Raw genomic sequence first — 72,089 nt, 5'->3', positions numbered from 1 at the left:
ATTTTAAATTATGCTGTTACCTCAATTCCTGGTCTCAAATGGATGTAAACTATTCTCCAAATTATCTTAAGGATATTTCTGTTGTGCCTCTCATATTCATCCTGTGGAATTGGGCTAACGATGTCATATACATCTGCTCCATTCTCATTGGCAGTGCTCACCATCTTCATTTTCTCCCCATTGAGTTTTTGTGCCCATGCATGTTCCTCATTCTGACACAGGTGTGTCCCTGTTATTAAATGCACACTGTTGAACTGTAAGTACACAGGGAGAGTGTGAGAAATCTTACCATCCTGGCCCCATAGGGGGTTTTCTCCACTTGCTTGGTGAAGTTGGGCAAACCTTCATTTGAACATGCATGGGTGTGTATTTGCGGGAGGAGAGATTGAGAAGAATGGAGGAGATAGCAATTCAAACTATTTCCCATAATGAAATACAAAAAAAATGGCACCACTGTTCAACACTTGAAGACAAAAAAAAAAATGTTTTAAAGATACATAATCTGGGGCGTGACAAAAAGAGCAATACACCCTTGGTCGCTTTGTCTGGAGAGACAACCAGCAGGGCTCGTTCACCTTGATGTGTCACACTTTTGGCCAAGTGGATAGACTAAAGAACAGACCCACAGAGGTGAGAGAATTTAGTGCTGTTGGATACGCAGCGGCTTTGTGGGCACTTTTCTCTTCGAACAGCAGGATTACTGAAAAATAACAGGCTCCAGCGTGTTTCTTTCACAGAGGCACCAAAAATAGTTCTTTTGTCATCAGTCTTGATGAAACTAAAAAGTCCATCCTATAGAAATTGGAAGCAACACCAAAGCTTGTCTGGGTTCTCCTAGCAGGTATGCTGTTGAGGGCAAATGTACAGTCAGTCTACTGCTGATCGCATGTTCCATTCAAATGGGATGAGGGGAATGTACAATAACCAGTTTCTGAGCAAAGACCAAAAAAAGGAAGAGAAAAGAGAAAAGAAGAAATTGAAATAAAAAGGCAGTACTGGCCCTGCCCATTCTTCCTTCCACCCTAAACATAAAGACTATCACATGTTCCTTCCTGCCTCAGTTGCTTTTCCCACTTGCCTATACATCAGAGGTAGAAGGAGAGCAATTTAAACCAAGTCCTCCAGCAACTGATCAATAGAATTAGTGAATTTTAAATGTTAATGAATTCCATCCCTGGCAATGGAAAGACATTCCAATTCTTCATTTTTTTTTATCCTTGACTTAGATGTACCAAAAGATGGAAAACCTGCCTAACATGTAATTCATCTTCTCTACAGACTTAGAAATGAAAATAAAATATAAAAAGAAAAATTTGTTCATGAAGAAAAATCAATTTCCTCAATGGTTTTAAGTCCCTGCGTTTTTTCAGCAAACATACAAGGTTGTTGTCTCAGAGAGAATAAGGGAGGTGTGGCCAGATGATACCAATGGGAAGAAGGGCTCTAGATTTTTTATTCTGATGGCAATCTTTATCTTTATACATTTCCATATATTGCCTTAAAAGTCTAATAATTAAGAATGAGTGAGTCAAGGACTTACCTACATTTGCTTGTTACTCTTTCAGGAATTCAGACTGATGGAAACCCCACCATCTGATCGTTGTTCCTTATAAATACATCCCAGATGCTCTTTGTTACAGGACAAGAGAAACATGGGGTTTTCACTGTTTTACTTCCTAAGAAAACACATCTACTCTACTTATATTTCACTGCCAAGATTAATCATGTCATATTAATGTATTACTGGATGCGATGTCAGTATTACACTTGGCCTCTCCAAATGGCAGGGGCTTCCTTGGAGTCCGGTGGCATGTCTCCAAGAGCATGCATCCCAAGAAGACAGAGAGAAATTGAGGATGGGGGAGGCTGGTGCAAAGGTGTGATCGCTTTCTAGAGATGAGCTTCACTTCAACTTCATTCTTTTTATCCCTAAACCAGACTATATCCGAGGGGAAGGATTAGCTTCCAAATCCTGATGGAAAGAAGGTCAAAGAATTTGCAGACATGTTTTAAATGCAGTACGACAGAGGTGGAGAATTGTCCAAAAAATAGGAAGGACGTTGGAAAATGAAATAGAATCTAAACACACAAATATCATCACACAGCCACTCCATGGGATTTCATATCACCAAAAGCTGTTTCTTGGAGTTTCTTAAATGATAGAATCATGACCATTTAAGACATGGTAGGATGAACATTTTCCATCCATTTTTCAAACTTTCCGATTCTGATATATCTTAGTCAAAATAAGTGACCCAGGCAGCTGTTCTGGAAGCGAAGCTGTGAGTGGGCAGATGGCGGAAGCAACTCTCAGTGGGGGTGAGTGACAGCCAGCCTCCTGCCACCTCTCAGAGCCTGGAGAAGGACACAGTTCACGAATCCCTTGGTCAGCCAGCAATCAGGCCCGGGAGAATCCAGAACCGCTCATCTATCATTTTACATTTGTAAAGAACTTTACAAATTTGGATCCCTTCCAACAAATTTGATGGAGGTCCTGCATATTTTTGAATAAAGAAATTCAAAACCAGATACCTATTACCACTGTGAAAGACTCTGCCAGACTTCAAAAAAACAGGCATAAGCTGAATCTTTATTAGGAGAAAAATCTCATAATTGCTCAGTGATCTGCAACCACTGACCGAGCCACCTCCCTTTGCCTTTCTGTTGGTATCTTTGACTGGAAGAAATTACACTACCACCATGTTAATTTAAATTTCCCGACTGCACACCCAGCAATTTAAGCCATATAAATATAAATAAAATATCCTCCACTAAATAGAATAATTCCAGCAATTTGTGTCATTCTGAATGAATAGTTTTAAGTAGCATGTTGGATTTTACCAAAATGATCAAATTTTGGTTATGACAACTAATGATAATTTTGAAACCATCAATATCCATAGGAGGCCATATAGAATTAAAATAAATAATAATACCAAAAATTAGGAAGTAGATTAGAAATAATTATTGGAGGTCTGAGAGGAGAATCTGATGTAGAAATTATTATGATTCGTCTATCTTAGAAGGTAAATGGAATAGATGTATTAGGTGACTTACCACAGTTTTGTGATTCAAAATTCTGTGTATGCATACAGGTGCCCAATGTTGCCAAACACAATGAAAGTGTGAAAAAGGAACAGAATGAAACTGTTAAAAAATATATATGAGTCAAATGTGATGGCAATAGCATTCATCCCATTAAACACTTACAAACTATAGTTCAGGTCCTGGAACAGGACATTTTTCCCAGATTTCATAATCAAGCAATAACAACGTAATTTTACCAATGGAAGTTTCTTGCTTGAAGTGAAAATGCACATGTGTTCACCTGCCATTGTTTCTGGAGAATGGGGATTTTCCTGGAGTAATCTTTTTATTTATTTTAGAAACATCTACGGGAATACAAAAGTATAATTAATAACAGAGATACCAATTAGTATTAGTCATGGCTTACAGGGGAGCAGTTTTGAAGCTATAACTGTGTTACCTATATCCTTAACATTAACAACAAACACAAAATTAAATTGATGCCCGGCCACTGTATCTACATCTTCACCCATTTGGCGAATATTTATGGAGTAATGCTGGATCGCAAACCCAGAGTCAACCTTCAGGGAGCATATAGTCTAGTAATGGTGATGAGCAAATTGACCATCATAATGCTGTATGCTGATAACATGATCAAGTGAGCATGCCTCTGGGTCAGGGAGCTTATTGTGTATGCTTAAAATGTTGATGATCAGACTGGAAAGGCACAGCTTGGTCAGGGGACTCCTGGAGGACTGTGTGCTGGGAGATGATGGGATGGAGCAGATCATAGCCAGGTCACCGGGGAGCAGCTCATGCTTTGGGGGGAAGTCTGTCCCACTGTGCTGACAGGCAGGAGCTACCAGCCAGCAATACCATGTGCTGTGACTATTATTTGCCCTGTGCACCATCTCATTGAAGAATAGGGCTTTTAACTGCCTTTCCATTGGTGTGTTTCCACACAAAGCTGCCATGAGAGCACACACACTGACCCCACCATGGAACACATGTGCCATATCTCTTCCTCTGCAGAAAATGGATGGATTTCTGAAATGAAGGAGCAATGTGGACTCGTACATTCCCATTGCCACTAACTTTAGGCTTCAGAAATCCCTGCTTCAACTCACAGCACAGACGTGTACATCTTTGTCCTAAATGGGACGTTGCTTCCTATTTTTTCTTTTGTTCTTTTTTCTTTTTTTTTTTTTTTTTTTTTTTTTTTTTGGTGATTCGGGGGGTGCTTTGTTTCTTTATTTCCAGAGTAAGACTAACTGACAGGATTTGTAAGTTCCGACTCAAGGTGTCTTTTGATTATAAGTACAGTGTTTGAGTCCATGAATGGAGCACAGATGAAGAACCAGCCCTGGGATTGAGTGACATTTAATAAAAAGTACTATTTGTCTAACGTGACTGCGATGTTTTCTGAATCATAAAAATACTGAGCATTGTGATGGCTGCCAAGCTATATTATCTATGGCTTGATTTTAAGTGACATCTGTGGGATTTTTATGTAAGTCGATGTTTTCTTTTTCTCACTCATACAACAAAAAGTAAAAGGATTCAGATATTTTTACATCATGGAGTATTCGGGGATTGAAATATTAAATGACTTTAGGGGAAATGTGGCTTTTATGCTGGAGAGCATGACATATTAGAAACCTCTCTATCACCGCACACAGCCCCCTGGCATGAAAAAACTAATACGGCAGACACAATACCTATTTCCACGCCAAGCATAATGCTGTAGGTGAAGCTATAATGCAGAAGGGTAGTCAGTGGACAGAAAATAAATAGGGGCATATGGAAAGATGTTTGTTTTAATATTTGGATTTTCTTTGCAGGGATATGCACCTTTCGATTAATCTTGACTATGTTTTGGCCAGTCTGTCACCTGAAGTGTGTGACTAATCCAGACTCTGACCCAACAGATAGATAAAGATTAACCTGCTCACAAACACTCATTTCATGGGTGACAGGTTCTCTGGATCACCGTTCTGACCTACTTTCCAATGCTCTAAACATATTGTACAATTCAAGAGCTCCCTTTCAGATTACATTTTCTTTTTCTTTTTTTCTTTTTCTCTGATTTTCCAGGACATTTGTAATTCCTTTCTTAAAACTGTAGTTTTTGCTTCTTGGTATTCACCAAAGAAGTTGAAAGCTTATATCCACATAAAAACCTGCACATGAATGTTTCTAGCAGCTTTATTCATAATGGCCAACATTTGGAAGCAACCAAGTAGCCCTTCAGTAGGTGGCGGATAAATAAACTGTGATCCATCCAGACAACGGAGTACTATTCAGCACTAAAAAGAAATGAGTACAAGTCATGAAAAGACATAGAAAAACATAAATGCTTATTTGAGTCATGAAAAGACATAGAAAAACATAAATGCTTATTACTAAGTGAAATGAACCAATCTCAATGGCTACACACTCTATGATTCCAACTCAATGACATTCTAGAAAAGACAAAACTATGTAGACAATAAAATATTAGTAGTTTCCAGGGACTAGGTGGAGAAGGGTAAATAGATGGAGTCCAGAGGATTTTTAGGCCAGTGAAAATACCCAGTATGGTACAATAAGGGTAGCGATGTGTCATTATGCATTTGTCCAAACCCACAGAATACACAACACCAAAGGTGAGCCCTATTGTCAGTTATCAACCTGGGGTGTGATGACGTGTCCATGTAGTTTCACCAGTCAATTGTAACAAATATATCACTCTTGGTGGGAATGTGGATAGTTGGGGAGGCCGTGCATGTGTAGAGTCAGGGGATATATGGGAAATCTCTGTACCTTTTCCTCAATTTTGCTGTCTACCTAAAGCTGCTCTGGAGAAATTGTCTAACTTTTGATGTGATGTTGACACTGGCCTTATTTTAGGATTGAGAATGTAATGCAATGCCAGTGAAAACTGTCTATCAGGGTTTCATACTCAGTGTTGTTGGTGAGTCATTGCTGCTCTGCATTGTCCACTGCCCCCAAAACCCTCCAAACCTACATTACCACCCAGGGTTCAAACCACCAGTCTAATAAGAAGAATATCTGGAGCATAAAAAGTAAAGGTTGAGGCCTACTAGACCGTTCCTGCACATATTGGGTAGTGAAATGTAGAGAAGTGGATAACAAAAGAGAGAAATCGATCACAGTAGGTGTTCATTCATCAGGAGGGTGGGGAGCTATTTATGAGTGTGAAGGTATTCCCGGTGAGCAAAATGTGGGCGTGACTAGTGCTCAGGTACGTGTCACAACTGTCCAGTTTAATCCTTGGCAAATGACTATCTCTCACTCATGACACTGATTTGCAGTTCTAGCTGCATCCTGCTCATCCCCTTCCTATGCGCAGCCAGCTTTGTACACCCAGTGTCTATTCTCCTAACTTCCCCCAGCTAGTCTTCTGTTTCCATAATGTTGTAGATAAGGAAACAAATATTCAACTGGATTCAAAAGACTGGTGGCCTCCCATCCAAGTATGACGTCAAGCTTTGAGCTCAATCTTTGTGACACAACGGAAGCCGGCTACGGCCCAGATGGAGGAGGCTGCAGGGGAGAGGTAAAAGTATTGCTCTCATCAGTGTTCATTCACTAATTTCCTATTAGGGATTATGTAAAAATGTGGACCTAAAATTAGAGGTTAAGAGTTTTTCATTAATAAAAAGTAAACAAGGAAAAAGAAAAAGAGATCTGCAACTAGATAATGGGGAAATTAACTGTCCCACACTTTGTTTAATACACACATACGGGTTTTCAAACAGACTTAATAGATTTTACTTTCACATTTGATAAATTATCAGGGTAGCACCTCCTTCAATATCCTGTCCTAGGAGCTTAAATTGATAAGATGATCCACCTTAATATTATTTTTGTACAATACAAGAGCATTTAAGTGAGACACCATTTATTGCTAAATGGCAACAAATAATCCTTTCCATGTGGTCAATGTAATTTAAACAAGGGTAAATACACTTTACAGAATAATCTAGAAAAGCAATGTCAACAATTTCACTCACACTACCAGAAATTCTGTGAAGCTGCCTATAGTGGGAGCTCACAGACACGATGACATCATAAACTCATAAAAGACTTGCTGTTTTTGCAACCGATTTATGTTATAACCAATAATTAAAAGATTAGGAAATCTCACCTATTGTTCCTGATGTGAGATGCCTCACCAGCCCCACCCTGAGGATTTAGGCTTTGTAAGACACTGAGTCATCTACAGGATCCAGGATCTTCTCTTTGAACTTTAAGGTATTGAAGGATTTGCCAATGAGTTAATTGGACTTATTTTAAATTTGAACTACATCTTAGAGCCCCCGATGACATCTTTTGCCCAGTCTACTCAGTGGACACCTGGAGCAGGTGCGAAGTGCCCTGTGATGAGGTGAGACACAGATTTTTAGGAACAATCTTTGCAAAGGCCTTTGGAATCACAGTGATAATTTTTCAATGCTACCAAGTTTGCTTCTGAAAGAGCATGAAACCAAAAATGTAAGAAATTAGGAGATACCAAAAGCTATTGCATGGGAATAAGATTAGATCTATATTTTTGGCAAACGGTGTCATCATTAGGTGGCTGGATTTTTTTCTTTATTTTCTCTGCACTCTGTGGTCTGTACTACTTACCTTCTTGCCTCTATTACAATTCCTTATAGATCTTAAATCAACCACCTTGTTAACCTCTCAAACCAAGACAATCTCATTTGGTCCATTCATTTTGGCTCATATTTTTTGTTGTAGGAATTACCTTTCATAAAATCTTAGTACTCCATGAGCTCTCCACTATTCTGAGATTATTTTTTACTCCAACACAAATTTAGGCTTCAAAAGCAACTTTATTTCCATTTAGATTGCTCCCATCTCAGCCGAAGACATGTAACACTTCAGGTAACACTTCAGGTACGTCAGACCACCTAGCAAGAGCAGGCATTTTCTTTTATATAAATTTAGTTCATTTTAGTTCAGTTTTTGCATTTTTATTTATTTGTTTTTTTATAAATTTATTTTTTATTGGTGTTCGATTTGCCAACATACAGCATAACACCCAGTGCTCATCCCGTCAAGTGCCCCCCTCAGTACCCATCACCCACTCACCCCCACCCCCAGCCCACCTCCCCTTCCACCACCCCAAGTTCGTTTCCCAGTTAGGAGTCTCTCAAGTTCTGTCTCCCTTTCTGATATTTCCCGCTCATTTTTTTCTCCTTTCCCCTTTATTCCCTTTCACTATTTTTTATATTCCCCAAATGAAGTTTTTGCATTTTTAAAAACACATTGCCTTGAGAATATATGAACAAAACTATACTTAATGCAACTCTCTCCATCATCACGTACATTGTAACTTACATACATAGCACCGGATCCTGTTGAAGGCTGTTTGAATTGTTGGAAAGAAAGACCAAGACCACTTCAACAAACAATTTGAAGACTACAAAAATCCAAAGAACATATTCTAGTGTATAACTATGCAAAACCCTGTTTACCTGTTCTGCTAATGGGCATTCAGATTCAGTTCATTTCCTCTCCTCCTTAGCAACCCCCCCCACACACACACACCATTTTAACATGACTGCATCTCTATAGACCATGAAAAATTAATCTTCACTGAATTGCTTCTTCTTCTCCTGCACTTTCTGTTCCTCTTTTTGGGTCTTTTACTTGGAGTTTTGTTAGACAATTTTAAATCGTTTGATTACTAACTCTTTATAGATTATACACGCTGTCAATCTATCTATTCTTCCCATCTGTGGCTCGTTATTTTTACTGTGGAACATTTGGTCAAATATTTAACATATTCCATATTTTATTGATTGATGGATTGCCTTCATGATTCATGACTTGTTGTAAGTTATTCTTTTCTTCCTTATGGACACAAAGAGACTTTTCTGTATTTTCTTCTACATCTTTTAAGTTTTGCTTTTCATATTTAGTCCACATTAGATAAAATTTATTTTTTTCTGTAGTGTTTTCTACATGGCTATATGATTTCCAGTAACATGCATCAAATGAAAAGCAAGACTTTTTTCCTTTTTTCAGTCTATGAAAGGATCTACCATTCCTTAGAAATAAGGATCTCCTTAATAACCTGATGTTAATTCAATTAAGTTTGATTTTGATTTAAGTAATTGGTCCAATACTTATGAGAAGGCTGTAAAAGTCCTCACTGGGCAAGGAGCACAGGACCAGTACTTTGAGCCGTAGCATTGGGACTGATATGTTCGTCCCCTCACTAGGGGACTGCACATTCTCCACCGTCCGCATGCTGACTAGGAACACTCAGAATAAAGTTGTTCTCGGTGCACATAAAAGTTACAGAGAAAACCAGCACTTCGTAGCCTTCACTTTCTGAGAGTGGCATTTTACGCAGAGGCTAGAAAGTTGATAGTCTTTATTGTTTACCATTTTTTCCATGAATTAGATTGCCAAGGCCCCTCACAGGTACTTATGAAGAGAAAGAGTAAACTGAACTGATTTAATTTCAGACTGTTAGTTCTTGACAGCCTGAAAGATGATATCAGTCGAGCTTTCCAAGTTAGAGGACAGAGAACTAAAATGATTAAACACTATTCTAAGTAAATGCGGCAAGACACGTGTCTAAAGAAGCCTAGAATATCTCAAGATGGAAATCCCTAAGGCACGAAATATAACCCACTTACACGCATATAAAATGAGAGCTTATAGACCATGAGATATGCCGAGACTTTGACATTCCTGAACTGGTTAAGACTCTGCAACAAATACGTTAGAATGTGAGTCTGTAATGAACTCATGCTGGGTCTCTGTGATCCAGATACGCTAAAGAGGAGAGACCCCTTCTGTTTCTGTCACACAGCCACGGTCATACAATATTTAATCCCTTTTGCAAAGTGCTTCAGTCTGGAGTGTTTTGCCATGAACTTTATCTGTTCATTACCAAAATTCAGAAAAACACGAAAATTATAAGTGGATATTTCAGAACGACCTGCATTTTTTTAAAAACTACACGCGTAGGAATGAATATGGTCTATACCTATAATTTTTTATATATTATTCTATTTATGGTAGACATATAATAAGACACTTTGTATATATGCACAAACACACAAAAAGCTATATAAGCAAATAAGACAAAATATCATCGGAATATTTGTTCCTCGACAGCGGGAATTGGAGTGGTTCATTTTGGTTTTGTTTTCTATTGTCATATTGGTGATTTTCCAAATTTTGGAAAATTTTGGTCAATAAATTTGTGTTACTTTTACAAGGATAAAAAGTCACTTGCTTGGAGGATGGAAGGTAAGAGAGCAGACAAGAAATCATTTGTAAGTTCTGAATGTACCAACTGTCAAATGGTTTCCTGGGCTCCAGGCTAGAAGCAGAGCTGCACAAACCAGGGAAGTGTGGACAGCTCTGCCCCCTACCGTCCACCTTCAGCAAGTCTGGTCATCCTCAACCTGCTGTTGGCAAGCATCTCTTGGGGACATTGCTGTTTGTGAAACTACAAACCCCAGAGCTTACTCCTCAGAAAGCCTGCGAATGGGGCCCTCACACATACACCCTGGGAATGTGGTCGTAGAAGGAGGGACTATCTTGACCACGGTTAATGAAATAAACCAGAAAAACGTGGACTTCACATGCAGGAACACAAACAGAAAGGAAATCTGATCTCTTTCCATTTTTTAAAATATATTAGGATTTTTTTTCAAGTATGTATTATAATAGCATATATTTTAATATATTAGTGCTTAATATATATTTTTATATTAATATGCTAATGCATTTAATATATTAGTAATATTACATATACACTTTCATAGTAAATATGTACTTTATTCACTTTTATATGGTCTGTATACTTTGGGGGTTTTTTCTTCTTCTTTTTCTAAATTTTAATTCCAGTGTAGTTAACGTACGGTATTATATTAGTCTAAGGTGTACAATATAGTGATTCAACACTTCCATATACTACTCAGAGTTCATTGAGATAAGTGCACTCTTGATCCCCTGCACTTATGTCACTCATCCTCCCTCGTCCCTCCCCTCTAGTAACCAGCAGTGTGTTCTCTAGAGTTAAGAGTCTGTTTTTCTGATTGTCTTTTTTTTCCTTTGCCCATTTGTTTTGTTCCTTACATTCCACATATAAGTGAAATGTGGCATTTGTCTTTCTCTGACTTATTTCATTTAGCGTTATACTCTCTAGCTCCACCTATGTTGTTACAAATGGCAAGATTTCATTCTTTTTATGGCTGAATAATAAATATTTCATATTATATATACCGCATCTTTATCCATTCATCAGCCAACGGACACTTGGGCTCTCCATAATTTCACTATTGTAAATAATGCTGCAATAAACACAGGGATGCACGTATCCCTTTGGATTAGTGTTTTTGTGCTCTTTGCATAAAGGACGCTGGATCATAGGGTATCTCTATTTTTAACTTTTTGAGGAACCTCCGTACTGTTTTCTAGAGTGACCGCACCAGTTCACATTCCCACCAACAGTGCATGAGGGTTCCCCTTTCTCCACATCCTCACCAACATCTGTTGTTGCTTGTGTTGCTGATTTTATTCATTCTGACAGGTGTGAGGTGTTATTTCATTGTGGTTTTGATTTGTATTTCCCTGATGATCAGTGATGTTGAGCATCTTTTCATGTGTCTGTTGGCCTTCTGGATGTCTTCTCTGGAGAAATGTCTGTTCATGTCTTCTGCCCATTTTTAATTAGATGTTGAGTTATTTTGGGAGTGTTGAGTTGTAGAAGTTATTTATAGATTTTGGATACTATCCCTTTATCAGATATGTCAGTTGCAAATATCTTCCCCCATTCTGTAGGTTGCCTTTTGGTTTTGTTGATTGTTTCCTTCATTGTGCAGAAGCTTTTTATTTTGATGTAGTCCCAACAGCATTTTTGCTTGTTTCCCTTGCCTCAGGAGACATATCTAGAAAGATGTTGTTATAGCCCTTGTCAAAGAATTACTGTCTATACTCTCTTCTAGGATTTTTGTGGTTTCAGGTCTCACATTTAGGTCCCTAATTCATTTTGACTGTATTTTTGGATATGGTATAAATACATGATCCAGTTTCATTCTTCTGCATTTGGCTGTCCAGTTTTCTTAACACTATCTGTTGAAAAGACCATCCTTTTCCCATTGCATATTCTTTCCTCCATTGTTGAAGATTAATTGGTCATATATTTGTGGCTCTATTTCTGGCCTTTTTAGACTGTTCTGTTGACCTACATGCCTGTTTTGTGCCATTTTGATTATCACAGCTTTACAATATGCCTTGAAGTCTGGAATTGTGATGCCTCCAGCTCTGTTTTTTTTTTTCCCCCCAAGATTACTTTGGCTATTCAGGGTCTTTTGTGATTCCATATAAATTCTGGGATTGTTTGTTCCAGTTCTCTGAAAAATGCTGTTGGTATTTTGATAGGCATTGCATTTAAATGTATAGATTGCTTTGGATAGGATGGACATTTTAACAATAGTTGCTCTTCTGTCCATGAGCATGAAATGTCTTTCCATTTCTTTGTGCCATTCAAATTCTTTCATCAGTGTTTTATAGTTTTCAAAGTACTTTCTGTATTTTAATACATTTTTATATACTCTATATGCGTTGTTCATATATTTTTATTTATACTTTTTAATGTATGTATACATTTGTGTATATATTTATGTGTGTAGTTTTTATATGTACAGCATATAGTACTGCGTATATATATGATAGGACATATATAGAGTATACACACATACATACTTTTGCAAATTATTTTGCACTTGTCGGATTTGGGTTTTTTTATATATATATAAAGAGCCTAAACTGTGACAACCATCTGCATTTTAACTCTACAGCTGGCAAAAGCCTTTTCTCATTTTGAAGTTATCTGAAGTTCCAATTTGTTTTAGAAGTTGACACATCCAAGGGAGGTTTTTTGTTGTTGTTTGTTATTTTTTGTGAAATTCAGCATTTCCTTGGAGCTAGGTTTGATATGATGAAGTCTTCAGATCTACAAGCAATTTATTTACAGTCAGCAAAAGACATTGAAGGCAAATTCCTTTCTTAAACATGCTCTCAACCATTGAATTCAGAAACATGTGCTGGTTTGGAGGAAAAACATAGGCAATGTGATAAATACAGTCCTGCCTTAGCCATAACCAAGTTAAAATAGCCACATCTATAGTTGTACTTACAGAACCAAAGACACTGGAAAGAAACCAAGGGGGAAATATGTTTGAAAGCAAACCTTTTTACTCTACATCCTGATGGCGACTCCCGGTCCCTGGGGCACAGCTAGGTCAAGTATTAATACTTCAGTGGCTATTGCATTATTTTCTGTGATTTCATCTGTTAAGTATTGAAATTTAGTTCAGGCTTTTTGATACCATAGTGTCAAAAACCTGGGATAATTCCTTTAAAAATGAATCCAGACATGTAACATATAACTCGGAAATATACTGGCTTAGGGTTTGTGATACTTATAAGCAGGAATTTGTCATTTCCAAAGATAAATATTAGTTCTTTTTCATGTAACACTCTCCTGGCACTGAATCTGTCCATCCCCCCACAGTGTGTAAGGTACTGTGGGAAGCCCCCTCAGTCTCCTGTAGGATGGACCAGCAAGTCCTATTTGCTATGGCTGATGCTCAATCACTCGTGGGGCAGTGTGAGGATTAAATGAGATAATTATGTGAAAGGCCGTGAAATGAACAAATCCCTATATAAACATCCGGTGCTAATAATGTCTCACTGCTGTTAAAAAGGAGGAATTAAGAAAGATATGTAGATTTCAGCATCCTTTTCTCCCCTGGCCAATTAAATTTTGCAGAATCATCTGAAAATGTTGAGATTGTGTACATATTAACTGAGAAAGCTTCGCAAGCTTTGCACTTGATTCTCCCTCTATGCAGTGTACTTTACAGAAAACCTGATTGAAAATGAAAATGTCCTTTCTTTTTTTTTAAAGATTTTTATTTATTTATTCATGAGATACACAAAGAGAGAAAGAGAGAGAGAGAGGCAGAGACACAGAGAGAGGGAGAAGCAGGCTCCATGCAGGGAGCCCAACGTGGGACTCAATCCCAGGTCTCCAGGATCACACCCTGGGCTGAAGACGGCGCTAAACTGCTGAGCCACCTGGGCTGCCCAAAAATGTTCTTTTTTAATGCATCTTTTTCTATGTATTAACCCATGGTCTGCCAACTTTTCTCTCACATCCTTGGGGAGGAATAAGTTTTAAGGGACAAAAAAAAAAAAAAAAGTGGTTTTGCTTCTGAAAAAAAGCCTAGAACATTTACTTTCACTTGGACAGTAACTTTGAGTTTTGTACTGTATAGGCCATAGTCAGACAGTCTTTGTTTTCACACTAAACAGGTAATAGAACACCAGATTAATTTAGGAAGTAGACAGCACTCTCAAAGGGTTTTGCCGAAGAGAGCTCCGTGGGGAACTTGTCTTCTAAAGGGGCCCATTTATACCCTTTTCAGTGGGTTGCTGGCCACCAGCTGCCCCTGAGGAGGAGAGCATGGCATACATAACCTGGCAGGCCAGGAGCTGTGGGCTCCAATGATTCCTTACAGAAGATGACAGTGGCCTGCACAGCCATCACTCACAGCAGCAGGGGTGCAGTGTGCTGGCTGTGAAGGGATCTGAATGCCCTCTCCTATGGGTGGTGACGGGAGTGGAGACCAGCAGCTGCAGGAAGCCACTGCCACCCTAGGCCACCATGTGTCTATTACCAGTACATTCCAGAGCCACAGGACGGCCTCTCAGCAGGAGCTGTGTCTCTAAAACTTGGTGCTGTAGGGCATCAGGAGGTAACAAATCCCCCAATATCTCCCACTTCCCACTTTCCCATCACCTGCCCCTGCCTCTACAGGAGCTTAAGAGGGCACAGGCTCCTGGGCAACACAGTAGACAGAGATCATTGTCTCTGACCACAAATCTTTAGGAAAGTGTGGAGGATGAAATAGAGGTGCCAGAGGATAGTGACACAAAGTGTCCATGACATGCGTTATGAAGCTGTAAGAGCAGTCAGGAGTAAATGGAGCCTATGTGCCTGGCATCTTGCAGAGTCCTCCATGGATCCCATTCTCTTTACTCTCCCCACTCCCTGACCTCCAGCTCCTCATCCTTCTCCTCTTCACACTTTCCCTTCCCTCTCTCCCACTTCCTCCACCCCCTCTGACCCTGGGTGACCCCTGAGAAAGAGTGTACACCTGGCTGGGCTGAAACTATTAACAGAAAGGAAAGAGGGGAGGTGGGGGGTGCGGGTTCAGCAAGGTGATTAATGCAGGCAGGACCAGGAGCTGAACTGTGGCACCACACACAAAGGAAGCTAAAGGACTCCACGTACAAGAGTCATATTATGGCAACTAAACCACTTTACATGATGAAAAACACACAGATTTTGTTTCTGCTACTCTTGAGGGAACACGGAGTTTTGCAAAAGAAGTAGCCAAGAGAGCATTTATGCAATATCTCCTTTGCAGGGAATTAACCAAAGGTGTATGCCAGCCAGCTAGACGTAGAAAGCTACTTTTACCCTGTGTCTGGCGGCGCTTACAAAACTCACTTTGACTTAAATATGAGCCGATAACCCCAACAGGACTCTCTCCTGCTCTTTGGCCAGCGCGTGGGCAGGCAGGCCCTGCAGAGGATGGAGTGAACGGTGCCCAGTGCCGGTCTTTGCTGCCCTGGCTCGTTCCAGGCTGTATTTTTCCTTTTCTGTCCTCTAACTTCTCAGAAAGAGCTGGCCTTTGGTGTGCATGTGGGAGAACTGTAAGTGTGGCATGTCAAGGCGACAGGACAGCTCAGCTCCTGGGGGGCATGGCCTGGGCTTCTGTCCTATGCGTCCCATCCTGGGGCCCGTCTCCCAGGAGCCCTGTCAGCCACAAAGGACGCCGATGGCATTAACAGCCAACAAGATTATATGTCCCATGTTTTCTCGTCTTTTAACTCTGAGCTTGTGACTCACAGACTCGGAATGAGCCAACCTACAAACGTGCCTCCCCTAATGCTGTCTTCAGTGCTCCTTCCTCCAGGCCAGGCTCTGCTCCCATCTGCGGCCCGTGTGCAGCTAGACAGTCCATCCCTCGCATCTGTCTCTGGCCGACACGGAGATTATCTCTCACGTTCACGTTGTCTGCCAGTGCACTTTTGTGCCTTTGAAGCCTCGTCTGACATTTGAGTTCCTTTCTCTTCAGCTCAGTTTCCATGTCTCCCCAAGAACCCAAGTGTGGACGCATTTGTGCCTTCACAGAGAAACGCTCATGAGTATGGTTTTCTGCAGCTACTGAATCTTAGAAGAGTGTGTTATGCAGAAAAAAAAAAAAAATATATATATATATATAAATATATATATATATATAGTTTTCCAATACTGAAGGGCTAACTTACGGCAAGTCTGTAATTGTATTTTCATGGCGATATTCCTTAATTTGTCACACGTGAGTTTTATTAACCAAAACCTTTGGAGGGATGGCCTAAGAAGCCAGTCTGAAGGGACTACACATGTATGATCCAACTCCATGACATTCTGGAAAAGCCAAAACTAGAGAGACACACAAAGGAAGCTAAAACATAAGTGGTTTCCAGGGTTTGGAGGAGGGACAGATGAAGACAGAGCACAGAGGATTTTTTACGGCAGTGAAACCACCCCGTGTGATACCTTGATGGTAGATACGGGTCATCAAACATCTTGTCCAAACCCATAGAATGTACCACACCAAAAGCGACCCTAGGGTAACCATGGGCTCTGTCTGATGATGACGTGTCAGCATAGGTTCATCCTTGGTAACAAATATTCCATCATGTTGGGTGGGGGGCGCTGTTGATAGAGGGGGAGGCTATGTTGAGGGGCTGGGGACAGAAGGCATATGGGAAATCTCTGTACCTTCTCCTCAATTTTGCTGTGACTCTAAAACCACTCTAAAAAAGTAATAAAATAGTTTTTTAAAGAAGTTTAACTTGAAGCAGTCTTTTTCAGGAAAAGCTTGAAAGAATTCATTCAGCAACATGTAAAACACCTTTCTGTTTAAGAGTGGCACAAATTTAAAAAAATAAAAAATAAATAAAAGAAAGAATGGCACAAATTAACATGTTTACTACAATTATATTAAAACCACCCCCACACACACGCAGTTTAATTTAATTTTATTTTTATTTCTTCCTCCACCACGTTTATGAGCTCTGCCCGAGTTTCCTGGATTTTCATGTTCCCTGTAAACACAAGCATCCAGAGCAGCTTAAGGAAGCTAACCCATGACTCTACAAAGGCCTCGATTTTCTAGAGAAAGGGCAAGTTCTTCATCACATTTTGTTCTCGTCTGTGTTTTGTTTCAGTCCAAATCAAAATCACCCAGGAGTGGCAGGGGCAAAGTCACCGTGCTAAGTCAACGCTCCCTAGGCATTGCACCCACTGGCTGTTTGCAGGTCACAGTGTGAGTCATGGGAACACATCTTTAGGGCTTCCCCACCTCTGACTCGAGGCCGGTTGGGTTTCAGGCACTGTTCCCTGGGTGGTGTTGGCTGAGCCAGTCACAGAGCTCTCAGACACACGCTGGGTCCCTTCACTTCCCACTCAGAGATTCCGGTGGCGCAGCCAAGTAAATCTAGGTGGCACAGAGAAAGCACTGATTATAGAAGCTGCTGGAAGTCCAGCGTAAATAGGGCTCCAGGCTTTCCCAGATGTCCCCATCCATCCGCCTACCTGTCACTTGGGGACACCATCACCAACCCAGGTCAGGTTTCATGGGGCATTTGCAGTGTCCTTGTTGATGTTTGAATGCCCCTGCTAAGGAATCGGGTTGAGGAACAGACCTATTTTTATTCATAATGACTTCTCCAGGTGTCCTGGTATTTTCTACAAACAGAGATCAGTGTTAATGGATTTTAATCTGCGAACGAGCCAGATTTAAAACGTCTGTTTAAAAAGTAACGGGACGCTTATGAAGTCTTTGCCCCAGTGTAACCTGATAGAGACTAATGGTCCTTCAAACCACTCAAAGAAGGATGGCATCACCAGTAACGCAGAGGGAACGTTTCATTCAACACAGTGACACTACGTATTGGCAGGATTTTTGTAAGCCGGTAGGAGAAATGTTCTCACTAAGCACTTCAATTAACAGACACTTTTCTTAGCTTGAGTTCTCCCTTCGGTGTGTTTTGGCAGTAACTTCAGAATGGGTATTAGGAGGCGGCTCCTGCCTCCCTCAATGCTTTATCAGGGTATCTTGCCTATGACCCCTAAGTGCTTTGTTCCTTGGCTTTCCTAGTACAGAAAATGAGAACAAAAGAGTCTTAACTGAAAGGGTTGTTGCGGGGATGAAATGAGGTGATGTGAACAGTATGTCAAAAATTGCCCAAATATGTCAAATCCTGTTATGATTCAGCCTGGAAAGTCTTTGGGTGAGATTTCATGACTACCACGTAAATGAGCAGGCATTAAAGACTCACTGGTTTCACTGAATCAGTATATTTTAAACAGACAATTATATAATGAATGCCGTTGTGGGTTTGGTTACAAAATCAAGGTTGCTCGAAATGCAGGAAGTGAGCTTGTACTGCTCCTGTGAAAATAGTCCCTGTGTCTAGTCCATTCCTAGCCTTAAGTGCTCCTGTTAAATAGATATGTAAAAATATAAAATATATATATTTATAGCATGTGTGTGTGTCATGAGGTCTGTTCTCTGTCTCGTGGCTATGCCTTTTTTTCTCATACATTTTTAAAAATGAGATTAAAATATACCATGAAATTCACATTTTTAAAGTGTACGCTTCTGTGGTTCTCAGTATACCGATTCACAAAGTTGTACATTCATCACTACTGTGTAGATCCCAAATGTTTTCACATAAGAGAACAGAAATCCCATAACCCACTAGCAGCAATGCCCCTTTCTACCCCCTGCCCCCAGCCCCTTGGAAACATCCATCTCTCCAGATTTGCCTTTTTTTTAAAGATTTTTATTTATTTATTCATGAGAGACACACACACACACACAGAGAGAGAGAGAGAGAGAGAGAGGATTTGCCTTTTCTAGACATTCAACAATATTTGTCAATTTCCTAATTCTTCTTCTGTTGCTGGTTTTTAATAACATTCCACTGTGATCTGAGTTGATAGCTCATGATTCCAGTACTTTTAACTTTAAAAAAGGTCTCATTTTACAACGTATCCTGTGATCTATTCTGGAGAATGTTCCATCTGCTCTTTAGAAAAATGTGTGTTCTAGGGGCGCCTGGGTGGCTCACGTCATGATCTCAGGGTCCTGGGATTGAGCCCCACATTGGGCTCCCTGCTCAGCAGGGAGTCTGCTTCTCCTTCTCCCTCTGCCTGTTGCTCCCCCTGCTTGTGCTCTTTCTCTCTTTCTATGTCTCGAATAAATAAGTAGAACCTTTAAATTAAAAAAAGAAAAATGTGTATTCTGCTGGTGTTGAACAGAGTCCTATGAATACTCATTGATCCCACCCAAATCCAGTATGAGCTCACCGTAACTTAGGTAGTTCTATCTGAAAAAACTCCGTTTTCCAATAAGCTCACATTCTGAAGTTCTCGATGGGCATGGATTTGGGGTAGAGGGGCATCATCCAATGGTGCACAAGCACTTTTGTGAATGCCACCTATGCCTTCTAAGCACAATACCTGGGCTTCCTCGGGAATGGGGTCTAGCGACTGCTTTTATTCCTTTGTATTGGTCAGACCTACCTATTCCTTTGCACATATAGTGGCTTTTGTTGAAAAATGGGGAATTTTAAATAATGCAATGTCAACACTGGAAATCAGATCCACATACACATGAAGTGTTTGTGGTTCCTTGTTAATGAATTTTTAGAACCAGTTCTGTAGAGTCTGTATCTTTTGTCTGTTTTTTAGTTGGCTTAGTGATCAGCAAATGATTCAAGAGAAATTTCCTTAAATGCCTGGACGCAGTACATCTCTAAGTCTCCACTGAGCCCATCAGCTCTATGCTGGTGTTCAAGACTCCGCCTCAGCATCACTTTGTCCTTGAGAAGAATCTTGGGGTCAATCAAACGTGGGAGCTTACATGTCTTAGGTCTTCCCTGGGCATAGCTCTGGGCATGAGCAGGGCTCCATGCATGCACGTAGCCTTCCAGGTTCCCAGGAACAGGCCAGAGCCTTAGACACCCCTTCAAGATACCTTCTCCAGCTATCTTTTTTCACCTTGTTGGTTTGCCTACTGCTGGGCATGCTCCATCAGTAGGCAAACCAACCACCTAGAGCCACTGGCAAATGAAAATGTTGCCTGATTGATTTCAGTAAATGCCCTGCAAAACACTGTTGTTCTGAGTAATCTCTGAGTCAGGTCAGGTGAAGACAAGACTGATGAGTGGGGTCTTCTGGGAACCACAGACGGTTAAAATAATGACAGTTCTCTGGGAATTGGGCTTGTGCCATCGGAGGCTGCCAGGCTCCGGTTTTCCCCAAGATTGTGTGTTGTTTCCAAGGCTACCGCACAGCTGAGAGAGCAGAAGGGGAAATGGGAAAAGTTATATTAAAACTCCACAAGACTCACTGTTCCTACCAAGATTAAGCAGTTCGTTGTTTGTTTGTCATTTTAATAAACACTCCCTGGATTGTTGTCTTTGGTTAATTTCCTGAGCGCTGAAAAAGTCTATTTTTTTTTAATTTTTATTTATGATAGTCACAGAGAGAGAGAGAGAGAGAGAGGCGCAGAGACACAGGCAGAGGGAGAAGCAGGCTCCATGCACCGGGAGCCTGATGTGGGACTTGATCCCGGGTCTCCAGGATCACGCCCTGGGCCAAAGGCAAGCGCCAAACCGCTGCGCCACCCAGGGATCCCTGAAAAAGTCTATTCTGATCATTGTTGCCAATGTTCTCATGGCTTTCATAGAGGAGAAGATTTCCTGAAGTCCTTAGTCCATCATCCACGCCAATGCCCTGTGGCCACATCTCTTCCGGCTGATAAACAATTTCCTTATTTTGAATTTATCAGAATCATAGGAAACAAAGTGCCTGAAAATGTGAAGTCCTCAATTTGATTAAGTGGCACTTGCATTCTTTTGGAAACACACTCCATTCATCGCGTTGGAAAACCTACATTTTTGGCAGTCACTGTCATGATTCTTTTGATCACAAGCAGAGCAAGCTAGTTTGGGTTTAATTGTAAAGGCACAATTTATCCCCTGGATAAGATTTACTGGGCAGGGGCACCTGTGCAGCTCAGTGGTTGAGCATCTGCCTTTGGCTCAGGCCATGATCCCGAAGTTCTGGGATCAAATACTGCATCAGACTCCTCACTTGGAGCTTGCTTCTCCCTCTACCTATGTCTCTGCCTCTCTCTATGTCTCTCATGAATAAATAAATAAAATCTTAAAAAAAAAATATTTACTGGCACATAAGAGTGGCCTATTCTCTTCTACTTTCAGATACCACTTGCATCAAAATGACTTAGATTAGTCATTTCTCCCAGTAGATTTCTCTCTCTTTGAATTCCTAGCTAGTACATTTCACTATGAGATTTCAAACTTGTATTTTGTTAGTTTTTTTTTTTTAATATGATTGGTCTTAATAGACCACACTGTTCAAACAACCCTGTGGTTAAGACCCATTTAAAGTAGAATCAAAAGTATTATAAAATTCCACGATTGCTTTGGAAACTATAATGTCTTTAAAATTTACAAACTGTGAATATAGAGAAAAGGGTAAAAAATAAAATAAAAACCTAAAACCACTCTCATTTCTGGAGCTTCCACCACCGTATCCTAATATCGTGCCTAGCATTTTCACACATATTGTATAATTTGCAACTTCCAACAATCTTTTGAAGAAGCTAATAGAAAGAACTTGTATTTTACAAATTACAAAATGGAGATCTTAAATAAGAGGCCCACACGTACACAACTAGTGATTGATAGAACCTGGACTCAAAGGCAATCTTTGCTTCTTTTCTTTTTATTGTGCTTTGGTTTTAAAAGTAATGCTAATGAAAAAAAAAATAAAAAAATAAAAAAAATAAAATAAAAAAATAAAAAAAAAAAAAAGTAATGCTAATGATAAATATACCTCCTGATTATCTGAACTTCCATGAAGATTGAAATAGCTTGAGGGACTTCTTATAATACTCTTTCTGTATAAGAATATATAGATACTACTTTTTTTTTTTTTTGCCTTTTTAGATAACAGCCAGAGACAAAATCTTTATTCTTAATGCCACAGACTGTAACTCAATACAGAATGTAAATTATTAGGAAAACATAAATAGCAAATGAGCACACAAGTTGTCTGGAGTTTTTGGGAAAATAATAGATAGGAATTTTTTTATCAAAATATAGCTTGTTTACAATAAAAGTCTAAACTACTTATTATTTTAATGTATTGCTTTTAGCCATTTTAATTATATATTTGGATTTTCAAAAATATCGCTAAACCAGTAGTAAAAATAATGTTCCAAACCACTGAGATTTTCTTGGCATGATTCAGCATTTAAGCATATGGCACTTGTCACTCTTTTGTGAGTCATTGCTTCCAAAGAACTTTCTTTTTAATGTTATAATAGTTCCTGGTAAGGATTTTGATTTTGCAAACAATTTTATATCAATTGATGTCTCCAGAAGTTTTTCATTATTACATAAAAATCATATTTTGGTTCTCTTTACACAAAATCAAAACATGCAACAAAAACTATTATCACTTTCTCATGAACTACATAGTAATAACACACATTTGGTTGCCATTCTGGCTCATTCTTTCTTTCATCTCAGAGAGTCACTTATGAGTAGGGTAGTGATTCTAACATTGCATATGTCCCATCATTTTTAACAAGATTTGTAAACTCTATGTGATTAAGACTTGTCTCTCTAATGGACCTAGAAACGTTTTTGGTCTGGTAGAGTCAGAAAATAAGTCATCCTATCACGTTCCAAGTGCCTTCATCAAGCTGTGGCCATCTTTCCTGCTCGTTGATCAAGGAGTCTCTTATGTGAGACTTAATAACTATTTCCACGCCTTTCTATTTATTTCAGTCCAGTAAAGATTGTGAAAATCTCCTAGGTGGATGATAGTTTCCCAGCTATGAAAAGAAGTGTGCATAGTGTTTGATGTTTTAACACGCACATGAGGAAAGAACACGGTCCGCTGTCTTAAACATATACAAGATTGGGAACTTCAAATAGGTTGTCCAGTGTCGAGACTCTTAAAGGAATGCCGTTCATAATAAGAGCTCTAGAAATAGAAACATTCCCCAAACAGGACCAGAAATACTACAAGGGAACTAGACATTTGCATGGGACTCTGATTTGGGGGGAAACATACTTTTTGTGAGAAATTTAATCCTACTCTGATATTTACGCATATAGAGTCCAAAGTAATATCATCAAAGGGTTGTGGAACTCCCAAGCTGGTAAATTAAGAGAAAATATATTTTGGCTAGATGAAATAATTGGTGGCTCAAGCCAAAGAAAATGCAAAATCACTTTTTATGTGTTCTACTTCGGCATGGCCAAGGAAGCTCCTGCCAGACCAATTTTCCCACAAATAACAGCTATAAACTTGGATAAATTTTTTAAAAACTGCCTAGAGGTAGCAGAGTGAACAAAAGCAGGAAGATTATAGTAGAGAATCAATTCAGAAGAAAGAATGGCCTAGGGTGATTTTCCTGTTTTTTTTAATGGCTTAAGCCTGAGAGTCAGGCTGGACTCAGCTCTTACAGGATAAAACATTGGTGGAAAATCCATACTTTTTCTGGCCTTCAAAACTACAGGAGAGAGTTTGAAATAATCATTACCACTAGAAAGTAAGGAAGATACCCCAAAAAGAACAGAGCCAGAGAGATGGAGCACCAAATCCTATGTAAGAAATTTGGCCAACTGACTGCATAATTTTGAACCATGCATACATAGGGTAGACTCAGAGCATTTTGAAATGAATTTGGAGCTGCACCAAAGAGACAATGTTTATGAGTCCAAGATAATTCCTTATCTGTTGAAACTAAGAAAATCAGCATTCCATTTAGGAATACAATGGAACTCAGACTCTTTACATGTTTAGAATATTCAGGAAATAGTACAAATTCAGCAGACAGATAAGAAAAGACAACTTAACCCATTCTCCAGAGAAAAGATAATCAATGGAAACCAATTCCCAAATGAACATATCTTGGTTGGAATAAGCAGACAGGATTTTATTTTACCTATTTTAACTAAGTGGCATAAAAGAAAATATACTCTCAATAAGTAAAACTATAAGAAGTTTCATCAGAAAACTAGATATTTAAAAAGTCCCAATTGCAAGAATGAAAAACTCAGTATATGATGTAAATATGCTTCACAGCAGATTGGAGTTGACAATGGAGGGAGTCCGTAAACTTGGAAACAGATCAATAGATATTTTTCCATCTGAAGAACAAAGAAAGACGGTTGAAAACCGAAGTGAATAATATCTGAATTCCCAACATACATGTAACTAGGTCCCAGAAGCAAAGGAGAGAGAAAACAGGACATAAAAAAACTATTGAAAGAATGACTGAAAAATCCTCAATTTGATGAAAAATCTAATTTATAGAACCAAGAGTTTCAGTGAATCACAAGAGTGGGTGTGCATAAAATGAGTAAGCACATCATAGTCAAAATACTAAAAACCAAAGAAATAGTGGTTTTTTTTTAAATATTTAGTTTAAATTCAATTGTGCCAGCATATAGTATAACTCTCGGTGCTCATCCCCTCAAGTGCACTCCTTAGTGCCTGTCACCCAGTCACCCCATCCCCCCACTCTCCTCCCCTTCTGCAACCCTTTGTTCGTTTCCCAGAGTTAGAATTTCTCATGGTTTGTCTTCCTTTCTGATTTTTTCCCACTCAGTTTCCGTCCTTTCCCTTGTGGTCCCCTTCACTATTTCTTATGTTCCACATATGAGTGAAACCATATGATAATTGTCTTTCTCTGATTGACTTATTAGCTAGAGAACAATGATACATTACCCATATACAAAAAAAAAATGGTGCAAATATTTTTCTGATTTCTTGTCAGAAATTTTGGAGATCAGAAGGCAGTGGCACAACATCATAAACTGCCACACCACCATTCTACATCCAATAAACATATTCTCCAAACACGAAGGTAAAATGAAGACAATCTCAGATAAAAGGAGACAAAGACAGTGTGATGCTAGGACTTGTACCAGGCAAAATTCAAACCATCAGGAAGAAATGAAGCACCACTATGGTTGTTTACACAAAGTAGCCTAGGAAATCTACAAAACAACTACTGAAATCCCAAATTTAATTTTAAAAGATCAGAAATCAATTGTATTATTGCATACAATCAGCAAACAATGGGAACTGTAATAAAATAAAGCATGACAGATATAAAAATTGTACAAATGTCCCACAACACAGGGTGCATCGAACAACAAAGGCAACTCAACATGAACTTTAAAAAAAAATTACCACACAGGAAACAACTCAGCACAAGGAAGAAACAACAGGGAACCCCAACCCTAAACAGGGTCCCTGATGGAAACGGGGAGCTCACTACCGGACCCTCGAAGAAAGGCTACCTTGTTACAAACTGTCAGAAATTTGGCCACATTGTGCTCTGCCCCTGGGTAGGAAGTAGGACCTGTAATCAATGAACTTGAGCATTTAGCTGAGATTTCCAAGCAAAACTGGAAGATGTGACCCCTGTCCTCCTTACTCTTTGTAGTAAAATGCTACCAAAGAAAAAAAGAGAGAGAGAGAGAGAGAGAGAGAAAGAAATTGAGCAATGGACCATTAAATTAAGTGGAAAGGAACCAGCACTTGATGATTTGGAAAATTCTGTCTTTCCAGATAGCATGCTCTAGAAACAAGGCCAAGGGTGTGACTGGAAAACCACTTGTTAAAGAGACTACAAGTGTGACTCATGATCCGATCGACCTTCTCGGGCAGGTTGTCCAAGGAGGAACTGCATTGGATGCTCACATTTAAAAGTGCTGGTCTGTTTGACATCCCGGGCTGTGGCCCCAGAGGCCAGAGAGGGCAGAGCTACCCTCTTGGAGAGCCCTAAGGACAGAGCATCAAACTACAGAGGATGGTTCTCAGCAACTTGCCTGGAGGGGGTCGAGAACTTTCTCTAGACCAGTGCCCTCCTCCTCCCCAATTTACTCCTTCCATTCATCTTTTTTGGAGTGGAAGTGTCTATCCTATGCCTGTCCAACCATTGTGCTTTGGTTTTGTTTTGTTTTGTTTTGTTTTGTTTTGTTTTCAACCATTGTACTTTGGAAGCAAATAACTTGTTTTCTGGTTTCACTGTTCTATGGATGGAAAGAAATTTTGGCCCGGAATGGATCATACCAAGAGTCTCACCCATACCTGATTTAGGTAATCTGGTTAATGAGATTTGGAACTCTTTCCAGTCGGTAATATTTAAATGAGGTTTGGATTTACAGTTAATGCTGGAATGGCTTAAGACTTTGGAAGATGTTGGGATGGGGTGAATGTATTTTGCACATGAGAGAACATGAATTTTGGGGTACCAGGGAGTGGACTCTACTGGGTTGAATAGTATTCCCACCTCAAAAACATATTATGTCCATCTGGAACCTGCAAATGTGACCTCGTTTGGAAACAAGGTCTTTGCTGGTGTGATGAAGTTAATATGAGTTCACACTGGATTAGAGCAGTCGCTGATCCAAGTGTCCTTATAGGAAGGAGGAAACCTGAACATGGACACACACAAGGAATAAAGCCATGGGAAGTCATAGGCAGAGATTGGCTTATAGGACCATAAACTAAGATTACCAGCAACCACCAGAAGCCAAAGAAGGCAGGGAACCATCCTTCCTTACAACCTTGGGGGTTAGAAGGGCTCTGCCAACACCTTGATTTCAGACCTCTGGCCTCCTGAACTGTGAGAGAATAAATTTCTGTTTTAATCTACCCAGTTTGTGGTACTTTGTTATAGTCACCTCAGGAAATGAACACACTCTGGGACCAATTTATTGAATGGCCTGCATTAATGGGAATACAAACAGAGCATCATTCCATGAAATAGCTCATCCAAGAAGAAATAAAATTATTATTGCCATTGACCATAGGATCATTCTCAATGAGCTTTGAAGAGAATAGATAATTAAACAAAAAAGAATATTCAAAAAGCTTTGTGCTACAAGATCAGAACTCAAATAATATTACTACACACCAACAAAAAAATCAATTGTGATGTAATAATAATCTAATTAAACAAATATTTCACAATAGCTACCCCAAAACTCTGAAGGACCAATAAATAAGTTTTTAAAAATAATACTCCCAAGGTCTTAGCTGAAACAGCTACATCAGAATCAGGAAGCACTAGATAGCTTCAACAGCAATCATTCTTCATAGCTCTGGAGGCTGGCAAGTCCAAGATCAAAATCCCATCTGATACAGTTCCTGGTGAGGGACCTCTTCCTGGTTTGCAGAGAGATATCAACTTGTGTCCTCATGTGGTGAAGAGAGAGAGGGAGCCGCCTGTAGTCCCTTCCTTTCATCCCCTTATGAGGCCACCAGTTCCACCATGGAGGCTCCATGCCCATCTTCATCCAAACCCAATTACCTGCCAAAGGCTCCATCCCCAAGGACCATCACATTGTGAATTAAGGCTTTAAAACACACAGTCGGGGATCCCTGGGTGGCTCAGTGGTTTAGCGCCTGCCTTTGACCCAGGGTGTGATCCTGGAGACCTGGGATCAAGTCCCACGTCAGGCTTCTGCATGAGCCTGCTTCTCCCTCTGCCTGTGTCTCTGCCTCTCTCTCTCTCTCTCTCTCTCTGTGTGTCTCTGTGTCTCTAATGAATAAATAAATAAAAATCTTTTTAAAAAATAAAAAATAAAACAGATATATATATATATGAAGGGAAAAATATTTGAATATATTTTACAAATGTATACATATTTTATATATACATATATATTACTTATATATGTATATATGATATATATACACACAAAATGAAGGCAAGAAGAGAAGACAAATACATACATTGTTTTTGAAGTTCTAATCAAAAATTTTTTTTTCTAATCAAAATTCTTAAATGGCTTTCAGAGAATCACACACATGCATATAAAAATTATTCTAAAAGAGTAAAAAGAACCCAGAATTATTTGAAGAAGAAGACATCTACCCTTCATATGTCAAGAATGACCCGAAGTCTCCTTAGGACTCAGTGAAACTACCTCCCTAAGAAAAATAAATAAATAAAAACGTCGTAGAAATAAGAAAACACGTATCATCTGCAGCTTCTATAGTTTTACAGTTTATGATAGATTTGATGACCCCTGTTCGTGGAGATGATTCAAACTTCCTTCGAATCCTTGTTTAAGACCCAGTTTAAATGGATGCTGTTGCCTGTAAAGCTCTATAATCATTCCTTTGTGATTGGTGAATGAGGAAAATATCAGGCTGGGGAGAAGTTAATTAGAGTCCAAGGACCTGTTTGAATTAGTGAATCAGAAACCAATCTGGAGTCCTGTCACACCTCTGAGAAGTTCCCTGCACCCCCCCCTTCCCCAAGTGTCTGATGCTCATTTTCCTTCAGAGAAGCCAGGCAGCTGAAGTCAGCTCCTCCCTCAGAGCATGAACCACGGAATGGAGATGGCACGTTTGTCAGGTGCATAGAGCCAAGGTGGAAAAGCAGATCCAAAGACCAACAAAACTGTGTGGAGGTTCCTCAAACAGTTAAAAATATACCTGCCCTATGACCCAGCAATTGCACTGTTGGGGATTTACCCCAAAGATACAAATGCAATGAAACGCCGGGACACCTGCACCCCGATGTTTCTAGCAGCAATGGCCACTATAGCCAAACTGTGGAAGGAGCCTCGGTGTCCAACGAAAGATGAATGGATAAAGAAGATGTGGTTTATGTATACAATGGAATATTACTCAGCCATTAGAAATGACAAATACCCACCATTTGCTTCAACGTGGATGGAACTGGAGGGTATTATGCTGAGTGAAGTAAGTCAGTCGGAGAAGGACAAACATTATATGTTCTCATTCATTTGGGGAATATAAATAATAGTGAAAGGGAAAATAAGGGAAGGGAGAAGAAATGTGTGGGAAATATCAGAAAGGGAGACAGAACGTAAAGACTGCTAACTCTGGGAAACGAACTAGGGGTGGTAGAAGGGGAGGAGGGCGGGGGGTGGGAGTGAATGGGTGACGGGCACTGGGTATTATTCTGTATGTTAGTAAATTGAACACCAATAAAAAGAAAATATTAAAAAAAAAAAAAAACAAAGGCCAACAAAACAAAACAAAACAAAACAAAAAAAGGCCCTTCAAATCAAAAGCCCTCCTCAATAACAAAAAACAACCACATTTTTTGATTCTCCATTCATCTCAAGGTAATTCTAATACTGATATTGTGTCAACTTGCAAAAATAATATTTAAGAGCTTATATAGAACCCAGTTCAGGGATCCCTGGGTGGCGCAGCGGTTTAGCGCCTGCCTTTGGCCCAGGGCGCGATCCTGGAGACCCGGGATCGAATCCCACGTTGGGCTCCCGGTGCATGGAGCCTGCTTCTCCTTCTGCCTCTCTCTCTCTCTCTCTCTCTCTCTCTCTCTGTGTGACTATCATAAAAAAATAAAATAAAACCTTTAAAAAAAAAAAAAAAAAAAAGAACCCAGTTCATCCTCCAGCATCATTTCACTGTTTAGTAACGTAGAATCAGAAGTTATGGGACGTCTGGGCAGCTCAGTGGTTGGGCATCTGCCTTTGGCTCAGGGCATGAACCCAGAGTCCCAGGATCGAGTCCCACATCAGGCTCCCTACATGGAGCCTGCTTCTCCCTCTGCCTGTATCTATCTCTGCCTCTCTCTGTGTGTCTCTCAGGAATAAATACATAAAATCTTTAAAAACAATAAAAGAAATCACTTTGATGGGAGACGGATGCTCAGTGTTTACAGATGAGGAAACATGAAGGTACAAAAGAATGAAGATGCTCATTCACAGTCTCACGTTGACTCCTGGCCAAGCCCACACAGAGGCGGGAAGCTCCTAGAGCTGTGCATTTGCTTGGACAAGGAAACCAAACTGAGTTGTCATCACCATTTGCCATGATTTCCTGCCTGCCTGCCACAGATGAAGACCAGCTTTGTTTTATTTGTCTCCTCTTCCTTAAGCTTGTCTAGATCATGAGAAAGTCACGAATATGATTTTTTTATTATTTCTCATATTCTAGAATTAAAAGATAAATAGGAGAGTGAAACTATTGATTGACTATACTTTTGAATTCTGGCATTCCCATCTCCTCCCCTCAGTAAATAAAAGAGAAGAAATCAATAGAAAGTCTGAATCACGTTTAACACCCTATCCCAAAAATGAAATTCCTGGAGCTTTCTGGTTACGCTACTTGATCTCTCTGTATTTGTAAATTCTAGTAACCAGGAAACTCCAATCCTTTATTTTTCCAAGTCCCTTTTCATTGTCAAATATTATTCATAAATGTAGATACTACCCCAAACCCTATTAAGTATGAAATATTTTAATGGCTAATATCTTAGTTTATCACCTGGAATAAAATGGCTTTATCACAAACAGAATTAACATTTTGTTTATTAGCCATTTCTATGTTGCTTTGCAAAAACCTGAACAGAAAGTGTAAAGAAAGAGGCATAAAAGTGAAATGTAATGGAATTTTATATTTTAACTTATTACAAGGGAATCACATGGCTCGGGGCAGTAAAATGACTGATCTATACGTTTCACTTTAGTGCTGAATATATTTATGTGTTTATATATATGTTTAAATGTATATGTTTACATATAAACATATATAATTAACATATATTATTAAAGATTGGTAATATCTATTATTATCATCATCAGCAGATATTAAAGTTCTCACATAGGAAAAGAAATATAGGAGGAAACTCGGTAAGAATTAAGAGAGCAGGAAATTATAAATTACCCTGTAAAGGTTTGGTGGGGGGAAGCTATTTTCTTCTTCTTTTTTTTTTTAATTTTCAAATCTTTAGCTTTTTTAGTATTTTCTACTTACAGAGCCTAACAGCCAACGAACAGTTAAAACCAGGTTGCTAAAAAAAATAAATAAAACAAAAACCAAACCAAAACAAAAAAACAGGTTGCTGCTAGTATGAAATCATAAATTCTTGGGAAAACCCCGACACAAATGATCATCAGAAGCGTATTCCTTGGGGTAAAAGTTAACACCAGGGAAGACAGCGCGGCTGACAGTCATTTAGCTCCATGGAAATTACTTTGCCACATCTTTCCATGTAGAACAAGCAGCTGAGAGACTGAAGATGCCCAACACCTTGGGGAGATGGGGTGAAGGTCAGGAGGTCAGGAGGTCAGGTCAGGAGGTTGGGTCCCCGTGAAGGGGCTCTATGCCCTGGGGTGAGTCAGGGCTCTCAGCCTCGCATCCTCATCTGAAAACAGAAGACCCTCACCTCCCAGCTGCAGGAAGGACTGAGCGTGCACACCCCCAGCACTCACCCACAGGGGTCAGAACCCAGGCTCTCATTAAGTGAGAAGCTCCTCTGGTCCCCCCACCCCACTCCTACCCCTGCTGTGACTTCACAGGCCCATCCTAATTTTGCCTTGAGGGCATGCTCAAGGCTGGCAGAGGAATCAGGTACAGAGCTTTTCATTGACCTTTAGCAAAAAAAGACCATCCTTTTGAAAAAGAAGAAATAGCTTAAGCAACATTGGTTCTCTTGAATATTTTTACGGTGAGATGAAGGCATCACAAAACATCATGTGAATTTTCAGCTCATTTATGGAACTTTTTCTCCCCTAAAATATCTGAACTAAAAAAAAAAAATGTAAGAGGTGTTTTTTTTTTTCCGAGTTTGATTTTTAAAGAGATAGCTGAATAGATGTTGTTAACTATTTCTAAACTGTTTTTGTTTCATATGGTTTTCCTTTAGAAATCTCATTCCCTTGCTCCTTTGGGTTTTGCTGAAAGGCCCGTAGGTCACTTGAATTAATTTCACAAAAATATCGGGATCAGGATGTGTAGAGTCACCACATGTCACGGTTAACAAAGAGATAATTAAGTGTGTCTCTGGCGACTCGGATTTTACCTATAAGTGATACAGGTGGATGATGCAGATGCTGTGGCTTTCCAAGAGGGAATTATCTTCAGGAAAGGAGTTTCCAAGCTGGTGTTGGAACCTGCCATACTTTGCATCTCTGATCAATTCCTTAGGGATGGGCACAACAGCAAGACAATCGTGACAAGAAGAATGTGTCACAATTAAGCTTACAATTTGAATGTTATATTCGTTCATGTATTCAGAGCTTAGCACATAGTTTTATTGACTATATGCTTTGCTCTTTGCTATAGAAGGGTCCCAACTGATTCCGGCATGCACCCTTCTGTCGGGAAACACAATAAAGATAAGCATGCAAAAATAACAATATGATAAGATAGGAAATAGTGAACATTGAATAAGATGGAAGTTTTGCAGGACAGAGATGTGTGTTATATGATTTCTTTCTGTATTTCACATCCAGAATTAAAAAAAAAAAAAAAGCCAACCCAATACATTATATTTCAGAGGCAAGGGTATTAAGAATATTTTGAGTACAAAGAGAGTGAGCAAACCAAGGTAAACATATAGCTAATCCAGGCCAAAAATATCTGCCTTACCTGTTTTCTTTTAATGATGGGTTAATTATGGGAAATAAACATCAGCTTAATTGATTCCATCTCTAAATTTTTTTTAGATCTGACAAGTTGATTCCAAGTGCTTCTAATTTTACCTGGTGAAATAATATTTCCTAAGCCACCTTGGCCAGGTGTGAGGGCAGGAGAATAAAGTCTAAAATGCAATATATATTGCTCTTCTGCGTCTCTGCACCCTGCCCTGCCTTCCCTGCCTGGAAGGGCTGCATGTCACCCAATGCCTATTGGCATCTGCGACCACAGAAACTACCCCCAACAAAATCTGACACCTGACTGCCAGGTGAGCTGGAACTTGTCCCAGGGCTGGACCGTGTCCCCCACAGCCAGCACGGGGTAGGTCGCAGGGAGACAGATGCTGTAGATTAGAAGATTAGACTCATTCTGTGGCAGGTAGAAATTAGGGGATGTTTTCATTATCTTAGTTACCTGAGCCATGATTGTAATAAAGATTTCAGAAAGCTCTTAAATTATCTGTTTTCAAGGAGGAAGGATGTCGGAACAATCAGGGAGTCATGAAATAGTTTTGGACTGACGCACAAAAAGAAAATTTCAGAGTCTTAAAGCCTTTGCACCTGTGGCAAGTGAGATGGGGCCTGGGTAGGAGCCCTGCGTGGGAACAGTTCACTGGAACTACAGTCCGACAGCCACACATTTGTCTGCCTGTACCCCGTGCGAATAGAAGCAAAAGCATTTTTAAAGCCAATAGCAAACAAACTCACATCAGGAATTCCAACGGAAACTGCTTTTCTCTGATAAACACACAAAAATACCAGAGCCATCATATAAGACACAGAAGCCTTTCAAGTCCCCAAAAGTTAATGGACAGACTCATTCAACCAAGGCTCGCTTTGATATTTGTAGGAATAAATCTAAAGCATCTACTCTAATGTGCCATTAAACTTTTATTGGATCACAGTCAGGATGCATGAGGATTAAAACTCATCTTAGCTGAATAATGTATGCTAAAATGTATAGCGTCTGTGTTCAGGTTGTAATCATCACTTGGCTAATGCACTGCAATGGCCTGATGGGCATTAGCCCATTTTGAACGTAAGCGCTAATACCTTGACAACAGAAGGGGGATGATTTCATCACTCAGAAAGCGCAGGACAAGCACGTCCATGTGGGTCATCCTAGCTCTTGTTCGAGTGAGCATTAGCATAGTTCATCATGAATATATTCACTGAGCTGTTGCTCGAATGAGTCTGAATCAACTTTTCTGAGTGATTTTTTTTTTTTTCTCTAATGATCTTCATTGTTGTAGTCTTAGCTCCCAGATCACAGGGGAGCATCCTTCCCTCCAATAACCTATGTCCTTGTACTTAGTCTTGCCTTTGTTAAAATTTTAATCGGCTCTGTAATTCACACTCAGGTATGAGGGGCTACTTACATCAACATGTCCTGGCCTCCTGGTGCGTAACTGAGAGAGAGGAATGAATGTTCAGGCTCAGCTGCGGGGAGTGGCAAAGGTGAAGCGTGGTGGGGCTTTGTACTGTTTCCATCCCGTCCCCAGCCCTTGCCTGCTTATTCTACTTAGAAGGAGGGTCCAGCTGTATCCTTACCTATAGGGGGGGTTTCTTATTCAGCTCCCTCTCTGAAAATAAGAAGCCATGAATATTCTTTTTGAAAGCTTTAATCTCTTCCTTATCCCATGTGGATTTACCTTAGTAGGGAAACCTCTTATGTGTTCTTATATTTTTGTTTATTATGATTGTACTTCAGAGCATTCTCAGTAATCTTTTTGGCTTGTGGAAATCGAGGAGAGACTCTCTATAATGCTTTGAAGAAAGGGGAAAACTGCATTGTGGATAAGATATGAGGTGGGTGTTGATAGACGGTGTCTTTAAGAATAACTGTTAGGACTGCAATATCTCCCATTTATCTCAGGTTTTCAATGAGAAAATAATTATTTGGTTCACAAAGAGAGATTTCCACTAAGGGCTTGAGAAGTAAACTGTGTTTAGGGTGGGGATCTCCTCCTCTGAAGTTACTTTATGTGGCAGTCTTCCAGAAACCCCCAATTTTCCATCACTACAAATTCACACCTTGGGACCCCGGGTAGCATTATGGGGGATGCATAGTAATGGTCATACCTACAGGTGTGCAACTCAACCTTCTTGACCAGTACTACGTGCATGAATTATTGGATTGTTTCCACAGATGGCTGGAAGGAAGAGTGTGTCAATAAAGAGCTGGAGAGAGGGATGCCTGGGTGGCTCTGTGATTGAGAATCTGCCTTTGGCTCAGGGCATGAAGTCCTGCATCGGGCTTCCTGCGGGGAGCCTGCTTCTCCCTCTGCCTACGTCTCTGCCTTTCTCTGTGTGTGTCTCTCATGAATAAATAAATAAAATCTTAAAAAATAGATAATGAACAGGGAGGGAAAAAGACAAAAATGTGAAGTTACATGGAGGCAACATGACAAAATGACTTGGTGGAGGGGCAGAAGGCAGACTTAATGACCAGTTTGTCTCTGGGACTATTCAGCCTGCATCATTCCAGTAAAGAGGAAAATGAGGACAGAGTACCACCCACATCCAGACAATGGTTTGCTTTATAATAGGGACTGCCCGCGTCCATCTCAAAGCACCAGCACTTTAACATACTGCATGACTCATGTCAGAGACACAGTGAGTATCTGTTGGGTGAATGAACAAAAACACAAATACAATAATCTAATTTTAATTTTAGGATTTCCTGGCATTCCATAAAGACATTTTATGTTCTTTTAATGTAAGCGATAGCACATCTAGACGTGCTAGATTTTTTTACAGTTCCAAAAAAAAAAAAAATGTAGGAAAACAAAAGAGCAGGAATTGGGAACCAAAGCCAGCTGTCCCTATTTATAGTGCACTGGGAAATATTTCACAGAACTCCCTATCTAGGGATTTTTCATAGGAAGGATAACCTCTGATGACCAAGAGCCCTGGAGGGAGGGACCCAAAATGACAAAACATGTAGACTTAGAAATTCAGAGGAAAACCAAAGCAGGAGAAGAGAATACCAAGGGAAGTATTAAAAAAATTTTCATAAGAGGAGTAGATCCATCCAGTTTAAAAGTCATCCCCATGGATTTAAGAATAATAGCCCTGCCTTAAAGTTATCACTCAATGTCCTTTCGGATGCCTAGCTGAATTCACTGTAGCCTCACCAAGAACAAAGTACACAGAATGAACCAGTTGAAGTCCTCAAAGGGTTGGATTTGCTGCACTTATCACAGATTTCAATTAACTGTCTCCCCCATGAGAAAAGCAAACGGCAAGAGCATTTTTTGCCTAGTTTCCTGATCCTGAGCATTAAAAAATGCTTCAGGAAAATACACAACACACAATGGATGATTTGTGATTCCTACCTGCCTGTAGTTCACTCATTCAACAGATATTTTCAAGAGAACATTATGTGCCAGGCAGTGTACATGAAAAGAGCAGTGGAAACATCTAATGTCTGACCACAAAGGTTTCATGAGTGTAGAAAGCAGAGAGGACAGAGGAGGAATAAACATATAGATGTTAGACATAAAATATGCAGTCAGGTTTCAATAATTGCCATTAAAGGGGGAAGGCAGCCATCTGCTGTTTTTGAGAAGAAGACAGAATGAGCGTTCTCTATGGAGGTCATGTCTCAGCCAAGCCTGAAGGAAGTGAGGAGTGAGCACTTGAGGATGCCTGGAGAACAGGAGTCCAGGCAGAGGGAGCTACCGTGCAAAGGCCCTGAGGCTGGCCTATTTTTGAAGGGTGGAAAGACAGGTAGAGTTCGGGGTGGAGGAGTGGGGTGCAGAGGAAGTAGGGAGAGGACAGTGATGAGAGGGGTGTGATGAAAAATGGGTCCTACAGACCCCAGGAACCTGGAGAGGCCACCTGGGAACCTTCCACAGCAGCCCCTCTCAGGGACTCTGACAAATGTGGCTGGACCGTTCTATATTTACTGAACATTGGAAAATCCCTTTCTCTACTTCTGATGTCAAATGCATGAGTTTTTCACACCAAGCAGTTTTCCAATTCTCTGCATCCACCAAGGGACTGTCCTACAATTTCATTCAAATCGAACCGCCCAAAGTTAGCCTTGAGAACACCGGGGAAGGCCAATCCCACAACAGTGCCTCCTCTTCAGATCACCATTCTCAAGTAGAAGGTCCCCATGGTCCCCACACTTCTGTCTGAGTGGGCAACTCATCCCCCCTCTTCAGGTTCAACAATTTGCTCTAAATGCTCACAAAACTCAAAGAAACAATTTACTGACATTTATGGTTTATTACCAAGGATACAGTGAAGGATAAAGACAAACAGGCCAATGAGGAGGTACATAGGTGAGCTCCAGGAGGCTCCTGAGTGCAGGGGCTTCTGTCTCTGTGGGGTTGGTGTACATCATCCTCTCACATTAGGAAGCATTTAGCAACCTGAACTCTCCCAACCCCACAGTGTAGGGATTTTTATGGAGGCTTCGTCATGTAGAGATGATCAGTTATTGACTCAATCTCTAGCCCCTTCTCCCCTCTCCAGAGGATGGGGGTGGGGCTGGAATTTCCAAGCTTCTCATCATGGCTTGGGCTTTCTGGTAACCAGCCCCTAGCCAAGAGGCCACCAAGCATTGCCTCGTGAGAGAAAAAGATGCTTCTGTCACCCAGGAAATATATACACATAGTAGATCAATACATATGTATTATATATACACAGATATATATTATATATTATTATATTTTATGTATTTATATTATATATAATTAATACCATATATATGCATATATATATATTTCTTATTGTGTTACACTTGCCCCTGCAAAGCTTTAAAAGCTAGGATTCTGCAGCCCATCTCTCTTTGCTCAGCCTTCTTAGGTAAATAGTCAGGTTGTATGGGGTCACATGGAAAGCATGGTCATCCATACTCAAACTGACCAACTTCACAGACCTAAAAACCAGCCATTATTATTTCCTGAAATGAACCATTCCAGAATAATGCCTTACAGAGGGCTCTAGAAATACAAATACCAGTGGTGAATGGTGTTGATAGAGATGGGGGTGACAGGAGGCACTTGAGAGGGGTTCACACTTCAATCAGTCCCACATCTGTCCCATCAAGCCTAGGTCATATCTGACTTCTTACACTAATTAATTTGGATATTACACCTCTGAAATAATATCACTAAATATCTACATCATTTTCTTGGTATATATAATTCCACTAGCTGGCAAGTGACTATCCTATAAGTATTCCATGTGTGTGCTCGGCAGCAGGAGTGGCTGGGGAAGAGCTTTATAAATGCTGACACAGCACTGGGGCTGTACCTGTATCTTCTTATCTAGCCCATAAATTTCATGAGAACAGGATTTCCTCCACCCCTCTTGGCATCTCCTGTATGGATGAGCACAGTGCCTTTTGCAGAGTAGAGATGAGGTGGCTGTGGATTCATGGATGGAGGTGGAAGACATAAATATACATGAACAAGATGATGGGTAGCCTACTTTGCTGATACCCTACAGCAGGGATTTAACCTCTGATTCCCATTCAGTGCTGGCTTTCCAACACCATGAGTTTTCTTTTCTTTAGTTTCCAGTTTCCCTGACTCTCAATGGAGTGAATCCTATCATAATGGTAGGGAGGGCCAAAGACCTGGGGTGAGCTTTCCCTTCATCCTTATGTTCCAACCACATGGGCATACAATGGAATTTCATGGAAATTTCCCTCAGTCTTAGAAGGCTCCTGGTATTGAGAACTCACACAAATGATAAATGGCATCAAGTTATTTTTGGTCTTCTTCTTGTTTGAAGAGCGGTGGGAGTTTTTACTCTGAAAGTTATACTGGATTTGGGTAGGATAAGAATATACCATATGCATGTGCCTTTACATACAAATTTGAAGTTGCTCAGAGGATAATTTTAAAGCCCATTTGAAGCTTTTGCAGAAAGGGAAAGCCTTGGGAGCAATACTTCTCTATATGTTGGGTTTTTACTTATAAAGAGGTTAGAAAAAAGAATCAGTCCTATCGATTTTATATAAATGTGCAGGGCCAAACATTGTGATATAGTTAGCTTCTTTTTTTTAAGATTTTATTTATTTATTCATGAAAGACAGAGAGAGAGAGAGAGGCAGAGACACAGGCAGAGGGAGAAGCAGGCTCCATGCAGAGAGCCTGATGTGGGACTTGATCCCGGGACTCCAGGATCACGCCCTGGGCCGAAGGTAGGCGCTAAACCGCTGAGCCACCCAGGGATCCCCATATAGTTAGCTTCTATAGCAAACAGTTTCTATAGCAGGTAACTTGTCTAGTTACTCAGAAACAGTATAATATTTTCTGCTGAAAGAAAATTGTTTCAGGGAAAAAAAAAAATCTCTGGACCTACCGCAAGTAGCACACAAGACATATGTCACTCAGAGTGATGTGCTTTCAAACAGCATGATGGTTGTCGTTAAACATATGTAGACAATTTTGAAATTAGATTTCTTCCTCAAAATGTCCAAACTGCATATTAAACAGGAAACGGGTGGAGCTGTGAAAACCCTCACACACTCTTAATGAGGACAAAAGTCACTATCGTTCTGACTGGCATTTCTCTCTGTTGCAAGTAGTCCTTTCCTACCTGGCCACTGAAGGCGGAACACTGGTGCCCTGCCCACTGGGCAGCCACCCTGTGGAATCCCAGGAGCCACTGAATCACAAAGGCATCACTAGTTTGCTGTCAGTTATGGCATTTTCCAAAGAAAATGATCTATGTCATATTTCTACCCCTTGTCATGAGCACATATAAACCTATACATGTATGCATAAGGAAATTAATTTCTTTATGTGCACAGGTGTTGATACCCACACACATTTATATTACCGGGTACAAAAACTCTACAGATTTTCAAAGTTGTGATGACAGATTCATGATGCTGTTGCGTTGTTAGAATTTCCCTTGGACATGTGGAAGTTTCTGTGTTTTTCTGTGCACACAGATAAGATGCTAACACTTAAGTCTTGGAATGTTATTTATCTCTTCACTTGGCGTCTGGTATTGAAAGGATCGAGCATTGCTCTGGGAAAATGTTCAGTTATCTGAACTACTTTGGGCTTGTTTCTTCAGACTTTAGTATAATGTACCTGTCTTCCTATGCACTCCAAGTGAAGCCAGTGGTGCAGGCTTTGTTCAGGCAGAAAGACCAAAGGCCAACTGCATGTTGTCTTACGAGCCTCTGATGGTTCATAAAACCGAAGGACTAGAGCTGAAGGGGATAGCAGTAGGAGAAATTGGAAGTTATGCACATGGACTGTCAAGACTTAATGGTGGGCCCATGTAGATAACACAAACCTGTCTTTGCATAAACGTCAGGACAGGAGAGGTTTGGAGGGTGATCAGGAACTAGTTTGAGCTCTTTCTTCCATTATGAGAGATCTTTCTACAGTTGTGTGCAAGCTGCTAGAATGTAATTTAAACAAGGAAGATAATCTATCTGCTAAGAATGGCAATTACGGTTCTTAAAAAGTTTTTGAAGTGTTTTATTTTAATTTCTGTATAGTTAGTATATGGTGTACATTAGTTTCAGGTGGACAATGTAGTGATTCAACACTTCTATACATATCCTGGAGCTCATCACAAGTGCACTCCTTCACCCCCATCACCTATTTCCCCTGGGCCCCACCCACCTCCCCATCTGGTGACCAGTGGTGTGTTCTCTGTTGTTGAGTCTGTTTCTTGGTTTGCTTCTAACTCTCTCTGTTTTTCCCTTGCTCATTTGTTTTATTCCCTAAATTCCCCATGTGAATGAAATTACATGGCATTTGTCTTTCTCTGACTTACTTTGCTCAGCATTATACTCTCTAGCCTCATCCATGTCACTGCAAATGGCAAGATTTTATTCTTTTGATGTTTGAGTAATATTGCACTGTGTGTGTGTGCCACCTTTACTATATCTGTTCATCAGTCAATGGACACTCAGTCTGCTTCCATAGCTTGACTTTTATAGATAATGCTGCTATAAACATAGGGGTGCTTGTTTCCCTTCGAAATAGTGTTTTTGTATTCTTTGGGTAAATACCCAGTATTGAGATTGCTGGATTGTAGAATTTTTGACTTTTTGAGGAACCTCTGTACTGTTTTCTACAATGAACCACTTTGCATTCCCCAGTTCTTTATATATTTTGGATGCTAAACCTTTATCAGATATGTCATTTGTAAATAAATATCTTCTCCCATTCAGTAGGCTTTTAGATTGTTGATTATTTCCTTCACTGTGCTGAAGTGTTTTATTTTGCTATAGTCCCAATGGTTTATTTTTGCTTTTATTTCCCTTGCTTCAGAAGACATCTAGAAAAATGTTGCTATGGCCAATATCAGAGAAATTACTACCTGTGCTCTTTTCTGGGATTTTTATGGTTTCAGGTCTTGCATTTAGGTTTTTAATCTAGTTTGAGTTTCTTTTTGTGCATGGTATAAGAAAGTGGTCCAGCTTCACTCTTTTGCATGTAGCTGTCCAGTTATCCCAACACCATTTGTTGAAGAGATTGTTTTTGGGGGGTTCCTGAGTGGTTCAGTCAGTTAAGCATCTGCCTTTGGCTCAGGTCATGATCACAGGGTCCTGGGATTGAGCCCTGTGTCAGATTCCCTGCTCAGGGGGAGTCAGCCTCTTCCTCTTGTGCTGTCTATCTCTCTCTCTCTCTCTCTCAAATAAATAAATAAATAAAATCTTAAAAAGGGAGAGCATATTCTTGTCCCTCTTGCAAGAGCAATTAGTATTAGGTTCTGGTACAAATCTTAATAACTGACAAAATTGATAATATGACAGCATTAAAGAAATGAATCACCATATAGATTAACCTATCTATATACACATACAAAATACATATACTTACGTATACACATATATATGTATGATACATAGATTAACCTAAGTAAGCTTGGTGAAGGTCAATATAAGGGATGGAGAGAAGCATCACTTAGAGAAATTTCCTTTTAAAATGTCCCACTGATCATTATTTTCAAAAGTATTGGCAGGGCTTTAGAATAAGCCATAGAAAAAAAATGCACTTTTCTTGCTGAGGCCACTACTTACAAAGTGACCAGAGAGTCAAAGAATTCCCCAGGCAAATGAGATAAACAGAACGAGTATTTTACAAAATTATTTTGCCTCTAAAATGTCATCAAATGTTTCATTTTGCCCAGCATCCCTTCCCCTTTTGTTTCTTTTGAAAATTATCCCCCCGCCCCACCCCTGATCAAGTGCATCCAAGTTTACTCACACAGAATGGGCATGATCCAGATCGATGATAAGTTTTTCCCTTCCACAGTCCAGGAGTGAGAGCATGATTTTAGAAATCCAATATACCTGAGTTTAATATGGACACTGCACAGGAGAGAATTAGTCTCCCTCTGGGAGAATGAGTACTGAGGTTCATGTAGTGTGGAGCTGCTGGGGACATCTTTACCATGATTTGGAGAGGAATCTAAAGGAAAAGAGTTGAACACAGAGGCAGCTGAGTCAGAGGCCATGCTGCTGTCACTGGCTGATCCACTCAGCCCAAGGCATCCAGATTAGAGCCAATACACTGACCTCATTGTTCCGATGTTTGAGTGATGGCTCTGTAACTTGAACTTTAAAAACAATGGGAAAAAGCTTAGTGTTCTTTTTTGTTCCTGTTGCTATAAGAAAGCTTGTAATTTTATAATGTTTTTAAGTTCAAGGAAAAATACAGGTCTGTTGAGTTCAGTATTTACACTGTAGAAATTTATTTGAAGCTAACACTTTTTATGGCAGGTATGGTGCCAAAAATCAAGACAAAGAGGTCATAAAACAAATAAATGAAGGAATAGTTGATGAATCAATACTTATGTGATATATTTACTAAAATGGTGAATATTCATTATCTCAGAATATTGTACAATTTCCAAGAAAATATACTTTTTTTCATTTTAAAAGAAACCCAAATAGATTAAACAATGTACGATCCTTTGTTATTCTCCTAACCAATGATAAAAAGTTTTTTAAGAGCTTCTGTTTAGGGGAAAATTGGGATTTTCATGGCCCAGTTACATTTCAGAGTTAAAGTAGAAAATATGAACTATAGGGGAAAATATTTATGATATTTAAAACTCAGAGTGAACATATCACCACACACCTACTAATCTCCCTGATTTTCCCCATTGCTAGGGGTGGGTGGGAATTTGGGCAGAAAGCAGGTGCTCTGGTGGAGCTCAGGTTTGAAAAGCAAATTGAAAAAAAAAAAAAAAAAAAAACGAGGCAAACGGTCACTTCACTATTGTAGGGAATTAAAATCTATTCTATCTTTTCCATTGTCTCAGAAGCAGCCTGGATTCATGCTTTACATAAACTTTCTCCTTTCCCAATGATTCGCCCCCTCTGAGGCCATGTCTCAAAGCTGTGCTAGATGTGATTGACAGTGATTGGATCAGATGGAGAAGGAACATCAAGGGGCAGTTCCTCTCTGAAACATGCCATGGTTTGTTCTTCTCATTCCAGCTTAGTCAACCACATGAGTTCATCTTGTCATGGAAAAGAATTAATTTTCCTTTCTTATCTTGGACTAAATCTATTTTCTGGAGGACTTAACCCACATCAGGTTGGTTAGACCTGAAATAAATTATTCCATCTGATAAAATTAATGGACACCAGATGAGAAGAAAAAGAACTGTACTGTGGTTGGTGGGAAATTAGCCTGGTTCTTGGTGTGAAAAGTAATGAGGTACGTGATTCACACACACACACACACACACACACACACACGTGTCATTGACTCCTTACATTTGATCTTAGCCAAAAGGCCAAGATGTGATTCACTGGTTCCTTGATTCCTTTAAATATGAATATCATAATAACTGTAGGACAATTTTAATATTTACCTGACATTTCTGCTAACCAATAAATTCCCATAATAAAGTAAGGATTTATAAATTAAATATGAAACAAGTTTTCTGATTTGACATTTTCATATACATATGAGCTATGCAAAGATCATAACTTTTATATACCCATACTCTTAGAGGAGACAGAAGGATGGAAATAAAAATATTTTGAAACTACTAAGGATAAAGGGAGTTAAACTAGGTAGACAAGTTTACTTGAGAGAAAAATATCACTCAGGCTGTGAGACAGGAAGGCCAAACCTCTCAGCAGGCAGGACTTTCTAAGAAACACAGGGCATCTCTAGGGATTCCCACTGTGGAAAGGACAGATAATCTGGTTGCACACTTTTTACCCCAGAGCAGGACTGTCAGCTTTGCAAATACAAATGAGAGCATTATGAATTGCCATCCACAATTCTGAACCAGATGGTCCATGCTGACTATCTTCCAATGTTGTCAGGCATAGTTATTGAAGCATTGTTGAGAAACGCGTTCAGTTAAACAAAATACTACAGTAATAAGAAAGAATTTGCTTTGATTTTAAATTTCAGAAACAAGGATCTGTAAAATATCATTTTTTTCAATGTGAACTAGCACACCAGACTTCGGTATTTAAGTAGGCTTTGCTTCCATACATCACTAGTCACCTTCCCCAACAAATTAATTTCATTGTGGAAGAAAGAGAATCTGTTTAAAATTTGGAAATGCTGAAGATTGCTGAAGCTACATGAAAAATTTCACTTATTTTAAGTTAAATAAACCAGTAAAGTGAAACAAAGCTGCAATGTGAACCATAACTTATCTCTCTTGTTAGGTGGACACATGTTTAAATGTTCAGGTGTCATACAGAACAAATACTTACAAAGCTAATTAATTTATTTAACCAAAAATTATTGGCTGCCTCTACATGCCAAGCAGTATTCTAATACTTAGGATATATCAGAGAACAAGAGAAAAGTTTAACCATATAAAGCTTATATTATAGCAGGAAAGATAGAAAATAAACAATGAAGTGTGAAAGGTGCTATTTAAAAAAGCTGAAGGAGAAGGTAGAGAGATTCTTCTCCTGGATTGCTGAGGAGTGGTGGTTGTATGTGGGAGGCAGTGATTGGGAATATCGTAGAGATTGGGAATATCGTAATACAAAGAGTTTGGTCAGGGTGGCCTCTGAAGTGGCTCAGAACATGCCACTCCAAAATATGTCACTTTGGTGTAAGAGTTATTTTGAGCTGAAGGCAATTGAGAAGCAGCAGATACAGGAGAAATATCCTGCCCTCCCCTTTGTTCTTAAAAGCAGAGCATAAATTTCCCTGTGTAAGGTGGACATAAATTCTGCTTTTGTAGGTTCCCCATCTCCTACATCTGGAGGAGAACAACCTTAATCATGGAGGATGGAGGCTGGCACCAAGGCAAATCTACATAAACAGACTTTACTAAGTAACCCTTATCTACCCTTACTTTTCCAAATTTTACCCTCTGACAATTAACCAGCCCTAGAGCCCAAAGCCCCCTCTCCTTTGTGTCACTTCCTCACAGTTTATCACTCTCTGTTAAAATGACATACAAGCCCCCAGTCTAACTGCCTGTTTGTGCTTTCACTTCTTTTCGGTAAAGCCCTCATACACATAAAAATATTAACATCAAAAAAATCTGCATACGTTTTCTTCTGCTAATGTAGCTTCTGTTCATTTAATTCACAGGACCTCAGAGACTGAATCTAAGAGGGTAGAGGAAAAGTATTCTCCTCCCCTACACTTCATCAAGGATAGAATTTTTGAGCACAGACCTGAAGATGGTGAGAGGGTGAGGGAACTAGCCACAGAGAAATGAGGGGAAGAGCATTCTAGATTGGACAAAGCAGGTTGTGCAAATGCAAATGCTCAAAGGAGGAAACATTAGGTCAGATATGACAGGAGTGGGAGACAGGGCAGAGAGCACTTCATGTGACAACTGTAAAAGTGTTGGCTTTCAGCAGGTGAGTAGGGAGCCACTGCGGGGGTTTTAGCATAAGAGAGACAATTATGGGGGATCCATGGGTGGATCAGTGGTTTGGCACCTGCCTTTGGCCCAGGGCATGATCCTGGAGTCCCAGGATTGAGTCCCACATCAGGCTCCCTGCATGGAGCCTGCTTCTCCCTCTGCCTGTGTCTCTGCCTCTCTCTCTCTCTCTCTCTCTCTCATGAATAAATAAATAAAATCTTAAAAAAGAAAGAGAGAGAGACAATTATGTGGCTTATATTCCAAAAGGATCCTGGTTGCTGTATAAAAGCAGACCATGGAAAGGCAAGAGCAGAAGCAGTGAGACCAAGTGTAAATAATTTTACTATATCATGAAAGTTATCATCTCTTACTCAATGCCTAGAACCAATGAGGTTTTATTAACATTTAGAAAGATCTGAGGGTGGAGGCACCTGGGTGGCTCAGCCCGTTAAGTATCTGCCTTCAGCTTCAGTCATGATCCTGGGGGGGGGTCCTTGCTCAGCAGGAAGTCTGCTTCTTCTTCTCCCCCTGCTCATGCTCACTCTCTCTTTAATGAGTAAAACATCTTAAAAAAAAAAAAAAAAAAGATCCCAGGATATGTGTGCGTAAGGCATCCATATATCTGAAACAGAATATACATTTTGTATTTTTAATATTCTCATATAATTTGTGGAAATAATATATGTGTTATTGAACCTGTCCTCCAATTAGCCTAAAAATCATCTCATTTATCATTTTATTTATCCCCATGCAATTGGTAAATAACTACGCCTTCTGTTAGTAGAGACATGAACATAGGCCTAGAATCATATTTTTGCTGGCATTTTACTACTTAGGTTCTTTCTAATATATGTGGTTTAGGAATGGATTATACAGCTCAAGTATTAACATTTTGATATCTGGCATTTTGTAACATGAAGCCAAATTCCAGTTTCAATGTTTTTTTCTTTTTCTGTGCTTTGTGTGTGTCTGTGTACTTGTGTGTTCTTTCTAGCGGCAAGAGGGATTGGAAAGAAGCATAAGCCTAGTTGGAACCTGCATTCAGCATCTAAGGGATGGAGCATGGGGATGGGAACAAGGATGCAAGGGAACTGAGTGCAGCCACTCACATTGTCTGAAAACAAACAAAGGCACAAGGACCCAGGTAGGAGAGCAAATCACCACCAAACTTCAGACTTCAAAGAAAAATTATAGTGAAAGGGACCAAGATCTCACATGACAGATCCAAAGTCCTTATATTATTCTTATACTTACAAATATACAAATAACTCACTAAACCAGGATGTGCCCATTTAAAACACAGCTAGTTCCTCTTTGCCATCTCTCAATCTTTGGCATGCTTTCAGAGTTCATTTCCAGCACACTGTACATTTATTTTTACTTTATTGTTTTTATATTATTAATTTAAAAATTACGTGGCAAAAATGCAGTGACCATTCAAGAAGATAAGGCTGAAGAGGTAAGCAGGGGCCAGACCATGCAGGGCCTTGTCAACAGTTTTATTTGTTTCTGTATTTTAAAACTTGGGCAACTTAATTACTATTTGTGTCTGTTTCACCTCCTTTTCAAAATGTGGATAATATTAAAACGCATTTCATATGGTGCCCGGATTATATGTAGTGGTTAGCAGAATGCCAGGTACATTGCTATCTTTAAATAAGTGTGCTCCTTCCTGATCTTAGTATTAAAATTTTTCAGAAGTTCTGGGGTGCCTGGGTGGCTGAGTCAGCCAAGTGTCTGCCTTCAGCTCAGGTCATGATCAGGGTCCTGGGGTGGAGGCTCCTGTCAGGGTCCCTGCTCCATGGGGACCCTGCTTCTCCTTCTGCCCCGCCCCCCCAATGCTGGTGCTCACTCTCTCTCTTTCTCTCTCTCTCAAATTAGTGAATAAAATCTTTAAAAAAAATTTCTCCAGAACTTCTCTAAACATTACTCTATAAAGAAATCTGGGGAACTGGAAAAAGGCATATAAAACTGAGGGCAATTAAATGCCAGAGAGCCAGAGATGGCACTCATACTCGAACCTGTTAGAGTTGTGGGGAGGAGACTTTAGATGTAAACGTTTCCCAGTGTCTCCATGAACCTGTGGCAAGAATCTGACCCTTAATTATGATTCTGAACTAATGAGGCAACAGTAGCTAAAACTTGCTGCCAGCAAACACAATCTCAAAAGCAGTAGCCGGGGACTTCAGACATGTGCAAACTAGACAAAGCGTATTGGCGTTAGCAATAACTGCACACTGGCGCTTCAGTTTGCAGGAACCCTGGAGGGAATCTCTTCACCGCTGTTGTGTCGATGTCCCTTTCATGTTAGACAATCCCATTAACATCGCAATTCCATTGTGCATTGCTCTGAGGGATTGTGTACAATGATCATCTTTGAAGAGGGAGAACGCTGACCCAAGAATCGGGTTTGCTTATTTATTTGATAGGTGAAATGTTATCTTTCTCTCATCTATCTGCCTATCCACGTACGTATCCCTAAGCACTCTCGAATCAGTGGGTGATAAAAAGTAACAGTAGTTAAAATGCACAAAACCTAGAGCTGTGAAGATCAAGGGGTTCGGAACATGTTCACCCCAAAATATGCCACCTGGGCATGCTGATTATTGTGAGCTGAAGGCCCTGGAGAATCAGTGCATACGGGAAGGGCCACTGGTGTCCCTCTCTGTACCTAGAAGCAGGGCATCAGACTTCCCACAGGAAAGGCCCTCCCTATACGAGGAAAGGTGCACATTCTCATCACCAGAGACAGAGCGTGGACACCATAACGGACCTGCGTGAACAGACCTTCTAAACCCTTCTCTTCCATTCTTTTCCTCCATGGATTTCATAGTCATTGACCCACACTTTACTGCCCCAGCCCAACCTCTTTTGTTTCATTATGTCCCCACGATTTATTTCTTTTTATTTTTAAAAGTATGTAAGCTTTTGGATCTCACAGCTCCTTTGGGGTCTTCAGTCTCCCTGTGAGGACTCTTCTTACACTTAAAAAATATTACATGTTATTCTATATGTTGGCAAATTGAACACCAATAAAAAATAAATTTATAAAAAAAACTAAAACTATAAATACTTTTAAAAAAATAAAAGGAGAAAACCTTCTTGAATAAATAAATAAATAAATAAATAAATGAATAAATAAATAAATATATTACATAAAATGTATGTGCTTTTCTCCTGCTAACCTGCCTTATGTCAGATTCTTACAGCTAATTCACAGGTCGAACCGAAGAACCTAAGAGGGTAGAAAGATGTGTTTCCTCCCCTACAAGGGGGGTGCATGACTAAACAAAGCACAGTCCCTTTGATGGCCTCATGCACTATTTTACAGCAGCAGGTGCTTTTTACTGGTGCTTTTTACTCATAAACTCTGGCCTCAGGACTGAGATGAAATGGTGAGGTGAATTAATGATGCTGCACATTCTTTGACCCATCTTGCCACGCAATGGGGTTGACTTTCCCACTCCTCAGCCAAGTGGCAGAGGTAAGACTATATTCTAGGGCCCATCTTTCCCTTAGAGCCTAGAGCTTCTCTATCAACAATTGGATTGCCCTGCAAGAGAGACCACATGGAGAGACCAGTGGGAGGGCCCAGCCAAGCCCAGCGTCTCTGCCATCCCTGTGAAGATCCATCAGAAATGTGAGAGGAGTTCTCTTCATCCTCCAGACCAGCCTCTGTCAGCTGATTTCCCCCAAGCAAAGCCCAACCAGCACCAAAGGGCACAGAGCCCCATAACCAGTGGAAGATGCCAGGCCAAACCACTGAATTCTGGGGCAGTTTGTTTGCAGCAACAGATAAATTGAACAGGTGAAAAAGTAAATTTTAACAATCAAAGGACGTTAACTGCATCATACCAAAATAGATAGGATGAGAATCCCAACCAGTGAGTGGAACCTTTAATGCTTGCTCCTTCTGAGCGTCACTTGTGACTCATGCTGCGCTATGTGTGGAATCCCACTGGGTCAGCTGGATCAGGTTTCCTCCTCAACACTTTGAACTTCCCTCTCAGGCTGCAGGTGAGAGGCATGAAACAGAAAACAGTCAAACAAACAAAACCTTGGCTACACAACTGTTCATCTTTCTGAAGAAAGGAAAATTAAATGACAAACCATCCCGTGTAATGTGTGACATCCTGGGGCCCCCATCTGGGGTAGAAGAGGACAGAGAGGAGGATTGAGGAGTTGTTCAGAATTCCTGGCAGGTGGGCAAGTGTTTTTAGGAAATTAACTTGCCACTTAATTATTGAGGTGTCAAGTTAATTATTATTAAAGTATCTTATTCTAGGTTGTACAGCAATGGAAGAAAAGAAGAGAGAATCCCATCAAATCTCAAGGAAAAACAATGAGCACAACCACAGTCCTTCTTTCTGCAGCTGGACCTGTAACCATAGATTATATTGCAACTTACTTCCTCCGCTATCCATTTCCCATTCTCTCTGCCCTTAGCCACCCCTTCCACTGGTTATGGCTCACTCCAGAAGCTTCTGAACCATGACCCCTGCCTGTACTGAGTTTTAGCTTTTCATTGACTTTTGTCACAGAACATGGAAACACTTAGAGGTACATCAAGTGCTTTCTTGCATTTCAAGCATTCGTAAACCTGTACGGTGATAGCGTGTTATATGGAGTGCCCAGGGTTGGGGGATCAAGAGTTACTTTTGCCAACTTCAGATTCTCTGTTTACAAAATAGAAGTAAGTAATAGCAGCCTGTCTCCTTCTGGTTGCAGACATTAGCTACCTGAGCCCCACTTTCAGAGCACGTGACAGCTGGGGGGCTGGGGGCCAGGACCACCCCCTGGGTGGGAGGGAGGCACAACCTAAAACTCCAATAGCACAGGAGTGCAAAGGCCTCACTGCCAGAGGAGGCGGGCTTGGAACCTACAATCTGAAGAGTCAGGTAAAAAAAAAAAATTGTGAAGGCACTGCCAGCCAACCCCACCCAAGGAGAGACTGGAAGAGCCAATGACCAACGTGCAGAGAGAATGGGCTTAGAGAGAGCAGAGTGACGTCTGGCAGCGTGAAAGGTCCTGGCTGGTTCTGGCACTGGACACATGCAACTGATGCATCACCCATTTTCCTCTCGATGAGAAGGCGACCTCTTGTTTCACATGCCTACTGCCGGCACCTCAGCAGACTACCCATCCCATGGTTTGCACAGCCCCATAAACCTGATTTCCAACCTGCACACACAGTAGGAAAACCCATTCTGATTTAGCCTATGAATTGACTCAGTCTTCCCATTTGTGTTGTGCATGTCAAGCTGGTCCCTCTGCACTCTTCCATTTGGCTCTGTTTGGGGGAAGTTTCCCTGAAGCAGACTGGAATCTTGAAATTAATGCCCATCCCAAGGCCACAGCTAAGGATCATATCATTTCATATTTGTAATAAATAGTATAAAATATACAATCCTTTACATGAGCACTGCTGAGCTCTCTAATTCTAAACTCTGGTTTTTGGCTTCAGCTTCTAATTTTACTAAAATCTCTCATTTTGTCATCTTGGGTTGAAGGAGATCTATTATCTGCTTCCAGGATTGTTGATAATAATACAGTCAAGAATAAGCTACTGAATGTGATTACAGTACACTTGCATACAAGTGCATATGTGTGTGTGCACGCTTGTGGAACTCAAAAGGAAAAAAAAAAAGAAGTTAGCACATCTTGGGAAAATTAAGGAGAAGAGGAAAGAAAACCCCCAGTTCAATTAAATCCATGTTCTCTAGCTATTTTCGGTTTGGTTCTCGTGGTAAATCACCTGATTTGTGCCCCTGGAAACTTCAGATCTTCCTTCTACTCCCTTCTATTTTATTTCTAAGGTCTTGGCCAAAAGTAGCTGATGCCGGAATTCCTCCTTTCAGCAAATCCTTTGATCACTCACACAGACCCACCTACTCAAATAGTTTGTCACCTTCTCTTTGTACAGCTTCCCTGATGGGCTCCACAGGCACCAAAAAAACCAGCAGTGACCTTGGACCAGGACTCACCATGAACTTGAATGCGTGGGCCACATGTTGACACAAGGCGAACATCAAGGTTATTACAGACATAAATGTTTGAGAAAAAAAAACTAACTTCCAACCAAAGCAAAATCAAAGTCCTTACAGAGTGTTTTCTTTAATAATATTAACAGATAATAATTCTCCAGATTATTTTACTCTTAGAAAATATTGTAATCAGAAAATATCTTTGAATGCCCATTGAGGACATTTGTTTAAAGATCTTGATCCCAGAGGATCCCTGGGTAGCTCAGCGATTTAGCACTTGCCTTCAGCCTAGGGTGTGATCCTGGAGACCCAGGATCGAGTCCCACATCGGGCTTCCTCCATGGATCCTGCTTCTCCCCCTGCTGTGTCTTTGCCTCTCTCTCTCCCTGTGTCTCTCATGAACAAATAAATAAAATCTTAAAAAAAAAAAAAGATCTTGATCCCAATTGTTGAATTTATAGCTTTTGTGATAGCTAAAATGTGTTTCATCAGGAGTAACTTGATATTTTTCACTCTTTTATCCAACAGATAGATAGATATAGATATACTATGTTGGAGAATCAACAGGCTGGAAAACATGACAGAGTTTCTCTCTGAAATATATCACATAGATCCTGTTTCTGCCTTTTAAACTGTGACTTTTGAAAGGCAATTACTCCTATTATGCTCATGAGAAAAGACCTCCCAGTTAAAAATAGATCATACAATAATATTACAAACATAAATGAAATTAAGGAAGGAATTTTTACGATATCAAAAGAAATTTATCATTGAATATTTCACTTTTTCCTTCACCTAATTATAGACTACCTATTGATTATCAATCAGGTATGAGGGAGGATCTTTACTGTAGACAAAATGCTATAAAAGAAAGACATGTTTTCTATTTTAAGAGAGCTTAGAGTTTATTAAGGTGTGTAAAACATGTAAGTGAACAAAATTAGACTAAATAAGAGGAAGAGTTAATTGCCATAGTGGGGTATGCTTGTATTATTGGTGACATTTTGGGAAAAGACAAGATTTTGAGCTCAGGAAATACTAGTAAGTTTCTACTACTAGTATCTACTACTACGTAGTAGATAATATTTATACTAGGCAATAATTATCCTAGGCATTCAGGATACAAAAAAAAGCACAATATGAACCTTGACTTTGAGAAACTTATTACTTATTAGGGCAATGTGATTATGACCTATTTATAAGACCAATACCAAGCTAAGGGCTTTGCATTTCATCACATAGTCAGGAAGGAGCTGCTGAAAGGTTTAGGAGCAAGAAGACTTGGGTAGATTTCAAACTGAGAAATACAGGTCGTGCGTCCAACAGCTTTGTGTGGCAAGACTAGACGCAGAGATACCCTCTAGACTTTGTATTTTGCAGTGTCACTTAGAATGGAAAAGAATGGGTATATTTGAAAATATTTTTGTGTTAAATCAATTGGAATTACTGATGTGTATGACACTAAAACTTAGATGAGAGAAAAGGAGAGAGAAAGGGCAGGAGGGCAAGACTTCCCAGGGTGAGGTCTGGCTACTTTGCCAATGGATGCATAGAATCCAAGAAAGAGCCGATCATGCATGCGAGAGATGGGAAAGATAATATAAGGTCTGAGATGAGAGTGTCTATCTGCAGGATGCAGTTTTAGATGAAAAAGACCTAAGATCATTCAATTCCAACAGAAAAGCTATTTTAAAAATCTAAAAATCTCTAGGCTGAAAAGAAATGATACCAGAAGGAATCTTCCCAAATCAGGAATGAAGGGACAGCAAAAGAAATAGTAACTATCTATCTAAAGTAATGGAGTATTTTTCCAGTGCTAAAAATCTTTAAACTATGTCTGGCTTTTGACAGCAAACATTCTGACTTTGTCTGGGGAGAGTTCATTAGGTGGAGAGAGCTGTGATTCACCTGGAAACCACAATAGCGAGGGGAGGCTGAGCAAGTCTACGGGGTTGCAAGTCTTCTACGTTTTCCTTGGTGGGGTAAAATATGAACTTAAAGAAGATTGTGATGTCAGACATTTGTATTTTAATCCCTTGATGGACCACTTAAAATAATAAGAGATGTTGGTTAAAAAAATACGTTAAAACGAAACATTAAAAAATATTCAAGTGAGCCCAAAAAGAAGACAAATGTGTTATTCTACCCAGACTAATACACAGGCTGGGGGCTTAAGACAGAGACATTTGCTTTCTCACAATTCTGGAGGCTGAGAGTCCACCATCAAGGTGCCAGCAGATTCCATTTCTGATGAGAGATGTCTTCCTGCCTTGCAGGTGTCCTCCACTTCACCGTGCGTTCACACGACCTCTGCTCTGTGTGCACACAGAGAGATGAAGAGAGAGCTCTGCAGTGTCTGTCTCCTCTTATAAGGGAATTAATCCAGCTGGATCAGGACCCCACCCTCCTGACCTCATTTAACCTTAATTGCTTCCATAAAGGCCACGTCTCCAAACACCATCACACTGAGTGTCGGGGCTTCAACATAGGAATTTGGGAGTTGGGGTGTCACAAACAGTCAGTCCACAGCATCAGGGAGAAGGATCAGAGAAGCAAACAACAGAGGTGACAAAAAATAAACAATAAAACGATACAACTAAGCCCCACAAAATCAATAAATACATTAAATATCACTCATCTAAATACACCAAGTAAAAGATGAAGACTGGCAAGCTAGATTTTTTTTTTTTAATCTCAACTATGTGGTGTCTGCAAGAAGCCCACTGTAAATATAACACTATGGAGAGGTTAAAAGGGAACAGGATGGAAAAAAATAAAAGAGATAACCCATGCAAACACTAATCAAAAGAAAGCTGTGCTGACTGCATAAACATTAAGGCAAAGTGAACTTCAAAAAGAATGAAGTTTGAAAGGGCTAAAGGAGGTCATTACCAAAGGATAGAAAGGTCAATTTACTGAAAAGACATAACAGTCCTGCATGTATATTCACTAAACAACAAGCAATCAAAATACATTTTAAAAATTGATAGGACAGAAAGTATGTGTAGACGGATTAACAATTATATTTGAAGATAGATACAGAAAAAGCATCTGATAAAATCCAACAAACCCTCATGATAAAAACATTCAACAAACCAGAAAGGACTTTTTGAAACCTATCAGGCATCCACAAAAAGCCCACAGCTAACATCATACTTAACGGTGGATGATTGAATGCCTTTTTCCTGAGATCAAGAACAAGATAAGGATGTCCACAGACACAACTCCATCCAACACTGAGTTTCTACATGGGGCACTTAGCCAGGAAAAAGAAATCAAGGCATAAAGATCAGTGAGGAGGAAGTAAAACTATCTTTATTTGTAAATTTAATGATCTTCTATATAGAAAATCCTAAGGAATCTGCAAAAAAAAAGAAACCCTATTATAACTAATAAACAATTTTAGCAAGGCAAAGGATGTAAAATCAAAATACAAAAATTCATTGTATTTCTATATGTTAGCAATGAACAATTCAAAAGCCTAAATAAATATACTTTTATTTACAATGGTATTCAAAATGATGAAATATTTAGAATAAATTTCATAAAGTAATTATAAGACTTGTACACTGAGAACTATAAAATACCTTTCAAAGAAATTAAGGAAAATTTATTAAATAGAAGGATATACCACAATTATGGGCAGGTAGACTTAATACTGTTGAGATGACAAAAATCCCTAAATTGATGTACTGATTCAGTGCGAGCTCTATCAAAATCCCAGCTGGACTTTATATATAAATTAAGAAACGAATCCTATAATTTTACATGAGAATGCAACGCATTCAGAATAACCAAATCTTGAGAAAGAAAACACTTGGAGGACTCACACTCCCAAGTTTCCAAACTTACTACAAGACTAGAGTAATAAAGACAGTCTGATGCTGTCATAGGCTGAACATAGAATTCAATGTAACAGAATTGAGAATCTAGAAACACACTTTAATTTATCGTAAAGTGAATTTCTAAAAGGCTGACAAGGCAAGTCAATGGACAAAGAACAGTCTTTTCAACAAATTGAGTGGAAAAAGAATCCTTCAATAACCAAATGGATCAATGAACTATGGTTTATCCATACAATGAATACCATCCAGCAGCAGAAACAGTGGACCGCCGAGACATCCATCGACTCAGATAGGTCTCAAATACATTATATGAAAGCCAACAAATCAGACCCAAAGGCTCCACACAGTGTGATTCTAGTTATATGTCATTCTGGAAAAGAGAAAATGACAGGAACAGATTGGCAGAGGCTTTGACTACACATTTCACCACCAGGAGCTTTTTTGGGGATGGGGAGCTCTTTTATAACCTTGGTTATGATGATCACATGACTCTATACATTTGTCAAAAAGTACAAAATTATGCACAGAAAGTGAATTTTATGGTCTATAAATGTAAAATTGCACAAAGAAACACACAACCAAATCTATCCTTTACCTGAAGTAATTCAAGAAAAAATTCTGACTTTCAATGTGATATAATTCTGGAATTTTGTTCAACTATTATTTGCCACAATTATCTTTAATGTGGCTTCTCAGAGGAAAAGGATTCATTCAGTTTGAAAGTCTCCTTAAAGAAAAATAATCTTAAAAACCACTAACTTAGGGGCGCCTGCGTGTCTCAGTCACTTAAGCATCTGCCTGTCTTAACAGTCAAGCATCAGGCTTTCTGCTCAGCGGGGGCGTTTGCTTCTCTCTCTCCCTCTGCCCCTTCCCTTGCTAATGCTCTCGCTCTGTCTCTCAAATAAATAAATAAAATCTTTTTTAAAAAATTAAAAATTAAAATACACAAAACAACTAATTCAAATCAATTTGTGTCTGGAAATATCTGACCAATTTGTGTTTTCTACATAGTCTAAAATAATTTGCTCTATTTACATAGTCAAGTTTTCATTTTGGGGAATCTGAATCCATGGAAGTACAGAATTACATCCCATTCTCATTGAAAGTTTGAATAAATAAACAAGTCATTGATTTTTAAGCACCTCCAGAGGAGGTGACTTTAAAATCCCATTCTTAATGAGCTCTAGAATCAGCTCTGTCTTCTGTAATGGGTTTCATATTAATATTTCATTACTGTTCATTTCTGTAACAGCTGAAAGCTATTGCCTTGCTGCCCAAATGCCTATAAAGTGCTTCCTGTCTTTACATGGGACCAAACCCACCAAAGAGCTTCTACCTGGGAGCTCATGAGGTGGAGGAAGGAGGTGGGGGGACAGCTTTTACTCAGAAGTGTGAACACAGCCCATCTCTCAGACAAGCAGATTGTTCGCCTGGCTTATAGAACTGAGTAACAGATGGTTATTTTGCGGGTAGATCCCATGTAGAGTTAAGGATAATGGTATTTGTCTACTCCCTTGAATTTTTCTCTGTCTTCCTCATGAATTGCTTCAGTAAATTTCCTAAATTTATATTTGCCAGTCATCTTGTTTATCTGAATTTCAGGAGTATTTAGCCAATGGTTACAAATCCCCAAAGGTCATGGTTTATGAAGCATGACTCACCACAAGCTTACTTCCAGTTTAGCCACGATTTCAAATTTTAATAGACTATTATCATCATCACCACGATTATTATAACAGGTATCTTTAGTAAAATCAGAAGACTTTAGGATTCTCAAACTTTCGGATTAATAATTTTAAAAAGGAAAAAAGAAAAAGCCATTGTGGGATGTTTTTACAAGAGTTCATCTGAACAGTTCCTGTTATTCCTTGTTCCTATTGAATCATATCCTGTGATTCAACTCCAGGCATAATAGTTTTGCACGGCTCTTGCTCTACTTAGGATGGCCATATACTATTCATACAAAAGTGCCACAGTCTGAAATGATACAGATATCTGCATGTGGAATAAGTTAAGCAATACATGTAAATACTGCCAAGCAGCATGTAAATAGATTAAGGGTGTTTACTTTCAAGAGGAGGTTAATGTCTCTGAAGCACAATTGGCAAGCATACAGCTGTGAACCGGGAAGGAGCCGGGCTTATGCACAGTTACACACATTGATTCATAAACTGTACGTGAGGTTGAGCTGGCATGGTCTTCTGGCAATAACAAACCTTTCTTCGCAAAGCTTATCTGTAGGGATGTGGTCAGTCTCTACTAGGGACTGACCAAACTATTTCCTGTGAAGTTTGCCACGAGTCACAGGGTAAAGGTTATTAAGTGGTAAAGAACTTGGAAAGGTTGCTCAGGTATCTTAGTGGAAATATTCTCAAAAGACATAGAAACATAAGGAACGTTGCTTATATCATCACCAGTGATTGAAAGTGAACTCAGCCTTAGCACGTAAAACTGAAGTGTGTAAAAAACTTTTGAGACTATAGGGAAAATTTGATCCCTAACTGGATATTTCATGATATTAGGAGTTCTTAATAAACTTTTTCAGTGTGATAATGGCGTTGAAGCTATATTTTGTAAAAATTCTTATCTTTGGGGGTAAGCATTGATTACAGTTGCAACGATGTCTGGAATTTGCTTCAAAATAATCCAGGACATGGGAGAGAGAAAGGAGGCTTTAGATGAGGCAAAGTTGACCTTGGGTTGATGTCATTGGCAGGTGTGTGATGGATCCAGGAGGCAAGTGATAGTTCTGAAACACGCTTGGCCCCAGAGGGTCCATGATACCAGGCGCTCTCCTTCATCTATTTGTCTTTACAATTTTCCACAATAACAAGTTTAAAAAAATCAATATGTTTTTAGGAAGGATTCCTAGTACTTCCCTAATGAATATTCTATTCTCCTAAAACTTACATGGGGATTGCCAAACAGACTCAATGTAAGCTCTAGACGACCAAGCTATATGTTGTTAAATGGAATTCTTGTGGTCTTTTTGTTGTTGATGATGATGATGATGATGATTATGATGATGTTGTGGGATTTTTGCAGGGGAGGGGAGAATATTTATTTAATAACTTCAAAGTTTATTTGCCTCAAATGTTCCCAGTTCTCTGTCCATGTCATGTTTTCTCCTCTTTTGTGTTTCTTACCCTCCTTTTTTTCTCTTCCTTCTTACCCTCCTTTATTCTCATGCTTTATCCAGTATTTGCAGTGGCTCTCTCTCTCTCTCTGAGAGTCAGCTGGTGGATCTGATCTGTCACCACTGGATACTGAAACTGTCCTCTGCTGCTCTGCACTTACTGATGGCTCCTTGGTGACATTTCCAGAGTAGACATGGCTGGGTGAGGTTATGTCAGAGGGACATAAAGAAGAAGAGAACAGTAAAATTGCAAGAAGGGAAACGTTAACAGTTTCCTTATCCCTACTTAAAAACCCAGAAAAAAATCCAACCAACTCACCAAAGATAATATCATTAACTCAAAGTTCCAAAGAACTGGGGATTTAAATAAGTTAGGATCCTTATCTTTTTAATCTTCTCTACTAAAGAGAATGTCCTCAGTTCCTTAGCTGGTTTTTCACCCTGTCCTACAGAACAGGGCTTTTAGGGGGGTTAGAAATAGGGGAGGGAAGATCAGTGTCGAGGGCTGGCCCCATCTCGTGTTTGTGGAAGAATGAGCCTAGGGTAAATGAGGTGAGAATCAAATCCTGCCGGCCATTTGCTGATGTGTAAACTTGGATCAGTGGTTCAATATCTCTGAATATTATTTCCTCAAAAGGAAATTGGGATTTCCTATTTGAGACATAAATAATATTTTATTTATAAGTTGTCTTGAGGATTAAACTGATGAGAAAATGTAAATGAAGTATGAATCTACCGTTCTTCCTAAAACATTGTAGGAACCCATTAACTATGAATTCCCCTCCATCTTTATACTACTCCTAATTACATTCAGCACAGAAGGGGATAATTTAAAAAATGAAATGGGATTGCACGTCATGTCTCCTGGATTCTGGAAGATAAGGTGGACATCTGTGCACCTTCTTGTTTCCTTCCTCTTCTGCTAGCACGAGCCTGGAGAATTTGGCTCCCTAATTACAAAGAAGATAAAGGGAATTCCAGCACCCTGAAGCAAGTGTTCCTTCAGGTAGTCAGCCCATGAAGGGCATGTGGGAGGCTCGGAAAGAAGAAGGGGCTGGTCAGAGTAGTAGGTGGATGTGGCAAGCCATTCAATATGTCTGAGCCTCAGCCGGCTCCTCGACGAAGTAGGGATAATCCTATCATTTGTGAGTGCTTGCACATGCTGGCCGGACAATCAAATTGCTTATTCCATGAACTCAGTTTGAGAAGTTATAAAGCCCTGTATAAGCATATAATTTTAGCTTAGGGTATGAGCCGCGGCGTTGCAATATACTTAGGTCTCTGAAGAAAATAATTCAAATGCATGCATGCATACAGACATGCACAAGCACAACAAAACCTCAAACGCCAGCCAACGTGGCCCCAGAGGTGGGTGAGGAACAGAGTGTGACTCATCTCTTGCCTCGGAAAAGGAAAGCGTTGATTGCCTTTTACAGAGTTACTGATAAAAATTCACTCTCTTCCTTGACTTGTAGCCTTTGCCCCACAGATTCAGGAAGCCCCCAAAGCAATTCCCAAATAGAATTTGGACTACAAGTGAGACAACCGGTTAAAAAAAAAAAAAAAACCTGGCCAAAACCCATCATTTTTTACAATTTAAATAATGCTGTAAAACCTGGAACTAGGAACAGTTATGTTTTTGGAACTTGGAATTTGTTTCGTAATAATAGAATGAGTGTTTGTTATAGGAAGAGCCGCCAAGAGGTTGATTCTTCCTCAAGAAAATATTGCCTGTGATTAAGAGAAGTATTTCTTTCTCATTGATGGATTCATGTTAATGAAGAGGAATAATTCTTGAAATGGCCATATGCAAGGAAGTCCAGCATAGTTTAAAAGTTATCATAGCCTTGATTTTTATTATTTTGGTTTTTGTGTCCTCTCATAATCAGTGAGTGTGGTAGCAACATGTATTGTGTGGAGCTTAAGTCTCACTAAATGCCAGCCATGGGCGCCCAGACCCTAAAGGCTCTGATTCCTTTCTCCCTGGTCCTGACCAGAACCAGGGGTATTTCAAGAGCTTGCTTGTGTGTCAGGTCTGAACTTCCTATCCCACTGTAGTCTCAGTCCCCGGAGGGCATGGAGGTGAGCACTCAAGATCACCGCCTCCCTGGCACCTGAGGTGTGTCCCCAGCCAGGAAGCCAGGAAATGGGCCTCTGACTCACCTATTTCCCAGCTCTGTACTCGCTTCACTTGGGGGTAGAGTTCACTTGGGGGTAGAGGACACCAGGGTGCCTAGAAATATTTAGGAACTCTACCTGTGTGTTTACCTGTATGAAGACCCCCTACATGGAATGGAAGGGGGTGATGTAGGATTTCCCACTTCATCCACGCCCACCCCTAAAGCTGGTAAAACAAAAGCAGGGTCTCTGAAATTTGGAGATTCGGGGGCTCCTGCATGGGAAGCCGTGATGATGTCATCACCTGGACTGGCAGCTGGGAAGGCAGGCATCTGGTGGGAAAGTGTAGTCTCAGTCCTCGGTGAGGGGCTTCCCGACACCTGCCAGGAGGGCAGTGACTAGCTGTTAATGCTAAAGATCAGTGACAAGATTCAGGGGCGACTTAAGGGGCCAAAGGACCAGGCTGAGTCTTGTGGAGGCAACCACAGAGCTCTGTGGCTCACAATGCTGTGAAGTGGTTGGATTCAATGAAAAATAAACTGGGAAGGTTAACCATAATCCACTCAAGTTATGGTGACTACGGTCCCATGGTGGCAGGAACATGGTGATTGTAGTGAGGAAAGATTCTGGGTTTGAGAGGTGAGCACTTTTATTTCTGAGCGTGATGCAGTTTCTCAGCAGGTCAAGTGCAGACCTGCTGTAGGACCTCAGATCCCAGACAGTGGCAGCTGTGGCTCTGGGTAGAGCCTTGAGTTGGGCAAAGCTCCCCATCAGCCCACTGGAGGGGAAAATAGGAGGTGCCCCCTCCAAACCTCCTCTAGGCTGAGTGGAACACAGGAAGCAAATGGAAGTGCATTCACTCAGTCTGTCTTTTGTAATATCATTGTCTGTAGAAACGGCTCTACCCATATTCAAGTTGGCGGTAAACAAAATGAGTCCCCATACTTTGATTGCAAACCTGATTTCTTGGTCCATTCTTAGTCACTGAACCTTGAAAATTTGCAGTATCCAAAACTAAGATATGTACAGGAAATAGGAGATTATAAAAATATAGTAATAAATCAGATCTGGCAAGTCAGAATGATCGGCATAGAGACAAACGATAAAATTCCATGAATGCCAAAAAAAAAAAGAGAAAAAATAAATGAAATGACCATAAGCTGATGTCAAACCTACCTCCGAAGGCTGAGGCCCGGAACTCGACATGTGTTAACCTCCAATTTTCTTTCACTTTCCTAGACTATTTGTGTTCCTTAGACATTTCTCTTTCATATTACACTATCTCCGGGTGTAATATTTTACTTGGGGAATGAATGATAAGAGCCATTTTGAGCGAAGAGTCAAAAAATGTAAAACGCACATTGATAGCAGTAAACCAAATTACCGCCAAGGTGATGGATAAGGAATACAATGATGATTTAAATACGGTTTACCGAAATGAAAAATCATATCATTTTATAAACCTGACAGCATATCTAATGATAAGATCAAGGAAATATTATTTTCCATGACATAGTTGAATAATTTGGAAACAAGAGACGTGAGTTAAAATTGACTCCAATATTTAACTCAGAGAGCTTGATTTGACAGATAGAAATACCAAAGTGTCAAATCGAAAACCCATCCTTTCTCTTCTTGATTACTAATGCGATCATTAGAACCTCAAGGAAAAAAATGTGCTAGAAATCATTATTTGCCAGTATTCTGTTCTGAAAGTTTTCAATCAAGGATCTTTGTATCAGTATTGCTCAGAGTGATCATTATCTCTGATTTCACAAGCAAAGTCACGGAGGCATGAGACACCTTCTGAATGTTGGAGAGGAAATTGGTACCATGGCTGACCCTTTGAAATCAACTCACTAGCCCAAATGAAGGCAATCGGGGGCAAAACAGTAGAAGAACATGGTTTAAAAGGTAGGTTTTGGTGCTATTAGTATCTAGTCAGTCTTTGTCTGCAAAAAAAATAAAATAAATAAAATAAAATAAAATAAAATAAAATAAAATAAAATAGCATTTCTAAAGGGATACTCATTTTTAAAACGTTTTTGTTGGTTTTACTCTGAGTCTCTTCAAAAAATATCAGAACAAAAGTAAATAGATGTTGGTAGGTCTTCTGTTCAAAGATTATTCTTAGAGCTACTCTTATATGCAGAGCTCTGTGCTAGAGTTTGGGTTATTTAAAAGGAAATAAAAGGGGTGCCTGGCAGGGCACCTGGGTGGCTCAGTGGTTAAGGGTCTGCCTTTGGCTCAGGGTGTGACCCCGGAGTCCTGGAATAGAGTCCCACATCGGGGTCCGCGCAAGGAGACTGCTTTTCCTTCTGCTTGTGTCTCTGCCTCTCTGTGTGTCTCTCATAAATAAATAAAATCGAAGAAGAAGAAGAAGAAGAAGAGAAGAAGAAGAAGAAGAAGAAGAAGAAGAAGAAGAAGAAGAAGAAGAAGAAGAAGAAGAAGAAGAAGAAGAACCACAGTGCTGGTGTGGGTGTGGGTGTGGGTTCGGTGGGCCAGCCAGTGTGAAAATGAAGCTATGAGTGAGGACAGGTTGGTACAAGCCCGATGCTTAATGAACTCCTGTCATTACTTTTTGACTATATCTGTGCCTTTACTGACGCTGCTACTTACTCGTTATGGGGAGACAGGAAGAGGGAACATGGTGTACGAATGATTCACTGCAGATTTCCTTTCCTTTCCTTTCAAGTGTAAAATTTGGGAAGATACCAGTTGGTCCCAGGGGAAGAAATGAGGGGGTGAGCGGACAGGAAGCTGAGGTGCAGGGGTGAGAAGCAGGTGATACCTGGGTCTGGTCATCTACACGGCCTGGAGCATTTAACATGAGATCAGGGTTAGCAAGAGCCAACATCCATCCTTCGCGGTGCTTAGGGTCCACTTTCCTCCACCTCCCATCCTGAGCTGACTCAGAAATTAAAAACACAAACAAAACCCTGAAGCCAAATAATCACCCTCACTGGGGTCGGTGGCAGGGAATGTGGCTTATTTGTGGGGCGAGAGGGCTCCCTGACCCTGAGCCCAGGACCAGGCAGAGATGCCCTCACACACAGCCAGGGCCGTGCTCCCTACAGGCAGGTAGTTTCAAAGGAAAGAGTGAGCAGAGCAGTCAACAGTCTCTCCTTCTGCCTTTATCCAAGCGGGGGCTGTTGCCCCGCTGTAGTGGGGGGGGGGGCGAGGGGCAGCACTGCCAGCTTCACGCGTGTTGGCCAGTGTGGTCACATGGGGCTGGGCTCACAAGGAATCCACACTTGGGTTTTGATGCTCTGCTGTTGCCATCTTGAAGTTCGTGGTAATTTTAATCTTGGGCTTATGTTTTGTAGGTGGAGTCCGAATGGGGCAATGAATGGGTTATGGTCTAGGGATTGGAGCCATGGCTCAGGTGAGGTCCTGATGTCTGCCTCCCTGGGATGTCCTCAGCTGTCCATTCCCCAGGTCAACCAGGTGAAGTGTCCTGCCCCTTCCTTCAGCGGTTCCTCCTTCCCACTAACTGTCTTGGGAGTGGGGCATGGCAGTGTCTGTCCCTTCCTTGGGCAGGTTTGTGTGGTGTACTTGGGAGAAGGACCCTCTAACTAACCCCATGTAGGTCCCAAATGGGCCCTGGCATGCAGGTGGCAAAGCTTGGGGCGGGGGGGGGTTGCCCATCCACTGTGGTTGGGGCAATGGCACATGGGGTGAGGGTGTGTGGTGGAGGCCCAGGCCCTGGGTGCCCATGAGGGTCTGCACGTGGCCTGCAAGTACCTCTACAGCCAAGGAAGGTGACCTTCAGGATCAAATTAAATCACTACCATTGGGTCGAGAAAGGGACTGAGGAAGAAAGGAAGAGCTTAGTATCTATCACTACTCCAACAGCAAGTTCTCCTGCTTTCTGAACAGCGATGCACGTTTTCTGCATGTGTGGGGCCTTGCTGACTACGTAGCTGATGATGTGGGGGGTGGTGAGGGCTGCAGCCAGAGGGGACCTGGGGGCACTGCCTCCTCCCCTCACCATGCAAATAGCATGTGTGTGCAAGGAGCGATTTCTCCACACTCCCATCAGCGACTTCTGCTCCCTTAGCCCTTGAACAAAAGTTGTGCTAGATCCTTCTGGGGAGGAGGTGGATGATGTACGATGCTTTCTTCAGAAAAGCATCTCCCCAAAACTGGCCTTTAGCTTCCCCCAGGACCACTGTTGCGAATGGTTCCCTTCTGCCCCAGAAGGCTCTAAAATAGGTCAGAGCTCTTCACTAAGGAACCTAACTTGGACGCCCTTCGTACACAAGACAGTCCATGCAGGGCACCAATATGGCCCTTAGAAGTTCGGAAATAAAATCCAACCGCAACGTCGAAAGGGCACGGTAACGAAATGAGGTTCACCCAGCATGAATGCAAATCCCCCTGTTTCAGAATTTCCAGCAAGAAACTCAAGGGCAAAGAACAAAATTTTCTTGCAAGTTAAAGTTCAAGAAAATTAAATCCAAAGATAAAATATCAAAGGAATTAAATATTGAAATCAGTTTGTCTTACCTTTTACATTAAAGTAATGAAAGTTAAAATCCGTTTCCCTAATCTTCTTATCTGCTAAGCCTTGGCTAGAGGAGTTCTTGTTGTTGCCACTGAATGAGGTACACCTCAGACTTCTGTTAAATTGACATAAGTCTCAGATACATTTTAATTTTTTTTACTTACATCAATTAATTAACATATAATGAATGTATTATTAGTTTCAAAGTAGAGCTTAGAGATTCATCAGTTGCATATGATACCCAGTACTCATCCCATCGTGTGTCCTCCTTAATGTCCATCACCCAGTTACCCCAACCCCTCAACAGCACCCCCTTCAGCAACCGTCAGTTTGTTTCCTATGATTAAGAGTCTCTTATGGTTTGCCTCCCTCTCTGATTTCATCTTATTTTATTTTTCCCTCCTTTTCCTTATGTTCATCTGTTGTGTTTCTTAAATTCCACATATGAGTGAAATTATATGGTAATTGTCTTTCTCTGACTGACTTATTTCACTCAGCATAATACCCTCTAGCTCCATTCACGTCGATGTAAAGAGTAGGTATTTATCCTTTCTGATGTCTGAAGAATATTCATATGTATGAATATATATACACATTGAACCATAGTTGGTATATATATATATTCATACAAATATTCATATATATATATAGACCACATCTTCTTTATCCATTCATCTGTCAATGGACATCTGGGCTCTTTCCATAATTTGGCTATTGTGGACTTTATTGCTGTGAACACTGGGGTGCATGTGCCCCTTTGAATCACTATTTGTATCGGATACATTTTCATTTTTTAAGGGGACAAGGAGCAATTAGTCTTTTCCAAAAGTTGAAAATTGCCCAGCACAGACACCTGCAACTAAATCTAGAAAGTAATCCTTGCCCCAAGAGCTCCATCAGCCTCTCATGGCATCATGTTTGGGGTGTCCATGGGTATTCCTTGCAGAGATTCAGTGGAAACTGAACAAAGGAGGTTAAAATGGAGTCAAAATTAAATTAATTGATGAATGGAATGAGGGTAGCTTTATTCTGCATCGTTCAGCACACAAAGTAATGACTGGTTTCACAATCATCTGAAACCCAAGAAAACATTTTTAGCTTTTTTTTTCACATTAATTTTATATTGTTCCACTCATCTAAGAACTTCTTCGTGTAATCAAAATAATCGTTACTGAATAGCAGGTAAAGAACTGCCTTGTGCATACATCTGTCCTGGAGAGAAAGCTTTTCCAGATCCATTATTCACATTGTAGCATAAAACTACTGCAGATGCAAGTCTAGTTTGGGAAAAAAGCAACTCCACTTAAAGAAGAAAAACGTATCTTCTTGGACCTGTCTCATCTGTGTAGGAAAATGGACCTTCTCCACACGCACTAATTTCATAACCACTTTTGGATCAAGTCTTTAAAGAGGATAGATTTTTAGAAAGAAGACATCTTCACAGCAAGCCATGCGAGGGTGTCCACCCAAGGTCAGAGTGCCACACACATGGCTCTGGAGTGTGTGTTAAGGGACTTGATTTTCACGTCTGATTTCCACTGAGCAGCTTTGCGGAAAGACCCTGGAACAGAGTCTGGTTGTTTCTGGTATGTGAGGAGATTGAAATGGGATAGAATTGAGGTCTTTTCTGGAAATATTGTTTATGAGATTTCCTGACTTTTTTTCCTGCATTTTCTGTTTTCTCCAGAATGAGATGTAGTGATCCATAGCAGCAGATAGCAACAGTAAAAAAGAGGAGGGGCCCGTTAGAAAGACTTCCGGCACTTCTGGATTAAGAGGTTGGAACTCACACAATGCAACTTGACTCTAAGGACGGAAATGCTGACTCATACCCATTTATCTAAAAATCCAAAGGACCCAAAATCAGGAGAAACACTTTGTTTACCATACAGACTGCAACAGAGCTCTATAGATGTGGGTCCGTCAATACACTGGTTTTACTTTCTCTGTTCTTTTGTTGGGCCTTGTGTTTACCATTAGTGAATTATTTGATCATGTTTTGTGTTTCAAGCAACATTTATTGCCAACTACATCTTGGTCACCGAGATCCATGCTGGTAATGTAACTATTACTGAGGAATTTTACCTCCCCCACCCCAGAGTCTATGGTTCAAGGGAGGTAACACTTGAGCTGAATTTGGGAGGCATGAAGATCTCTAAGATCAACTCTCTATTTATTCTGTTAAGACTATTGCAAGAACACGCAGAGACATTTAACAATTTCTGTAAACGTTTCTGTTAAGTAGCATTAGGTGAACACATGCAGGTCCACAGTGAGCCAGCGCCAGCTGGGTCAACTCCCTGCCACCAACAGCAACAATTGCCCCAGCCTATTCACCTTACATCCACAGGCAATACACACCCCACAGGTTACTTCCACTGCCTTTGAATTTTGGAATCTTCAAACATAAGGGAAACCCAAGTCTTTTCTGTGTATAAGATTAATCATTTTTTCAACATATTTTGTGAAAGTTGAAGAGAAATACGGGAAAGCAGATGACATGTATGTATCTCCAGGGTCAGAAGATATGTATGTCTGCATTTCTGTCTACCTGTAGAGAATATATATGTATTTTTCTGTATGCTGTAGCTATATGAGATTTCTCTTAAGAAAAGAGAAATCAGAAAATGCCTTTACTGATAACCGATGACATAGATTGAATGAGTCTTCACACATATAGGGAGCTGATATTTTAATTCCCTGTATTATGTTTATTCTTGATCTTGGATTACTGTTGGGGTTTGGAAAAACTCAATGGCACTTCTCTATCCATCCATACTTGGAACCAATTAAAAGACAGATGCAGGGACGCCTGGCCGGCTCAGTCAGTAGAGCACGCCATTCTTGATCTCAGGGTCGTGAGTTCAAGCCCTACACTGGGCATGGAATCTATTTTTAAAAATAAAATAATAAGATATAAAATAAAGTAAATAAAATAAAAGGCAGGTGCAGAAATTGGGTAAATGGAGATCATGACATCAACTTTATCACTGCTACATTGGGAAGCTTGGCTAAAGAGTGGAGCAGAAAAGCAATCTAACAATGAACCCTTGAACCAGAGTCTGACAGCTCAGGGCTCCCTTCCCAGGGGCTGAGCTCTCAGGCTAAGTGCACAAAAGCCAAAAGCCAAAAGGAAACTCCCTGAAGACAGGTGGATTCCAGAGAGAGGAACAAAAGGACGGAGACGTCACATCCAGATCCTTGTCTCTTGCACTTGCCACCCCTCCAGTCACTCCTCCTCCCCGACTGGGGGAATGACAAGTGCACGCAGGAGCCAGGAGTGCTCCGCCTGGAAATGCAGCTCCAGAGGCGAGGGCCTACCTTGCTTACAGCAGTTTCTTCCAGCCCCTTCCTCGGCCCTCACTCTAGAAGGGCTTCCTCACCTTATGTTCCTGTAGTGACATTATATCTCCAATGCATTTAATTATTGCTAAGAGGTTCAGACCAGACATTTATATTCAATCTAACAAAGGCCAACAGGCGCTGGACTGCAGGTAAGTATAACATTGACCAGGAAGCCAACTTAAAGCTGGTTGACCAGAAATAGTACCCACCACTTTTTTTAAAGATTTATTTATTTATTTATTTATGAGAGACACACTGAGAGAGAGAGAGAGAGAGAAAGGCAGAGACACAGGCACAGGAAGAAGCAGGCTTCTTTCAGGGAGCCTGATGTGGAACTCGATCCTGGAACCTGGGATCATGCCCTGGGCCAAAGGCAGATACTCAATCACTGAGCCACCCAGGCATCCCCCTGCCATTTTTTAAAATAAATCAACATTAGCTTTAGCCACTTACCTGAAGTGTGATGTGGGATGAGGACCCCCTGTCAGGTTCCAGGGACTTGAGTGTACAGGTGGATAAACTTCAGTATTTCCAACATGCATGGAGAAGCAATCAGCCACTCATACTGCAAGACAGATTTCAGAGTCTCATGGGGGAAGAAAAAAATAAATCATCTTTTAATAGGTCTTGTTAGAATAAAAACATTTAGACGCAAAACTTAGACTCTATACCAAAATAAACCCTAGGTGGATTCCAGAGTGGAATGTGGAAAAGCTTAAAATAAACAGATACACGGGAAAAAACGAAGGCTCCCAGCCTTGGCATAACAGAAACAGAGACTGGCAAATTTAAAAACGAAAATGGATTTTAAATTTTTAAAAATAAAATTTGCGGCTAGAATACATTTAGAAATTTATCCTACAAATATAAAATCTAGCATAAATAACAAAATTAAAATCAAAACACATCAACATACTAGGAAATGTGTTTTATGTGTCAGCACAGGTAAATTTAGCCTGATTTCAGGACAAATCAATGGAGGCTCCAAATGACACATCCTTAAAGGTTATAAACAAACAACTCTTAAAATTGGAAATACTACCAGAGTGAAATCACATGGTATTTGTCTTTCTCTGATTTTTTTTTTCGTTCAGCATAATACTGTCTAGGTCCATCCATATGGTTGCAAATGGCAAGATTTCATTCTTTTGATGACCGAGTGATATTCCATTGTGTGTGTATACCACATCTTCAGTATCCGTTCATCAATGGAGGGGCACTTGGAATTTAAGAAATGAAACAAATGAACCAAGGGGAAAAAGAGAGAGGCAAACCGAGAAACAAACTCTTAACTACAGAGAACACACTGCTGGTCATCAGAGGGGAGCTGGGTGGCGGGAATGGGGGAAACAGGTGATGGGGATGAGGGAGAGCACTTGTCATCGTGATGAGCACAGGGTGTCGTACGTATGGAAGTGCTGAATCACTAAGTTGAAACACCTGAAACTAATATTGCACTGTGTGCTATCTGTACTGGAACTTAAATAAAAATTTTAAAAAGGAAAATGCTACTAGAATGCAAAGATATGAAGTCCCTTTGATTCGGTAAGAAATATAAATTGCAAATCAAAACAATTTAAGGTTGGTTTTCTACTAATAAATTAGTAAAGGAGAATTTTTTAAGATTGTATTTATTTATTCATGAGTGACACACAGAGAGAGGCAGAGACACAGGCAGAAGGAGAAGCAGGCTCCCTTTGGGGAGCCTTATGCGGGACTTGATCCTAGGACCCCGGGATCACAACCTGAGCTAAAGGCAGATGCTCAACCACTGAGCCACCCGGGTGCCCCAGTAAAAGTGATTTTATTCAATAAATTTTATTCCTGTAAACTATTATTAATATTTTTTGCTTTTGAAATTATAAGTAAAACTATTCTTCCTCACAAAAAAAGGATTGTCACATGTTTTGACTTGACGATTGCATGATGAGAAATGTAGCCTAGAAAGCCAAGGTAATATGATGACTTATGGCAGGAATTCTGGGGCGAGACTGCCTGAGTTCAAATTTTAGTTCTATGATTTACGAACTGTAAATAATAAAGAAGTAAAGGTTTACCAGACAAGAGTAAGTACCAGTCCAACTGAACAAACAAAATGAGCTCATAAGTTAGAATATGACAAAGTGCACAAGTGTGATACGGCCAGGCAAAAAGCTGATTAAAAAGGCTTTGTCAAAAAAGCCTTGTGGTTAAGTGAAAGACCATGTGGGGAAAGACAACATGCCTGCACATAGTGGACAGCATAGCATTCAAAATGCATGCAACATAAGGTACAAGACTGAATTTTGTGCCATTTGTAATTAGGACCTCCAGAAGTGTTTCTTAAAATGGACAAAATATAAGTACCGTACACTAACCAATTGCAACCAAAGGAAGGAAAAATAAAATAAGATAAAAACAGAGAGGGAGGCAAACCATAAGAGACTCTTAACTCTATGAAACTGAGGGTCTCTGGAGGGGAGGAAGGGTGGGGACAGGAGAATCGGGCAATGGGCATTCAGGATGGCACATGATGCGATGAGCACTGGGTGGTATATGCAAGTGATGAATCATTAAATTCTATCTCTGAAACTAATTCAAAAATGTAAAAAATGTACGTACAGAGAGTAAAATGTCGCAGACAAATCAGTCAGGTATTAACAACTCCTGAACGCTTCCCTGTTCTTACACTGCTGAGTACTAAGGATCAAAGGAGTCGTTGCCCCTAGAGGTTTCCTGGAATGCCAGAATGGGCAAACAAAATGCCATACAGTCACGTTTCCTAACAGGTGTTCTTGGGGGAGGACAGTGTGGATCAGAAACTATTGAGAAGTGAATTCCCGGGTAGGGGCTGACAATGCCGAAAACTGGAGAGGATGCCGTTGAGATGAACATGGTAGCAAATGACAATCCCAGGTAAAGACAAGAAATAAGGGGCTCAGGAGACTTCAATATCTTCAGAAGGAGAGACCAAGAGAGCGAGAACAATGGTTAGATTGTTATTGCAAAAGACAGTCTGCTTTAGGGCTGCAATGCAAAGAAAGAGACACTTTCTCCTGTGTTAATTAATAACCACCTCTGTGCATTCAAGAAGAAACACTGGAAAAGTAATACTTTTGAAAATATGATTAATGAAGAACTTGCGCTTATGATCTGAATTTTGCCTATTTCACTAATGTAAAGAATAGCATTTTTTTTTTCGTTTTATGATAAAGACCCTACTGTGGAGAGAAACCAGCACCAGCACCAGGGGGAGACAGGAATTACACACAGGAGAGTCAGTGCATATAGAAGCAGATCCAAGGAACCAGGAGAAAGCAAGAAGAGAAGTCGGGATAGAACAGGACAGAGAGCCCAAAACCAACCTTTCTAGGAGTTGGAGGTCACCTACTCTCTGTACCGAGTTACAGGGTATTTTGTTTAAAAAGCTGTGTGGGAGAGTGAATTGGGAAATTCTGGATTAGCCAAGTAAGATCCAATTCCTTTATTACTCCTCAGAGCACTGATATACTAAAGCGCAGAGAGCCCAGCAGGAGGGAAGAATAGAACTGGGGCGATTTCCCAACTTATTTCAACACAGACCCCATTTTTCTTGTGAAATTAATACTTCTTGAAACACATTTTGGAACATCTCAAGATAAACTAAGAGTTTTTATGAATCTTTAGGCACATGAAACTGAAAATTAATACTAGGATTTTGT

At 40.2% G+C, this 72,089-nt stretch overlaps 1 long non-coding RNA gene across 1 annotated transcript; it reads right to left on the bottom strand.

Annotated features, from left to right (window-relative positions):
- Positions 1–17,148: 17,148 nt before the first annotated feature.
- LOC102156389 lies at positions 17,149–42,144 on the bottom strand. The gene is made up of 3 exons (XR_005355386.1): positions 41,874–42,144; positions 17,720–17,872; positions 17,149–17,621 (listed from the first exon to the last, which is right to left on the bottom strand). It is a non-coding gene; the product is annotated as an uncharacterized LOC102156389 (long non-coding RNA).
- Positions 42,145–72,089: the final 29,945 nt, after the last annotated feature.

The sequence above is a fragment of the Canis lupus genome, chromosome 2 (assembly GCF_011100685.1).
Source record: "Canis lupus familiaris isolate Mischka breed German Shepherd chromosome 2, alternate assembly UU_Cfam_GSD_1.0, whole genome shotgun sequence".
Taxonomy (NCBI): domain Eukaryota; kingdom Metazoa; phylum Chordata; class Mammalia; order Carnivora; family Canidae; genus Canis; species Canis lupus.
Note: the sequence above shows the minus strand (reverse complement) of the source record. Positions and strands in the feature narration are given on the sequence as shown.